We start from the raw sequence: 72089 nt of genomic DNA, 5'->3' as shown, positions 1-72089 counted from the left end.
GCAAAAATGATGCCCTTTGTTTTTCTCCAGTAGCAACGCGCCAATAGAAATATGTCAGGGTCTCTGAACGTATGAATGTTCAAAATACGTGCGGGTACATTACAAAAATAACAATTGAAGTGCATTAGTTGGCAAGTTCACTTTTTTGTTCTATTTTTGGATTTGCTTTAGCGACAAAAGACTCCAAACGTGCCCATTAAAAACTTCATTACTTTGAATTTAATGAAATTTGTTGCGAATGGAATGGGTGCTTGCCGAGGTTTTAGAGGTTCAAAGCTTTGTTTTCTGCTATGCAAGCCTCTTTTATTTATATTCAAAGTTAAATAATTGGGAAAAACAGATAAAATATTTTACATATTTTTTGAAGACTTTCTGACAAAAGTTATAAAAATATGGAACTTTTTTCTCGTAAAATTTTTTTGTGCACTCTTTGTATTTTCGAAAGTTTTGATGTTTTTTTAATTTAGCTTAAGCTAAGACTTGGAATTTTTCCTTTAAAATTATACCAAACTTTCTATGGTGACTCAGAGTGTTAGGAATGCAATCCATTAACGTACAGTTCAACGTAATACTGGACTTAGTCTTTTCTAAAAACTGTACCTGTAACTGATCGATTATGATGAAGTTTTTGGGCGCATACGATAACGAACGTTTTTTTCTTCTTTTTCAGTGATTTTATGCCTTAATCAAGTGCAAGGCGCACCGGATTACCGAGATCCAGGACCAAATCCCGCTCATACACCTCTCCATGATACAGATGCTGATTTTGCAAACATTGATGATGCACAAGATGATCTGGCTGTCCGAGATACCATCATCTCTCGCTGATAGGCTCAGGGGAAAGTACCATGAGGGCGTACGGTATATTTAGTCGGCTCGATATTGGTTTAAAGCGTTTCACGCATAAAATATGTTAATTGGAATTGAAAATTATAAAAGCAGGCACTTATTAAAATATTTCTTGAATGAGTTTGCGTATTTTATTTACATGGCAACTTTATTTTGTTTATTTACACCTTCTGTCGCAACCAACTCATGGAAACCAAAAAGTATTTAAATGTGTTGGTTCGTCATTCGACTGATAACTAACAGTTGTTTTCCGCCAGTTTGACTACACTGATTACATCGCTCCAGTTATTCTCCCGGTTCATATCTCCGGAAAGTAAAAATAATTTTGTTGTGTGCTCAATTTTGTGACTGGCTCATTACAGGTAATCCAAATAAGATGTTGGTCTCAATCATTTCCCATTCAGTTATTAATGCCATATCAGGATTTCGTTGAATTTAGGCAGATTTCGTTCTCCCCGATTCATAAAGAACTGTTCATATTCACCCAAAATTTTTCTTGTTTATTGGGTAATTATGAACATTTATTTCAGGGCAGTTCCTGACGGATATGCGAGCCACATGAGTACTCGAACCATTGAGCAAGCAATAATATCAAACAATGTGGAACTCATCAAGTTGCCTTCCCACCTTACCGATCAACTCCAACCACTGGACTAGTGTGTTTTTGGCACAATTACCACAGCGTGGGACAAACTCTTGCTCTCCCATGGTAAAACAAAAAAGGGATTTGTGTGTTCTTTTTTTTGCAAAAAAACAAACGAATTTTCGGCATTGAATTTGAATTTGAATTTGAAAAGGTCGTGCCAAGGAGCACCAGGAGATTTGGTGGCTCCTAAAACACTCAGGCTAAAGAGCCCATTGTATTTAAAGCTCTGGAAAGGGGGTAGATAGTCAAGGAGGGAGGGAGAAAAGTATCAGAGAAAGAGATAGAAAAGAATAGAGACAGAGATAGAGATAGTTAGTCCTGTGAGAATTTTCCAGATTCTTTGGTCCTCCAGTTTTAGAGAACGAATATTACTCATTCTCATGACATCGGAACCCAATACTCGTAGCCTTGCTTTAGCAAAGGCAGGACACTCACAGAGAAAGTGCTCAGTGCTATCCGCTTCCTCCAAGCATGACAGGCATACCGGGTCCTCGATGATTCCAATGGTGGTCATATGCTGACCCCATGGGTTGTGTCCTGTAACGATGCCGGCCATCAACCGAATGTCTTTCCTTCTAAGTTTTAGTAGAAAGTTTGACAGTTTTCTGTTCGGACTTGTCACAAAACACTTTGCAGTTCTGCAGCGTTCTAGACCGGACCATCGCTCTTTATGTAGATTGCCTACATAATCGCTGATCCAATTCTTGATTCCTGCGGGACTGATTCCGATTATTGGCTCTGACCCCTGTGGGGGCACCGCTGATCCACGGTTTGCCAATTCGTCGGCAATTTCGTTTCCTTGAATACCGGAGTGTCCCGGAACCCATATAAGTACAAGCCTGTTTTGTCTTGCGACAGAATTAAGCTTCTTCTTACATTCTTGAACAATCTTTGAGGTTTGCTTCGCGTTCTCCAGGGCCTGCAATGCAGCCTGACTGTCACTGAAGACTCCAATCTGTTTCCCGCTCCATCTCCACTCGATTATCCATTCGGCTACTTTTAGGATACCAAAAACTTCTGTTTGGAAAACAGTTGCCATTCCCCCCATAGCATAGTGATACTTATTACTATCGTTTAAGTACCATCCGGCTCCAGACCCTATTTCAGTCTTGGACCCATCGGTAAAGAAAATATCCGTCAAACCTCCCTGAATGCATTCTGGATTGCTCCATTGCTCTGACATCAAATTTCCTTCCAAATGAAACGGTGGGTATCAAGTCATTTTTAGGTGCCAAAAGCAGTGGATACTGCTCCGACAGCAACTTAAAGATTTCTCTGTGTCCCGAAGTTCCATCTTTACCATATTTATGGAGTCTACACATTGCTTTTATTGCTTCCTGTTGTGTCTTAAGATCCAGGGGGAGCAAATTAAGCATAGCATTTAGGGCATCACCAGAGGTTGTACTCATGGCACCCGTTATGCATAAACACACACTTCTTTGCAGCCTGTGTAGTTCCCGGATTGTGGACTTTACCATGCTCCGTCGCCACCAGAGCACAGAAGCGTAAGTGATGATTGGTCTGATAAGTGCTGTGTATATCCATAGGACCACAGCAGGTTTCAGACCCAGGTTTTGCCAAAGGCTCTACGGCATTGCTGAAAAATCTTCAATGCACGATTCACCTTCAGAGAAACGTGTGTCTCCCAAGTCAGCTTCCTATCCAGGATTACTCCTAGATCTTTAACTTCGTTGGAGAGACCAAGTGTCACACCTTTTAGTGTTGGAAGACTGAGCCCATCCAATTTCCGTTTTCTCGTAAACAAGACTATGGTTGTTTTGTTCGGGTTAACGGAAAGACCTTGTCTCATGTACCAGTCATCGATTTTGTCAAGAATCCTCTGCACTATTCGGCATTACTAGGACAGGTTTTGTGTAAAATAAAAGTGGACAACATTGCTAAAAGTTTCAAGTCAACTGCGCTCTTTTCAGTTGATGAAAGCATGATGCCAGAACATCTCTTTGATCCACTTGACCTAGCCCGGTGCAAACAACGGAATGTTCCCATGCAGCAAATTATTCAACCACAAACACACAATCAGAACGATGACGAGCCTACTCCATCCTCCAGTAAGTAGTGGAACCATAAGTACCTGCCAGGAGATATATTTTCTCCAGAAGATCGTATTGAGGTTTCATTGGTTTTGAGTATTGAACGACCCAACGCAGACGACGGTATATCTGGTAACGCTCTGCTTAAGATGAAGAGTGTATATCAGAACAAAACAGAATTTATTTTTGTGAAGTAGGACGAATTCAATATCACAAAAAGCCAAGTAAAGGCGATTCTTCTCTCCAATAATGGTTAAGTCGGCGAGAAGAGATGTTTACAAGTTCAGTGGCAGTGTGAATGTGAAAGAACGGAGTAATACTGCACAATAAATTGTTGAGGAAGCACAATGTTGAGGAAAGCGTGAAAAAGGCCAGTAAAGCGCTATACGCATGTAAAAGAATGCTGGGCGTTACTTGGGGTCTATCGAACTCACTGATGCATTGGTGCTACACGGCAGTAGTTAGACCGTTATTGCTGTATGGGGCCGTCGTAAGGTGGACTGCGACAAGAAAACTGGCATACTTAATGCGACTGGAAAGAGTTCAGCGACTCGCTGTTCGGTGCATAGCAGGAGCGATGAAAACCACTCCCACGGCGGCGCTGGAAATGATACTCAGCATACCACCTATTGACCTTATGGCGGGAAATCTGGCAGCGAAATCCGCGGGGAGGCTAATGGCTGCTGGAGTATTCACCTGTAGAACCTTCCGAATACATGACTCCGCATAGAATACATGACTCCGTACTTTAATTGGGATAGAAGGTTTCATATTATAATTTAAGAGCAGGGATGGCACAAAGGCATGAAGACTGCCCCTAGGACTTTTCGCATCTACACAGACGGCTCTAAAAGTGGGGACAGAATGGGAGCGGGCATTTACTGCTCAAAACTAGGGATTAGGCAGCCAGACCAGAGCAGTATTTTCCAGGCGGAAGTTTTTGCTGTGGGGAAAGCCGCGAAGCTGGCCTACACAAAAAACAAAAAAGAGGTTGTCTGTAAAGTCGGTTTACTGACGATAGTTTAACGTGACAACGTCATAAGAAAATGTTAATGGAATGGTTGCAATTTTCAAAACAAAATTTTAATTTTATTTGTTTGATAGATATTTTGTATGGATATAGAGGAGGAGGTAAATGGAATTGCAATGGAATAGGTCAAGTTACATTTACACAAACGTGAAAAATGACGAAACATTTATCAAATTCATGAAAGATATCTTCAATTTTGATTGTGCATCAGACGTTAATAAGTCCACAACACTAAGAGGCATCATCATCGATTTGACTTTCTCAAGACACATTACACTTGAAACACTCCCTTTCATTTCCTACTTTTCCTATCATCTCCTATTCTCAACAGGGAAATGGTTCATTACCATGCACACAGGAAGAAGGCATATGCAAATACAAGTATGTGAATTTATATACAAATGCGCATATACATACATATACATACATATATATGCTCACTCAAGTAGGACAGAGCCAGATGTCGAACGTTGCCGAACGCGGGGGCCGATTGTGCTCTTTGTCGTTCGTTCCGCGCTCTCGCTTGCAGTTCAAGCACATTAGCTTACATTTGCTTGCCTACGGAATAGATTCGTATATTTGATATGTCCATATGATTTGTATGCATCTTTACATATAGATTTATTCTTTTTGAAAATTGCGCGAAATTGTATATGTATATGCATGTTTATGTACATATATTAGTATACAACATATCTTATAAGGTATGTGGTAAATATTACCATACATTTTTTCCTTCATATATATATATTATAATAAAAAAATTTATAATAATAATATTAAAATAACAGGTATTATTAACAAATTTGGTTTTATTTTAAATTCTTCAAGTGAATCAAATTAATAATAATCAATAAGAAGGCATATGCAAATACAAATACGTGAACTTATATATGTATATTACATATGCGCATATACATACATATATACGCTCACTTAAGTAGGAGAGAGCAAGATATCGAACGTTGTCGTTCGTTTGCTTTGTCGTTCGTTCCGCGCTTTCGCTTGCAGTTCATTCAATGCAATGAGCAGGGTAACGACAAATGAGCAAGGTAACGGCAATGAGCAAGGTAACGACATATGAGCAAGGTAACACTAATGAGCAAGGTAACGACACATTTTTTCGTGCGTGCAGCCTGTTAAATCGAATTATAAGACGTTATCACGTCAAAAAAATAACTCAGTAATAACAGTCAAGTAGCAATAAAGGCAATAAGCTCATATTGTATTAAGCCCAAAAATGTTCAACGGAGCAGGGAGACCGTAGAAAGGCTAGCCGCAAACAGAAGGCTGCACATCTATTGGGTACCTGGTCACAAAGGCATTATGGGAAACGAAACAGTAGATAAGATAGCTGTTAGACTACCATTTGAACAATGGCACGCCATGTAAAAACCACTAAATACAGTATACAGCGAAATATACGACTACATGAAAAAGCGAGTGAAAGCTAGGTGGACCAATCTGACCACATGCAAACAGCAAAAGCCATATATAGAACAAAGTGCAAAAAACTGACTCACTTCGTACTTACGCTGTCGCGAAAGGACTGCAGAGCTATTATAGGTATGGTGACTAGTCATGATATATTGGCCGCACATACTCACAAAACAAAGATTTCTAGCACGGACAAATGCAGGAAATGCATAGAGGATGTTGAGGAAACTTTAGGACCCCTTCTGACGGATTAAGTTTTTGCAAACTTGAGGGTAGGGTGGTGGGTTTCATAATTTCTTCACCATATTCAGCATGTTGAACCAGCTGAATGACTTTGAGGAAACTTAATTTAATATCAGTCATCGACTGATACTCGACGTGTACGGTTGTGTCTACAGTGTTCTGAGAGATTTTCTTGCGTTCGCTTTGTGTTATTTTCGTGCAATTAGCAGTGTGCAAAAACTCTTTATCTTCTAAGGTACGAGTCAAATACTCCGTATAGAGAACAAGCGATTGCTAAAGATATGCCTCCCGGGGGACCGCCTCTTGGGGATAACAGGTTCGCCCTGTTATCCACAAGTCCTAAAAGCAAAATACGTAGTCGCCAGTGCAGTTAATTCAGAAAAGCCATTAAGTAAGTACTCATGTTTCGCTGTGCATAAAGCTCTCAAAAACATAAGTTCTGAAATTATAAATATTTCTGAATTAAGAGATGGAAAACTATTGCTTTTTGTTAAAAATGACCACATTGCTCAAAAGTTTTAGCTACCAACACCTTGTTTGGAATTTGTGTCGTAAAAATTGACCAAGGTAAGACCATATTACCCAAATCCCATGAGTTGCAAAAGTTGTCAACTTCTCGGTCATACGACAAATCGATGTACTAAGGCCCCTGTTTGTGATGCATGTGCCCTCCCCCCTCACTCCACACTACCATGTTCACGTTCTTTTTGCATAAACGCCTCAGGTAGTTACTCTGCTTCTAGCAAATCGTGTCCTAAGTTCATACAAATGAAAGAAGTAATAACAATTAAAACAGACAACAAATGCTCCATGCGTGAAGCAATAAAAAAACACAAAATGCGAGTACCCCCCACTCTCAATGAGACCTCCACTTCCTTTGCTAATGAAGCAAAAAATAATAACAACACTATACAAACAAACAATAGCCCTATTCAAAACACTTTACCTGAACAAACAAGCTCCAGCAGCAACAACAATGTCAATAGCACAAACGACAAAACAAAAGAAAATAAAACCACACTAAATGAAGTAAACATGACAACAAAGACATCAGTCGATGACTCAACAACTCACGATATGATTTCTTCTCTTCTCTCCAACCTTGCATATCCAGCATTAAACTCTTCCCTCTTCCCATCCGCTCTCATAATTGATCCCTCTCAAATGATAGAATAAGTGATGCAGATTTTGCAGTAGAATACGAACGGTCTCCTCAACAATTACCCAGACTTAAATAATATTAATTAATGAATATTCTCCCGAAATTATTTGCATACAGGAAACACATCTTCCACACAATAAAAAGCTCCATGCACCTAACAAATATGAGAGTTACTTCCACAATAATTCTCAAAATACATATTGTAAACAAAGAATTTCTGTTTTCATAAAAAAGTCACGCAATCACAAGCAAGTTCCGATTAGTTCCCAATTATCTGCAATAGCAATCGAAATGGATGTTGGATACAAAATCACTATAATTAACTTTTATACGAGTATTCCACCTCACCAAGCCTTTAGCGTTAGTGATCTTTCAAAGATAATTAGCTGCTTTACTACCCCAATTATCATTGTAGGCGATTTTAATGCATGGAATCCGCTTTGGGGCTCCAATTCTGCGAATAAAAGAGGCGAAATAATCGAAGATCTCATATTAACACACGACCTAGTTGTCCTTAATGATGGTCAACCCACTCATTTCTCTACACACGGAACATTCACCCATCCCGACATTGTCCTTGCTTCCACAGCAATAGCTCCTAAACTCTCCTCCCATACCATTGATGACCTACACAATAGCGATCACTTCCCCATCATCACATCCCTTTCGTTCCCCAAATTTTATAGCATAAAGCCTAGCGCAAAGTTTCTGACAGAAAAGGCAGACTGGCCAAAGTTCTGCACCATCTGTACATCATTGTGTGATAGTAAACCAGCTCGCCAAAATATAAATGCAGAAACATCTACAATAAAAACAATTATCCGTTCTGCTGCACACCTCTCTATCCCTCAAACTAACCCAAAAGTATTCTCAGCCAAACTGCCTTATTGGTCGAACCTACTCACCATCCTTAGAAATAACAAAAAGCGCTTATGGACAAAATTTAAACACAACAGGTCCAACACTAATCTAGTAGACTATAAAAAGGCCAACGCCGCATTTAGAAAGGAATTGAAGTCTGCCAAAAGACACTCATTGGAAAAGATAACGGAGAGTATTAATCCATCCTCGAATCCAAAAAAAATATGGTCGGAGATTAAAATCCTAACCGGTTGTACTCGACGCTTCGATATCTCTCACATTCACACAGACCAGGGACCTATTTACTCACCACAGGACATCGCTGAAAAGTTTGCGCAGACATGGCCATCTTTTTCCCATAGCACTAATTTCTCTTCCAAGTTCAACTCCCTGAAAATTCGAGTCCTGACGGAAAACTACCGTAACCCATTCCCCTGCCCAAAAGCCCAAATCATTGAATCTTGTATTACAGTTAATGAATTCGAGTCAATCATTTCGACACTTACGGGCAAAACTCCTGGTGCCGACAAAATATCCTATCCTATCCTCAAAAATATCTCTTATTCCCTTCAAAGTAGACTTGTAAACCTGTTCAACCAAATTTTAACCTGCGGAACTTACCCTCAACAATGGAAAGTTGCCACAATTTTACCCATCCCAAAACCCAATAAATCCACCTCCTATGTAGAGGATTATAGACCAATATCCCTCCTTCCCTGTATGTCCAAAACTTTAGAGAAAAGGGACTTATAAACCCCCACCAAAGCGTTGGGAGTTATGGACCCCCTACTCTACTTCGAACATTTCGCCTCTTCAGCCGTGACTGCTCGAAACCACACATCCGTATTGAGCTTGGACTTCGAAAAGGCATTTGATGGAATAGGAGTACACATAGTTCTTGATGAGCTAAAATGTTGGAAGATTGGTACCAAAATATACAACACTGTTAAATCTTTTTTATCAAATCGGAAGTTTGTTGTTTACGCAAATAAGCACAAATCTCAAATATCTCACCCCTTTCTGTAACTCTCTTCACAATAGCCTTCAACAAAGTGAGCTCCATAATCTCTTCTAATCCACTTGTTGACCACTTCATATACGCCGTACCACATCGCAGCTAAAAGAAGTATTCGAGCTTTCCCAACCTCGCCAACAAAAGTAGTACTTGCAGAAGCCGGATTGCCTGATATTTCCTCCAGAATTGCACTTAATATATACTATGGTGTGAGTTCCTAAGTAGTTTCACGCCCGAAACGACTTATTGCTTACACAAGTTAAGACCGTCATTGAAAAACCAATCACAACGAACAAACCTTCCACCATAATGCGTTGCTTAACCCTATCGAAACGGCTCCATATCATATCAACTCCGTCATTGGTTGAAACAGCAATATTTCCGACTTGCTCCTCGCTTATACCATCACTTATTAATGTATCACAAAAACAAACCAAAGACTCTACCAGCAGTAGTGAATACCAACAGTTACACAATGCAGCCCTTGAGCCTTTCAAACGTGATTGGGACATAATATTTACGGACGGATCGAAATCCGGCACCAGTACTACGTTTGCCGTGACAAATAAGTTTGGTGCCACCATTGCTGTATACTGCTTGCCCTCGTACTGCTCGGTATTTACAGCCGAAGCCGCTGCTTTACTTGAAGCAGTACTTTTTGCCTCTCGCTATGGAAGGAAAACTGTAATTTGTACCGATAGTAAATCCGCCATCGAAGCTGTTTTCAACCAATTAAACGATACGCCAATGATCATGAAAATTCGCAACCTTCTATTTCAGTACACCAACCAAATTAAGATAATGTGGGTGCCCGCCCACGTAGGTATACATGGTAATGAAATGGCGGATAAAAGAGCAAAAGAAGCCAATAGAGAACCTCTGCATATGGCTGACTACCTTACCGAAAAAGATATACGCACACTTGCAAATAAGCATCTAAGAGAAACGTTTTCAACTGAATGGCGCAGTTTTAGCCATTACTACAAAGGCCATAATCCCACTGGCGGAAAGCCTACTTACCCCACAAGCTCAGCGTGTAGGAAGATAACAGTATTCGCGCGTGTCAGGATTGGTCAAACACTCGCAACTCACGTTCATCTCTTGAATGGCATCTACCGACCAAACTGCGTACACTGTGAATCTCCTGATTTCAACGTGACTCACCTCCTCGATTACTGCCCAAATTTACAACCAATCAGATCATCGATATTTGATAACAACAAATCATCGGATTATCTTGCACAAACAGTAGACTGTCATATAGAGCTGATTGCAAAATTTGTTACACTTTGTAAACTTAATATATACGATCTCTATATAAATAGTTATCTATATATATAAAAATTAAGCCGAAAAAAAGTGTGCATTTGTCTCCGGTAATCTCAGCAACGCGTTTAAGGAAAATAATGAAAGTTTCACACATTGTTGGTGTTTCTTTGGCAAAGGTTTCTGTGAAGTTTGGTTGAAATCCGATAACGCGTGTGTGTGCGGTGCGTCGGTTAAGTGAGTGTATTTTTGCTATTTGCCGCACGTATTTTTTGTACCGCACATAGCATTCATTAGAATTGAATACATTTTGGTCGTGTGTGTCTGGGCCGATTATTATGAAATTTGGTATGTATAAATATTTTTCCACGGTGAAGGTTAGTATAATATGCTTATTGATTCCACTCGCCAACAGGAGGCGCTGCCGAAGGCCAAAACGAAGACCCGGGTAACCCTAGGATGTGTTTTTACAATGTGGGTATCAAATCAAAGCTACTGATGAGTGCTTTAATACAGAGTATTTTTTAGATCTCTGAGTTACCAGGGTCTCGAAATATAGCCGAAAAGGTGGACCAAGGTACCCTTGGATGTGTTTGTACAATATGGGTATCAGATGGAAGCTGTTGATGAAAGCTTTTAAGTGAAGTAATTTTTACTGCCTGTTTCCGGGATAAAGAAAGGAGATGGAGCTGGAGATGGAAGAGGAAAAGGAATAGCTACAGGAAGAGGAAGAGGAAGACCACTTATTATTAAAAATTAAAAAAAAAATTATAAAAAAATTTTAAAATGTTACATATACGCTTATTATAGTCTGAAGCCAGTTATAGTGAAAAATTCATTGTATCATTGCCGGCGTGATTGGTGATCGTTTCCTTAATTTTCTGCAGAAAGGTTATGCTAATATGAGATATTACCTATATCATTCATATACCTATTTACGTATTACCTGTGTACTCACAAATATACGGTTGAAGCAAATATATGTCAGTTTTTTTACTTCGCCTGGAAAAGTTTATATAAATTTAAGAAGAGTAAATAGAACTTATTTTATATCAGACTTCACGCAAAAACGTCATTTGCACTTGAACACATAGCTGGGTTAAAGCGGGGGGGAATAGAACAGTTCTCTTCTCCTTCTCCGCTTTTTCGCACACGTAATTGTTTGGGATGAGTGCACGATGGCACATAAAAAGTCACTGGAAGCGCTTGATAGGACATTACGAGATTTATGTAGTAAAAATGAAATGTTTGGTCGTGCCTTAGTGCTGCTGGCAGGTGATTTTAGACAAACACTGCCTGTTATTCCTCGAGCAACTGTAGCAGATGAATTGGTTGCATGTTTGAAATCATCATATTTGTGGAGACATGTTCAAACACTCAAACTAACTACAAATGTACGTGTTCTAATGCAAAATGATCCATCAGCTGCTGAATTTTCACAGCAATTATTGGATATTGGAAATGGCAAAGTTCCTGTTGATAATTTAACTGGCTTAATAACTTTACAACCTAACTTTTGTCAAATAAGTCAAACGAAAGAACAGTTAATTCAAAGTATTTTCCCAAATTTGCCTCAAAATTACAAAAATCATGATTGGCTTAGTGAACGAGCCATCATGGCTGGCAAAAATAAAGATGTGAATGAAATGAATGCGGCTACTTTGGCTAACATACCAAGTCCAGAACAAACCTATCGATCCGTTGACACTGTTACAAATCAAGATGATATTGTAAATTATCCCACTGAATTTTTGAATTCCCTTGATTTACCTGGATTACCGCCACACATGCTAAACTTGAAAATAGGAGCACCGATTATTATGTTGAGAAACATAAATCAACCACGACTATGTAATGGCACTCGATTAACAGTTAAGAGATTGATGAATAACGTCATTGAAGCAACAATTTTGAATGGCAAATACTCTGGTGAAGACGTTTTAATACCGCGAATACCAATGATACCATCGGATATGCCGTTTGAATTCAAACGTCTTCAATTTCCTCTCCGCCTTGCATTCGCGATTACTATTAATAAGTCACAAGGCCAAACTTTATTAATTTGTGGCATTGATTTAGAATACCCATGTTTTCCTCATGGCCAACTTTATGTTTCATGCTCAAGAGTTGGTAAGCCATCGGTATTGTTCATTTATTCACCAACGCATGGAAAAACGAAGAATATTGTATACCAAAGAGCATTACAATAAAAAAAGTAATAAAGTAAATCACATCAAACGTTTTTTAATTGCTACTACTATTCAAAACTTCTTTCATTACTATTCATGCGCGAGAATTTTTATAAAAAACACACAGTATTTTTCGGCTTAATTTAATTAATTAATCTAGATTTTTTTAAAGACGACCAGTGGAACGGGTGGGTTTTCGCTAGTAATAAATAGAAATTAATTTTTACTTAAGCCGAAGGTCCTGGCAGCCAGTGCTTTAGTATTTAAGTGGAATCATTATTTATAATTGTTTTTCTTTTAAATAAATAAATAAATTTAAAAAAAAAATTATTAGTTCATAAAGAAGGAGGACTAAGTGGGCTCAACTGACAGTTGTCAAGGTTTTGCTCACTGTTTTAGACGATTACCATAGCGTAGTGCAGCAGGAGTTCTTACCACAAGGTCGTACGGTAAATAAGGAATATTAACTCGAAGTTATGAGCCGTTTGCGTGAAGTTAACCAAAAAACAAAAAGCGCCCGGGCTTGTGTAAAAAGTGCATGACTTTTGAATCATGACAATGCACATTCTCGCTCATCTTTGCTTGTGAGAGATTATTTGGCCAAAAACATCACCGTTATCATGCCTCAGCCATCGTATTCACCAGATTTGGCTCCCTACGACTTTTTCCTGTTCTCAAGACTAAAGAGACCCATGAAAGAATGGCGATTTGCGACGATTGAGGAGATAAAAACTGAATCGCTGAGAGAGCTCAAGGACATCCCAAAAAGCGCATATCAGAACTGCTTCGAGGATTTGAAAAAACGCTGGCGTAAGTGTATTACATCTTAGAAGCACTACACTGAAGGAGATAAAATACAAATTGATGGAGAAATAAATATTTTTCGAGAAAAATGAAAATTGATCTTATTTTTTTTTGAACACACCTCATATACAACTTCACACTGCTTGTATCTGTAAAACAGCTTATGACATCAACGTCAAAATTTTTCTAATGACAGTTCAGTATATTGTTTATAAGCCATCAAAAGCATTTGCGTCTTAGTTTTGTTTAATTTTTTTTTTCTGTGATGGAATTCAAACGTAATAGTGTGATTGCGTTATATTTGGCTGGAAAATCACATCCAGCCATTGTTCGTGAGCGCAGTCACCTCAAAGTGAATAATGTTTGTGTATCGCACTATAAAACGTTACAATGATACTGGTAGCATTGCAAAACGCTATGGAGGTGGACCAAAAAAAACCGCAACAACGCCAGAATTGGTTCGGAAAGTTAAGACTCGACTTGAAAGAAATCCAAGTCGAAGTGGAAGAAAAATGGCCAAAGAACTGAAAATATCGCAAGACAGCATTCGATGCATATTGAAAAATGAGCTCAAGATCAAGGCTTACAAGTTTCAAAAAGCACACGATCTTTCACCCCAACAAAAAAAAAGTTCGGTGCGAAAGAGCAAAGGAGTTGTTGCGCTTGCACGAACGTGCCGAATTTCCTAGCATTGCGTTTTCTGATAAAAAAAATTTCCCGATTGAGCACTTCATAAACACTCAAAACTATCGTGTTTACTTGACCGAACGCTCATACGAGAATTTGAGCCTACGTATGGCAACTCGAAGCAATTTCTCATCGCAAGTAATGGTTTGGGCCGCAGTGACTGCTGATGGACGCTCTCCAATCGTTTTTATCGAGCCTGGTGTCAAAGTGAATGTTTTAGAAGCTGCACGGGAAAATGTTTTCGAAGCTGCTCTAGAGCCGTGAATACGCAAACATTTCGGTCGTAGACCATGGACGTTCCAACAGGACTCGGCACCGTCTCATAAAGCTCGTGTGAACCAAGAATGATTAAAAAATCATGTTCCAGACTTCATTTCGTCCACACAATGGCTTTCGAATTCGCCAGATGCAAATCCGATGGACTATTCCATCTGGTCCATTTTGGAGAGCAAGGTGAGGACTAAAAAGTATGCCAGTATGGATGCGCTGATAAAAGCGATTATACGAGAACGGGCCAAAATACCTCAAGATCACATTCGCGCAGCATGCAACTCATTCTTTGACCGTTTGAAGGCTATAGTGAAGGCAAAAGGTGGTCATATCGAGCTAAAGTGAATATATGTTAAAATTGTAATCATTTTTGAACAATTTTGTCTTTGAAATCAATAAAAACTAATTTCACACAAAAAAGTTATGGTGTTTTGAATAGGTAACACTTCATATCGTTCACCCAGTATGTAGAGTACTCGTCTGCTTTCTTAGGAATATCACTGTATTGATTGACGATTTTCTGCTAAGATTTCGAGTGTAGATCGAGTTAACCTTTGATGGTCTAAGAGCCTTGATTATAAATATTTTCTACTCATCACACGACCTAATTCAAATCCAGTTTCCTTACTAATCCCAAGATGAAACTGTCGTGGGGTGAGCATCTGAGCCTTGATGTATCAGGCCGAATAACCTAAAGTTAACTTTAGAGCATCCATGACAACTTTTCGTTTGCTGAATTTCGTGATAGAAGGAGACTATAGAAAAGCTGTATTAGAAACCCAAAACTCTTCTCACTTCACTTTTGTTCACTTTCAAGTTAACTAAATAATTTTAAGGGTGCATCAACTTACCTTCAAATATATCGGGCAAATAGTTTAACAGGCTCTGTTGGCATGATAAAGTGAACTTTAATGTTAAAACATTGTATTTTAGAAAAAAAAGTTAGTTTTGCTTGTGCCGTCATACATCAGTGTAGCAGCAAATTCTTTCAAATCCAAGTTTTGGCTATTTTACTATAATTTTATTTTAATTGCTGTTTAGAAATGTTTAATATTTATTGTTTGTGCAAAGTCTCGTGAAGTTGTTCTTATATAAGCTAGGACCGAGAAAGGTTCTGTACACAGTTTGAAAGAGTTACTTCGTTGTGATAGTCCAATGGCGTGAAAAAATATTTCTTTGTATTTGCTAATTGGCGGTAAGTCATTACATTTATATGTATTTTTATATTATTTAATTTCCATTCATTCGAAAATTGCTATTGTAAAGAAAGAGAAAGAAAGTTGGTTGGTTAGAGTTATGATTCATCCTGAATCCTACTAGTTTTACCGCACCATTTTGTTCAAAGATCCTCGTTATCCACTTACTTAACGGTTATTTACAGCTTGCCTATATCCAGTTGGTGCACTTCAGGAATCTTCTTAGGTTGTTGACATCTAAGCCAGACAGTTTTTCGAGACACTTGGACCGCGGTATGCTCAGGGTTGGCATTCTTTCCTTCAGCAGATCCCCCCTAGTTCATCTGCTTTTTCGTTACCTTCCATGTTTCGATGTCCCGAGAAAGAGAGAGAGATTCGTGGAACATTTATTGATAGGAATGGGTTTAGGAATCTGCCTATATATTGGCTAAAGAAGATATATTGGTGAAAGAAACAGCAACTATCGCTCAAGAAAAGGCATCGAATGCTCCTTAGTATGAAAAACAGTGCTTTGTACTTGGCAGAAATAGAAGCAGCAAGGGTCGCTGTGACCCAGATTGGAAGGTTAACTGATCACAGCTGCTTTAAGCCATCGATTCGAAGACGAATCAGATCCTGTCTTCTTAAGTCTTCTTTAAGTGATCGCTATTCAAAGTTATAGATGCAAGCGTCGCAACATAGTTGGTGAATATTTTACTCCAGAATCACTTCTGATGCTCATTTTAAAAAACAACCAAAAACCGATGAAGAGGCTAATCACACCCGAGAGGCTGTGGCATAGCTGCAACGAATAATTGCATTTCCTCCACACAGAGTAATGCTTGGAGACAGTCGCTTAGCACGAGGAGCTCGACGATGGTGTTGCGCTATCCTCGAAGAGAAGGAGAAACCTTTGAATTTAAATATCTAAGCAATCTCTAGGATGCACTCGTATATCCTTAGTACACTACAATTGAGAAAGTTATCACGTTGAGATGGAAATAGCAGCGTACTGCCTGACGTGGCTGTTGAAGACAGTGTGACGCTATTATTTAATAAATGCATTGAATGTTTTGGCGTGAAGGATTATCTCTCGCGATGGGGATGCAAATTGACCTCCAGGATAAAGTGATTTGACTTCATTAGACTTTCTTTCTTCTGGGGCTTACAGTAGTTAGAACTGTAAGTCGTTCGCAAAGTTAACTGAATCCAGATCATTGCTTGAATTCAGTACGATTTATCAACGACTGGTGGACTAGAGCGTGACTCAATGTCAAAGTCTATATCACTAGGATGAAATCATTGCAACTAGCGCTTTGCTATTGCATTGGATATTGTTTTCGGCCCATGGATGTGCCATTTTTTGGGCGCCTGCTTCAACTTTTCTCCCTTGCCACTATTTTAGAATGTCGTGAATAAACACTTTCTTATTATTGATTGACTGTTTGTGCACTGCGACTTGAAGAGATCTATTGTGCAGCCACGTAGGCTTTTCAAACAGTTTTAGGCTGTTCGTAAATCCTAAAACTGCTGTAGGCTTAATTTCTAGTCTGCGTCGTGCCATTGCTGGACAATCGCATAGAATATGTTCTGTTGTTTCTTCTGCCCCTTTGCAGAGTCTACGGGAATTGTTTTCTATCGCTCCTATCTTTTTCATGTGATAATTAAGTTTACAGTATCCTGCTAGTAGTTCAGTGTAAAATTGTATACCCTTTTCCATTATGTTAAGGATTGCTTCTGCCTTTATCCGTTCTGGATCTATGAGTCTTTTCGATTGCCGCAACCCAGATTGGGCTCTCCAGTAGTCGAGTAGCCCTCGTTGTTCCCGCTCATGTAAAAGGCACTTTTGAAGCTGTTATTTACCCCGCAGAAAGATTTAGGACCTATGACGGGAGTGTTTGCCCCTTTCTCGCTAAAGTGTCCGCAATTCCATTTCCTTCGTGTCCCTTATGTCCCGGAAACCACATCAAGGTAACAGAGTTTCTTGATGCTAGGGTGTTGAGGCTTTTAAAACATTCCCAGACCAACCTTAATTGGAATGAGGAGCTATCTAGCATTTTAGTACTGATTGACTGTCAGAGAGAAAGTTATTATTGGCACCGCGCATGCCTCTCCGCAGACATTCTCTGGCACACAGCTCTAAAGCGAGGACCTCTGCTTGGAAAACGGAAGTGGTTATTACCTTTGCAATTTCTTTTTTGAAATGTGGTCCAACAATTCCAGCTCCGGCACTACCGTCTTCCATTTTGGATCCATTAGTAAACCACACCTGTGCCCCCTGTTTAACCCTTCGTTAGGCACGTGGGTTTTTGTAACGTGGTTAGGCACGTGGTCTACAATCGTAGACCATTTTAATATTATGACTAAAAGTGTTATTCATTTGTGTTTCTTAATAATACTTCATAAGTATATTCTGATTTAATGTGAGGAATATAAACTAATATTTTCACTAAAATATTTGTGTATCTTCTGTAAATTTAATAAAAACGTGAATGTATGTGTTTTTTAACATTTATTGCAATTCATAAAAGTTTTTTCTTATAACTAATGGACGATTTACAAAAGAGTTTTTATTATTCGTAAAACTTAATAGGACTATGAATAAGTTCGTGCGGTTTTTTTTCGAAATTTGAAACTTTATTGACGTAAAATGGATACAAATTTAATATTCAAAATATTGTCCATCGCTTACTACTACTTTTTCCCATCTTTCTGGCAATTCACGGATTCCCTTTGTGAAAAATTCGGTCGGTTTTGCCGCAATCCACGAATCGATCCATTTTTTTACTTCATCGTAATTACGGAAGTGCTGGTCAGCCAGGCCATGTTGCATCGATCGGAAGAGATAGTAATCGGATGGCGCAAGGTCTGGACTATACGGCGGGTGGGGTAGGACATCCCATTTGAGCGTTTCTAAGTATGTTTTGACCACTTGTGCAACATGTGGCCGAGCATTGTCATGTTGCAAAATAACTTTGTCGTGTCTATCGGCGTATTGCGGCCGTTTTTCTCGCAGTGCTCGGCTCAAACGCGTCAATTGTCGTCGGTAGACATCCCCCGTAATCGTTTCATTCGGTTTCAGTAGCTCATAATACACAACACCCAGCTGGTCCCACCAGATACACAGCATAACCTTCAGGCCATGAATATTCTGCGCCGACGTCGATGTTGAAGCATGGCCAGGGTATCCATACGTTGCCCGACGTTTTGGATTGTCGTAATGGACCCACTTTTCATCGCCAGTCACAATTCGATGCAAAAAACCCTTTCTTTTGTGCCGTTGAAGCAGTTGTTCGCATGCCATAAAACGGCGTTCAACGTCTCTTGGCTTCAATTCATACGGCACCCAATGGCCTACCTTTCGGATCATTCCCATGGCTTTTAAACGTTTGGAAATGGTTGATTGATCAACTCCCAAAGTTTTTGCAACCTCTTCTTGTGTTTGAGCCGGATCTTGATCGAGCAATTCCTCCAATTCGGTATCCATGAACTTTGGCGGCGCACCCTCGCGTTCTTCGTCTTCCAAGCCAAAATCACCACTTTTAAAGCGTGCAAACCACTTCTGGCACGTTCGCTCAGATAGAGCATGCTCACCATAAACTTCCACCAAGATACGATGACTTTCGGCTGCTTTTTTCTTCATATTAAAATAATGAAGAAGAATTCCCCGCAAAAACACATTATTTGGCACGAAATTCGACATTTTCAAGTGTGGTAAAAATATTGTTGTTTACGCTTCAAATAAAAAACTTATACTGACGTTTGTGCCTTACGACAGTAGCTCTCCAATGAATGTTTGGAAATGTGGATCGATGGAATAATAATCAAGTTACGCCATCTGTTGTAAAACCGCACGAACTTATAAATAGACCTATTAAAATAAAAATATGTAAAATTCAATTCTTTAAATAAAAAAATAAAAGTTCAGTACAAAACTTATATGTTATTGTTTCTGAAAACTGCTTATATTTCCTCACTGAGACATTCCGTGCAACTTTCCCTCATATGATTTTTGCGGAAATCTGCCGCATTTAGTACACGACTTTCGGGATGATTTGTTCATATTGCGAGGGCAAATATGACAACGTCCGACATAGTTACTTGGTGATTGAGTGGGTTGTGGTGCAATGCTTAGGATGCCAAGAAGGTTTTGGGCTCGCTGCCTCATTTCCATGGGTAGTCGAGGATTCTTTGATCTAACTTCAATTTGTGGTCGAATGAGCTCCCAAGCGCATTTTTCAAGAAAATCACTTGGTTTTTTTCATCATTTGTTTGCTCATCTATTGCGTTATCATGGTGCATAGATGTTATCAGGATCACTGACCGGTTTTATTGGGCAGTACGACACTAGTATACAATTTTCTTGGAAACCAAAAATACTTGACTTTTCTTTACGATTCTTCCTGGGAAAGAATTCTTTGGGAACTTCGCGTTTATTTTTTCTCACAGTTCCCAAATATGTAACCTTTTTCTTTAGCATCCATAGCACTTTCTTCACTACTTGATAGTTCGGAGAGCGGATTTTTGCTGCTTTCCAATCGTTTTTTTTTTTTGAATCAGACATAATATTATCTGAAACTAATTAAATTAGCACACTCTTGTAAAAAAATATAAGCAAAACTTAACTGAACTTAATTCAAATATTTAATATATCAAGTAATATTGCCGCAAGAAAAAGTAACGTCGTTAGTCACGTGGTCTACATATGTAGACCAGCACTGTTCAGACCTTGATATAATTTACAACTGTACGTCAAACCCGCACTGAATGCACTAATTGGATAAAGAGATTAATTATAAACAGCTACTAAAAAGTTTAGGTAATTTAAGAGACAAATTTAAGGAGTTACACGACTTTGAAAAGACGTGGTCTACCATTGTAGACCACGTGCCTAATGAAGCGTTAAGGAATAATTAATTGCTTCTCCATGCTGAGCGGTGACTAATGATCAATTTGAATTTCTTGGAGAATTCTAGTTTCCTTTCCATCTTGTGGTGGACTGTCACGCACGGAGAGTGCAGGATTGAACCCAGAGTGATCCTTAAATCGCCGTGTAGTTAGTAAGACCAGTTGCGATACGCACATCCTGAGAAACATATGGCTCACAAAAGACGCTACAGCCACGGAAAAACTCAGATCTTTTTACTTCACCCAATTTTATTGTTGTATAAGTTCCTTCATATATTTCCAGGTTATATGAAGTAGATAAATTTATTTAAATAAAATGTTAATATGGGGAGCACACTTTTCGTGCCCACATTTTCCATTAAAAAAGTGCATTTAACGTCTAGTAATGATATCTGCTGCTGGGTTCACGGGAAGCGCCGGTAGGCTACCCAGTGCACCTGCTGCTAGTTGACCGCCAGGAAGATCACTTAAAACACCGGTTGCCAATCCAAGTGTCTCACCAGTGAGAGGCAATTCTTGCGGCCTACATTCGCAGGCGCTGAATAAAACTGAAAAGGAATTGATTTGATTAAAATTATAAAATCAAAAAAAAAAGCGAATGTGAGTCGAGCGTACTTGCAACCAGCAATAGAGCACTAATAAATTTATGGAAAAGCGACATACTTCAGTACTGATGTATTTTACAGAAGTAACTCAGCTTTTTATACCCCAAAGCAAACAAGTTTTTGTTTCATAATTAACATTTTTGCACGATTTTCAACGTTGAAAATCGTGCAAAAATGATGCCCTTTGTTTTTCTCCAGTAGCAACGCGCCAATAGAAATATGTCAGGGTCTCTGAACGTATGAATGTTCAAAATACGTGCGGGTACATTACAAAAATAACAATTGAAGTGCATTAGTTGGCAAGTTCACTTTTTTGTTCTATTTTTGGATTTGCTTTAGCGACAAAAGACTCCAAACGTGCCCATTAAAAACTTCATTACTTTGAATTTAATGAAATTTGTTGCGAATGGAATGGGTGCTTGCCGAGGTTTTAGAGGTTCAAAGCTTTGTTTTCTGCTATGCAAGCCTCTTTTATTTATATTCAAAGTTAAATAATTGGGAAAAACAGATAAAATATTTTACATATTTTTTGAAGACTTTCTGACAAAAGTTATAAAAATATGGAACTTTTTTCTCGTAAAATTTTTTTGTGCTCTCTTTCAATTTTCGAAATTTTTGATGTTTTCTTAATTAAGCTTAAACTAAGGCTTGGAATTTTTCCTTTAAAATTATACCAAACTTTCTATGGTGACTCAGAGTGTTAGGAATGCAATCCATTAACGTACAGATCAACGTAATAAAGGACTTAGTCTTTTCTAAAAACTGTATATGTAACTGATCGATTATGATGAAGTTTTTGGGCGCATACGATAACGAACGTTTTTGTTTTCTTTTTCAGTGATTTTATGCCTTAATCAAGTGCAAGGCGCACCGGATTACCCAGATCCAGGACCAAATCCCGCTCATAAACCTCTCCATGATACAGATGCTGATTTTGCAAACATTGATGATGCACAAGATGATCTGGCTGCCCGAGATACCATCATCTCTCGCTGATAGGCTCAGGGGAAAGTACCACGAAGGCGGACGTATATTTAGCGGAATTCTAAACTCGATTTTGAACTTTCCTCAGTCGGCTCGATATTGGTTTAAAGCGTTTCACGCATAAAATATGTTAATTGGAATTGAAAATTATAAAAGCAGGCACTTATTAAAATATTTCTTGAATGAGTTTGCGTATTTTATTTACATGGCAACTTTATTTTGTTTATTTACACCTTCTGTCGCAACCAACTCATGGAAACCAAAAAGTATTTAAATGTGTTGATTCGTCATTCGACTGATAACTAACAATTGTTTTCCGCCAGTTTGAAAACACTGATTACATCGCTCCAGTTATTCTCCCGGTTCATATCTCCGGAAAGTAAAAATAATTTTGTTGTGTGCTTAATTTTGTGACTGCCTCATTACAGGTAATCCAAATAAGATGTTGGTCTCAATCATTTCCCATTCAGTTATTAATGCCATATCAGGATTTCGTTGAATTTAGGCAGATTTCGTTCTCCCCGATTCATAAAGAACTGTTCTATTCACCCAAAATTTTTCTTGTTTATTGGGTAATTATGAACATTTATTTCAGGGCAGTTCCTGGCGGATATGCGAGCCACATGAGTACTCGAACCATTGAGCAAGCAATAATATCAAACAATGTGGAACTCATCAAGTTGCCTTCCCACCTTACCGATCAACTCCAACCACTGGATTAGTGTGTTTTTGGCACAATTACCACAGCGTGGGACAAACTCTTGCTCTCCCATGGTAAAACCAAAAAGGGATTTGTGTGTTCTTTTTTTTGCAAAAAAACAAACGAATTTTCGGCATTGAATTTGAATTTGAATTTGAAAAGGTCGAGCCAAGGAGCACCAGGAGATTTGGTGGCTCCTAAAACACTCAGGCTAAAGAGCCCATTGTATTTAAAGCTCTGGAAAGGGGGTAGATAGTCAAGGAGGGAGGGAGAAAAGTATCAGAGAAAGAGATAGAAAAGAATAGAGACAGAGATAGAGATAGTTAGTCCTGTGAGAATTTTCCAGATTCTTTGGTCCTCCAGTTTTAGAGAACGAATATTACTCATTCTCATGACATCGGAACCCAATACTCGTAGCCTTGCTTTAGCAAAGGCAGGACATTCACAGAGAAAGTGCTCAGTGCTATCCGCTTCCTCCAAGCATGACAGGCATACCGGGTCCTCGATGATTCCAATGGTGGTCATATGCTGACCCCATGGGTTGTGTCCTGTAATGATGCCGGCCATCAACCGAATGTCTTTCCTTCTAAGTTTTAGTAGAAAGTTTGACAGTTTTCTGTTCGGACTTGTCACAAAACACTTTGCAGTTCTGCAGCGTTCTAGACCGGACCATCGCTCTTTATGTAGATTGCCTACATAATCGCTGATCCAATTCTTGATTCCTGCGGGACTGATTCCGATTATTGGCTCTGACCCCTGTGGGGGCACCGCTGATCCACGGTTTGCCAATTCGTCGGCAATTTCGTTTCCTTGAACACCGGAGTGTCCCGGAACCCATATAAGTACAAGCCTGTTTTGTCTTGCGACAGAATTAAGCTTCTTCTTACATTCTTGAACAATCTTTGAGGTTTGCTTCGCGTTCTCCAGGGCCTTCAATGCAGCCTGACTGTCACTGAAGACTCCAATCTGTTTCCCGCTCCATCTCCTCTCGATTATCCATTCGGCTACTTTTAGGATGGCAAAAACTTCTGTTTGGAAAACAGTTGCCATTCCCCCCCATAGCATGGTGATACTTATTACTATCGTTTAAGTACCATCCGGCTCCAGACCCTATTTCAGTCTTGGACCCATCGGTAAAGAAAATATCCGTCAAACCTCCCTGAATGCATTCTGGATTGCTGACATCTGACATCAAATTTCCTTCCAAATGAAACGGTGGGTATCAGGTCATCTTTAGGTGCCAAAAGCAGTGGATACTGCTCCGACAGCAACCTAAAGATTTCTCTGTGTCCCGAAGTTCCATCTTTACCATATTTATGGAGTCTACACATTGCTTTTATTGCTTCCTGTTGTATCTTAAGATCCAGGGGGAGCAAATCAAGCATAGCATTTAGGGCATCACCAGAGGTTGTACTCATGGCACCCGTTATGCATAAACATACACTTCTTTGCAGCCTGTATAGTTCCCGGATTGTGGACTTAACCATGCTCCGTCGCCACCAGAGCACAGAAGCGTAAGTGATGATTGGTCTGATAAGTGCTGTGTATATCCATAGGACCAGAGCAGGTTTCAGACCCAGGTTTTGCCAAAGGCTCTACGGCATTGCTGAAAAATCTTCAATGCACGATTCACCTTCAGTGAAACGTGTGTCTCCTAAGTCAGCTTCTTATCCAAGATTACTCCTAGATATTTAACTTCGTTGGAAATACCAAGTGTCACACCTTTCAGTGTTGGAAGACTGAGTCCATCCAATTTCCGTTTTCTCGTAAACAAGACTATGGTTGTTTTGTTCGGGTTAACGGAAAGACCTTGTCTCATGTACCAGTCATCGATTTTGTCAAGAATCCTCTGCACTATTCGGCATTACTAGGACAGGTTTTGTGTAAAATAAAAGTGGACAACATTGCTAAAAGTTTCAAGTCAACTGCGCTCTTTTCAGTTGATGAAAGCATGATGCCAGAACATCTCTTTGATCCACTTGACCTAGCCCGGTGCAAACAGCGGAATGTTCCCATGCAGCAAATTATTCAACCACAAACACACAATCAGGACGATGACGAGCCTACTCCATCCTCCAGTAAGTAGTGGAACCATAAGTACCTGCCAGGAGATATATTTTCTCCAGAAGATTGTATTGAGGTTTCATTGGTTTTGAGTATTGAACGACCCAACGCAGACGACGGTATATTTGGTAACGCTCTGCTTAAGATGAAGAGTGTATATCAGAACAAAACAGAATTTATTTTTGTGAAGTGGGACGAATTCAATATCACAAAAAGCCAAGTAAAGGCGATTCTTCTCTCCAATAATGGTTAAGTCGGCGAGAAGAGATGTTTACAAGTTCAGTGGCAGTGTGAATGTGAAAGAACGGAGTAATACTGCACAATAAATTGTTGAGGAAGCACAATGTTGAGGAAAGCGTGAAAAAGGCCAGTAAAGCGCTATACGCATGTAAAAGAATGCTGGGCGTTACTTGGGGTCTATCGAACTCACTGATGCATTGGTGCTACATGTCAGTAGTTAGACCGGTATTGCTGTATGGGGCCGTAGTAAGGTGGACTGCGACAAGAAAACTGGCATACTTAATGCGACTGGAAAGAGTTCAGCGACTCGCTGTTCGGTGCATAGCAGGAGCGATGAAAACCACTCCCACGGCGGCGCTGGAAAAGATACTCAGCATACCACCTATTGATCTTATGGCGGGAAATCTGGCAGCGAAATCCGCGGGGAGGCTAGTGGCTGCTGGAGTATTCACCTGTAGAACCTTCGGACATAGCTCAACAGGAAAGAGGAGTTCAGGTTGCATAGAATACATGACTCCGTACTTTAATTGGGAGAGAAGGTTTCATATTACAATTTAAGAGCAGGGATGGCCCAAAGGCATGAAGCCTGGCCGCAGGACTTTTCACATCTACACAGACGGCTCTAAAAGTGGGGACAGAATGGGAGCGGGCATTTACTGCTCACAACGAGGGATTAGGCAGCCGCGAAGCTGGCCTACACAAAAAACAAAAAAGAGGTTGTCTGTAAAGTCGGTTTACTGACGATAGTTTAACGTGATAACGTCATAAGAAAATGTTAATGGAATGGTTGCAATTTTCAAAACAAAATTTTAATTTTATTTGTTTGATAGATATTTTGTATGGATATAGAGGAGGAGGTAAATGGGATTGCAATGGAATAGGTCAAGTTACATTTACACAAACGTGAAAAATGACGAAACATTTATCAAATTCATGAAAGATATCTTCAATTTTGATTGTGCATCAGACGTTAATAAGTCCACAACACTAAGAGGCATCATCATCGATTTGACTTTCTCAAGACACATTACACTTGAAACACTCCCTTTCATTTCCTACTTTTTCTATCATCGACCTATACTCAACAGAGAAATGGTTCATTACCATGCACACAGGAAGAAGGCATATGCAAATACAAGTATGTGAATTTATATACAAATGCGCATATACATACATATATATGCTCACTCAAGTAGGACAGAGCCAGATGTCGAACGTTACCGAACGCGGGGACCGAGTGTGCTCTTTGTCGTTCGTTCCGCGCTCTCGCTCATTAACTTACATTTGCTTGCGTTCGGAATATATTCGTATATTTGATATGTCCATATGATTTGTATGCATCTTTACATATAGATTTATTCTTTTTGAAAATTGCGCGAAGTTGTATATGTATATGCATGTTTATGTACATATATTAGTATACAACATATCTTATAAGGTATGTGGTAAATATTACCATACATCTTTTCCTTCATATATATATATATTATTATAATAAAAAAATTAATGATAATAATATTAAAATAACAGGTATTATTAACAAATTTGGTTTTATTTTAAATTCTTCAAGTGAATCAAATTAATAATAATCAATAAGAAGGCATATGCAAATACAAATACGTGAATTTATATATGTACATATGCGCATATACATACATATATACGCTCACTTAAGTAGGAGAGAGCAAGATGTCGCCCGTTGCCGTTCGTTTGCTTTGTTCGTTCCGCGCTTTCGCTTGCAGTTCATTCAATGCAATGAGCAAGGTAACGACAAATGAGCAAGGTAACGGCAATGAGCAAGGTAACGACATATGAGCAAGGTAACGACACATTTTTTCGTGCGTGCAGCCTGTTAAATCGAATTATAAGACGTTATCACGTCAAAAAAATAACTCAGTAATAACAGTCAAGTAGCAATAAAGGCAATAAGCTCATATTGTATTAAGCCCAAAAATGTTCAACGGAGCAGGGAGACCGCAGAAAGGCTAGCCGCAAACAGAAGGCTGCACATCTATTGGGTACCTGGTCACAAAGGCATTATGGGAAACGAAACAGTAGATAAGATAGCTGTTAGACTACCATTTGAACAATGGCACGCCATGTAAAAACCACTAAATACAGTATACAGCGAAATGGACGACTACATGAAAAAGCGAGTGAAAGCTAGGTGGACCAATCTGACCACATGCAAACAGCAAAAGCTATATATAGAACAAAGTGCAAAAAACTGACTCACTTCGTACTTATGCTCTCGCGAAGGGACTGCAGAGCTATTATAGGTATGGTGACTAGTCATGATATATTGGCCGCACATACTCACAAAACAAAGATTTCTAGCACGGACAAATGCAGGAAATGCATAGAGGATGTTGAGGAAACTTTAGAACCCCGTCTGTGCGTTTGTCCGGCATCATCAAAAACGCGTTTAAAATGCGTGGGAGTCCCACTGTTTGCGGGCCTGCAGAACGCCTCAAAAACGGACCTCCCAGCTCTGCTTAGATTCGCCAAAAGTGCTGACCTCCTACATGATGTCTACTCTCAGTATTCATAGAGGTCGGTCTCCATCTAGTAACACTAGGCACCAAACGGTATACGCGTGGCTTAATGCCAACCAGGCTAAGTAAACTAATTTACCAAATATTTTCGAATATTAATGAATAAATTAAGTTAAAGGTTGCCCAAATATTTTTAGTTAAGTAAATATTTGTCTGAAAATTAAATAAAGTTTGTTTGTATGAGGTGGTGTTAAAAAATCAGTTATTTAATTTTTATAAATAGTTAAAAAATTGAATTAAATAGTAATGGTTATTTAATTCAAAAAATATCTATACCATAATTTTCCATATTGGAAAAATCTCAAATTTATTGAAATTTCTAAAAATCTTTTCCAGGTTACTACTTTTTATACCCAACCCAAGCTTTCTTATTATAGTCAATCCTCCCAGACTGGCAGACACTTAATTAGCGTCTGGCGCTGTTTTAATAGCACAATCCTCTGCTGTTTTCATGATGAAGTTTTCAAGAGCTCTATTTTCAATAGCCACTTTGTTGTATCTAGAAATAAAAGACGATAACTTAATCCAAATCCTGAAATTTATTCTATGTTGCTGAGGAATGGTTTGCCAAAAGCTCGTACTCGTGCTCTTAATAACTTTAGACAATTTGCAAAGGTAGTGAAACTGAACTCCGCAACTACCGCATATGTTGGATGCTGCAATATTCTTGTACCAGTTACCAAGGCAGACGGTAAAATAACGTCCGAAACAATTTCCACACCGCAAATATTAGTATGAAAATTAGTATTTAGTAAATTCGAGCCATCTTCACAATTTAAAAAACAGTAAGCTTAATACTGATACGTTACGTGAAATTATGGAATTCAACAAATTATGATAATAATGATTAAAATTAAATTAAATATATAAAGTAAATTAATAATTAAAAAATTATAAGCCCTTTGTCGTAACACCGGTCACCTTGACAGGCTCATGGTCCTTCAACGTCTGATGGCAGTACGGCGAGCTTGTGAACGGGGCGTTCAATTACGCCCGCTTTGGTTGCCACGTCTGCTACGCGGACCTTGCCGTCTTGCCCTGTTACAATTGCGGCGACGCGGCCGAGCACCCATTGCTGCGGTGGTGTGTTGGCCTCCTGGACCAGGACGTGGTCGTTCAGCTCGAGGTTGCGCTTCGGATGCAACCACTTGCTCCTCTGTTGAAGACCCAACAGGTAGTTCCTGGACCACAGTCGCCAGAACTGTTGCTTGAGGCAACAGACATCTGTCGCAGCAACGCATTGGGTTCATCGATACTTGGGCTAGTGGCAGCGCTCGAAGGGGGCACCCAACTAATAGGTGCGCTGGTGTTAGGGCCACTCCATCGTTCGGGTCCTGACTCAGTGGTACCAGGGGTCGCGAGTTGAGTACGACCTCGATGAGCAGCGTCTGCAGTTCATCGGCGGGGAGCAGCGCATTGCCGATTGCGCTCACGAGAAGATGTTTGGCGGACTTCACTGCCGCCTCCCATAACCCGCCGGGCGAAAATAAAACAATTAGAAGACAAATTTGTTACTAGTTCTAAAGGTACTGCCTTCGAAGTGAAAAAAACGAACACTGCGATATATGTTTTTACTGGGGGTATACCTCGTATTTTTAATGTAGTTTATACGGGACCACAAAAATCTACTCCACATATTAGAAAGGGTCGTAGTGCACGAAGCCTATCGGCAGACAATTTCCCATTATTTCTGTTTGCAGCTTCGGCTTAAATGAAAGCAGTGTGTGCAGTTTCGAACGGTACGACTACAAGCCTCTCGAGCATTGATCAGCCAAATGCGGTCTCGGAGAAGCACTACCAATGCCTTTGCCTCAGCATGGTGATTTCGAAAATGTAGAGCTCTTCCTTAAGAGTAGTGGAAACTTCGCATCATATGGGAGAGGCGCATTTAATAGGCGACCTACTACGCGGAGTAAATTAAACGAGAGCGACAATTCCGAGTAGTTGTGCAAAAACGGATTAAGTTTTTGCAAACTTGAGGGTAGGGTGGTGAGTTTCATAATTTCTTCACCATATTCAGCATGTTGAACCACCTGAATGACTTTGAGGAAACTTAATTTAATATCAGTCATCGACTGATACTCGACGTGTACGGTTGTGTCTACAGTGTTCTGAGTGATTTTCTTACGTTCGCTTTGTGTTATTTCCGTGCAATTAGCAGTGTGCAAAAACTCTTTATCTTCTAAGGTACGAGTCAAATACTCCGTATAGAGAACAAGCGATTGCTAAAGATATGCCCCCCGGGGGACCGCCTCTTGGGGATAACAGGTTCGCCCTGTTATCCACAAGTCCTAAAAGCAAAATACTTAGTCGCCAGTGCAGTTAATTCAGAAAAGCCATTAAGTAAGTACTCATGTTTCGCTGTGCATAAAGCTCTCAAAAACATAAGTTCTGAAATTATAAATATTTCTGAATTAAGAGATGGAAAACTATTGCTTTTTGTTAAAAATGACCACATTGCTCAAAAGTTTTAGCTACCAACACCTTGTTTGGAATTTGTGTCGTAAAAATTGACCAAGGTAAGACCATATTACCCAAATCCCATGAGTTGCAAAAGTTGTCAACTTCTCGGTCATACGACAAATCGATGTACTAAGGCCCCTGTTTGTGACGCATGTGCCCTCCCCCGTCACTCCACACTACCATGTTCACGTTCTTTTTGCATAAACGCCTCAGGTAGTTACTCTGCTTCTAGCAAATCGTGTCCTAAGTTCATACAAATGAAAGAAGTAATAACAATTAAAACAGACAACGAATGCTCCATGCGTGAAGCAATAAAAAAACACAAAATGCGAGTACCCCCCACTCTCAATGAGACCTCCACTTCCTTTGCTAATGAAGCAAAAAATAATAACAACACTATACAAACAAACAATAGCCCTATTCAAAACACTTTACCTGAACAAACAAGCTCCAGCAGCAACAACAATGTCAATAGCACAAACGACAAAACAAAAGAAAATAAAACCACACTAAATGAAGTAAACATGACAACAAAGACATCAGTCGATGACTCAACAACTCACGATATGATTTCTTCTCTTCTCTCCAACCTTGCATATCCAGCATTAAACTCTTCCCTCTTCCCATCCGCTCTCATAATTGATCCCTCTCAAATGATAGAATAAGTGATGCAGATTTTGCAATAGAATACGAACGGTCTCCTCAACAATTACCCAGACTTAAATATATTAATTAATGAATATTCTCCCGAAATTATTTGCATACAGGAAACACATCTTCCACACAATAAAAAGCTCCATGCACCTAACAAATATGAGAGTTACTTCCACAATAATTCTCAAAATACATATTGTAAACAAAGAATTTCTGTTTTCATAAAAAAGTCACGCAATCACAAGCAAGTTCCGATTAGTTCCCAATTATCTGCAATAGCAATCGAAATGGATGTTGGATACAAAATCACTATAATTCACTTTTATACGAGTATTCCACCTCACCAAGCCTTTAGCGTTAGTGATCTTTCAAAGATAATTAGCTGCTTTACTACCCCAATTATCATTGTAGGCGATTTTAATGCATGGAATCCGCTTTGGGGCTCCAATTCTGCGAATAAAAGAGGCGAAATAATCGAAGATCTCATATTAACACACGACCTTGTTGTCCTTAATGACGGTCAACCCACTCATTTCTCTACACACGGAACATTCACCCATCCCGACATTGTCCTTGCTTCCACAGCAATAGCTCCTAAACTCTCCTCCCATACCATTGACGACCTACACAATAGCGATCACTTCCCCATCATCACATCCCTTTCGTTCCCCAAATTTTATAGCATAAAGCCTAGCGCAAAGTTTCTGACAGAAAAGGCAGACTGGCCAAAGTTCTGCACCATCTGTACATCATTGTGTGATAGTAAACCAGCTCGCCAAAATATAAATGCAGAAACATCTACAATAAAAACAATTATCCGTTCTGCTGCACACCTCTCTATCCCTCAAACTAACCCAAAAGTATTCTCAGCCAAACTGCGATCCTTAGAAATAACAAAAAGCGCTTATGGACAAAATTTAAACATAACAGGTCCGACACTAATCTAGTAGACTATAAAAAGGCCAACGCCGCATTTAGAAAGGAATTGAAGTCTGCCAAAAGACACTCATTGGAAAAGATAACGGAGAGTATTAATCCATCCTCGAATCCAAAAAAAATATGGTCGGAGATTAAAATCCTAACCGGTTGTACTCGACGCTTCGATATCTCTCACATTCACACAGACCAGGGACCTATTTACTCACCACAGGACATCGCTGAAAAGTTTGCGCAGACATGGCCATCTTTTTCCCATAGCACTAATTTCTCTTCCAAGTTCAACTCCCTGAAAATTCGAGTCCTGACGGAAAACTACCGTAACCCATTCCCCTGCCCAAAAGCCCAAATCATTGAATCTTGTATTACAGTTAATGAATTCGACTCAATCATTTCGACACTTACGGGCAAAACTCCTGGTGCCGACAAAATATCCTATCCTATCCTCAAAAATATCCCTTATTCCCTTCAAAGTAGACTTGTAAACCTGTTCAACCAAATTTTAACCTGCGGAACTACCCTCAACAACGGAAAGTTGCCACAATTTTACCCATCCCAAAACCCAATAAATCCACCTCCTATGTAGAGAATTATAGACCAATATCCCTCCTTCCCTGTATGTCCAAAACTTTAGAGAAAAGGGACTTATAAACCCCCACCAAAGGGTTGGGAGTTATGGACCCCCTACTCTACTTCGAACATTTCGCCTCTTCAGCCGTGACTGCTCGAAACCACACATCCGTATTGAGCTTGGACTTCGAAAAGGCATTTGATGGAATAGGAGTACACATAGTTCTTGATGAGCTAAAATGTTGGAAGATTGGTACCAAAATATACAACACTGTTAAATCTTTTTTATCAAATCGGAAGTTTGTTGTTTACGCAAATAAGCACAAATCTCAAATATCTCACCCCTTTCTGTAACTCTCTTCACAATAGCCTTCAACAAAGTGAGCTCCATAATGTCTTCTAATCCACTTGTTGACCACTTCATATACGCCGTACCACATCGCAGCTAAAAGAAGTATTCGAGCTTTCCCAACCTCGCCAACAAAAGTAGTACTTGCAGAGGCCGGATTGCCTGATATTTCCTCCAGAATTGCACGTAATATATACTATGGTGTGAGTTCCTAAGTAGTTTCACGCCCGAAACGACTTATTGCTTACACAAGTTAAGACCGTCATTGAAAAACCAATCACAACGAACAAACCTTCCACCATAATGCGTTGCTTAACCCTATCGAGACGGCTCCATATCATATCAACTCCGTCATTGGTTGAAACAGCAATATTTCCGACTTGCTCCTCGCTTATACCATCACTTATTAATGTATCACAAAAACAAACCAAAGACTCTACCAGCAGTAGTGAATACCAACAGTTACACAATGCAGCCCTTGAGCCTTTCAAACGTGATTGGGACATAATACTACGTTTGCCGTGACAAATAAGTTTGGTGCCACCATTGCTGTATACTGCTTGCCCTCGTACTGCTCGGTATTTACAGCCGAAGCCGCTGCTTTACTTGAAGCAGTACTTTTTGCCTCTCGCTATGGAAGGAAAACTGTAATTTGTACCGATAGTAAATCCGCCATCGAAGCTGTTTTCAACCAATTAAACGATACGCCAATGATCATGAAAATTCGCAACCTTCTATTTCAGTACACCAACCAAATTAAGATAATGTGGGTGCCCGCCCACGTAGGTATACATGGTAATGAAATGGCGGATAAAAGAGCAAAAGAAGCCAATAGAGAACCTCTGCATATGGCTGACTACCTTACCGAAAAAGATATACGCACACTTGCAAATAAGCATCTAAGAGAAACGTTTTCAACTGAATGGCGCAGTTTTAGCCATTACTACAAAGGCCATAATCCCACTGGCGGAAAGCCTACTTACCCCACAAGCTCAGCGTGTAGGAAGATAACAGTATTCGCGCGCCTCAGGATTGGTCAAACACTCGCAACTCACGTTCATCTCTTGAATGGCATCTACCGACCAAACTGCGTACACTGTGAATCTCCTGATTTCAACGTGACTCACCTCCTCGATTACTGCCCAAATTTACAACCAATCAGATCATCGATATTTGATAACAACAAATCATCGGAATATCTTGCACAAACAGTAGACTGTCATATAGAGCTGATTGCAAAATTTGTTACACTTTGTAAACTTAATATATACGATCTCTATATAAATAGTTATCTATATATATACAAATTAAGCCGCAAAAAAGTGTGCATTTGTCTCCGGTAATCTCAGCAACGCGTTTAAGGAAAACAATGAAAGTTTCACACATTATTGGTGTTTCTTTGGCAAAGGTTTCTGTGAAGTTTGGTTGAAATCCGATAACGCGTGTGTGTGCGGTGCGTCGGTTAAGTGAGTGTATTTTTGCTATTTGCCGCACGTATTTTTTGTACCGCACATAGCATTCATTAGAATTGAATACATTTTGGTCGTGTGTGTCTGGGCCGATTATTATGAAATTTGGTATATATAAATATTTTTCCACGGTGAAGGTTAGTATAATATGCTTATTGATTCCACTCGCCACCAGGTGGCGCTGCCGAAGGCCAAAACGAAGACCCGGGTAACCCTAGGATGTGTTTTTACAATGTGGGTATCAAATCAAAGCTACTGATGAGTGCTTTAATACAGAGTATTTTTTAGATCTCTGAGTTACCAGGGTCTCGAAATATAGTCGAAAAGGTGGACCAAGGTACCCTTGGATGTGTTTGTACAATATGGGTATCAGATGGAAGCTGTTGATGAAAGCTTTTAAGTGAAGTAATTTTTACTGCCTGTTTCCGGGATAAAGAAAGGAGATGGAGCTGGAGATGGAAGAGGAAAAGGAATAGCTACAGGAAGAGGAAGAGAAAGAGGAAAAGGAAGACTACTTATTATTAAAAATTAAAAAAAAAATTATAAAAAAATTTTAAAATGTTACATATACGCTTATTATATAAACGTTAATCTGAAGTCAGTTATAGTGAAAAATTCATTGTATCATTGCCGGCGTGATTGGTGATCGTTTCCTTAATTTTTTGCAGAAAAGTTATGCTAATATGAGATATTACCTATATCATTCATATACCTATTTACGTATTACCTGTGTACTCACAAATATACGGTTGAAGCAAATATATGTCAGTTTTTTTACTTCGCCTGGAAAAGTTTATATAAATTTAAGAAGAGTAAATAGAACTTATTTTATATCAGACTTCACGCAAAAACGTCATTTGCACTTGAACACATAGCTGGGTTAAAGCGGGGGGGAATAGAACAGTTCTCTTCTCCTTCTCCGCTTTTTCGCACACGTAATTGTTTGGGATGAGTGCACGATGGCACATAAAAAGTCACTGGAAGCGCTTGATAGGACATTACGAGATTTATGTAGTAAAAATGAAATGTTTGGTCGTGCCTTAGTGCTGCTGGCAGGTGATTTTAGACAAACACTGCCTGTTATTCCTCGAGCAACTGTAGCAGATGAATTGGTTGCATGTTTGAAATCATCATATTTGTGGAGACATGTTCAAACACTCAAACTAACTACAAATGTACGTGTTCTAATGCAAAATGATCCATCAGCTGCTGAATTTTCACAGCAATTATTGGATATTGGAAATGGCAAAGTTCCTGTCGATAATTTAACTGGCTTAATAACTTTACAACCTAACTTTTGTCAAATAAGTCAAACGAAAGAACAGTTAATTCAAAGTATTTTCCCAAATTTGCCTCAAAATTACAAAAATCATGATTGGCTTAGTGAACGAGCCATCATGGCTGGCAAAAATAAAGATGTGAATGAAGTGAATGCAGCTATTTTGGCTAACATACCAAGTCCAGAACAAACCTATCGATCCGTTGACACTGTTACAAATCAAGATGATATTGTAAATTATCCCACTGAATTTTTGAATTCCCTTGATTTACCTGGATTACCGCCACACATGCTAAACTTGAAAATAGGAGCACCGATTATTATGTTGAGAAACATAAATCAACCACGACTATGTAATGGCACTCGATTAACAGTTAAGAGATTGATGAATAACGTCATTGAAGCAACAATTTTGAATGGCAAATACTCTGGTGAAGACGTTTTAATACCGCGAATACCAATGATACCATCGGATATGCCGTTTGAATTCAAACGTCTTCAATTTCCTCTCCGCCTTGCATTCGCGATTACTATTAATAAGTCACAAGGCCAAACTTTATTAATTTGTGGCATTGATTTAGAATACCCATGTTTTCCTCATGGCCAACTTTATGTTTCATGCTCAAGAGTTGGTAAGCCATCGGTATTGTTCATTTATTCACCAACGCATGGAAAAACGAAGAATATTGTATACCAAAGAGCATTACAATAAAAAAAGTAATAAAGTAAATCACATCAAACGTTTTTTAATTGCTACTACTATTCAAAACTTCTTTCATTACTATTCATGCGCGAGAATTTTTATAAAAAACACACAGTATTTTTCGGCTTAATTCAATTAATTAATCTAGATTTTTTTAAAGACGACCAGTGGAACGGGTGGGTTTTCGCTAGTAATAAATAGAAATTAATTTTTACTTAAGCCGAAGGTCCTGGCAGCCAGTGCTTTAGTATTTAAGTGGAATCATTATTTATAATTGTTTTTCTTTTAAATAAATAAATAAATTTAAAAAAAAAATTATTAGTTCATAAAGAAGGAGGACTAAGTGGGCTCAACTGACAGTTGTCAAGGTTTTGCTCACTGTTTTAGACGATTACCATAGCGTAGTGCAGCAGGAGTTCTTACCACAAGGTCGTACGGTAAATAAGGAATATTAACTCGAAGTTATGAGCCGTTTGCGTGAAGCTAACCAAAAAACAAAAAGCGCCCGGCCTTGTGTAAAAAATGCATGACTTTTGAATCATGACAATGCACATTCTCGCTCATCTTTGCTTGTGAGAGATTATTTGGCCAAAAACATCACCGTTATCATGCCTCAGCCATCGTATTCACCAGATTTGGCTCCCTGCGACTTTTTCCTGTTCTCAAGACTAAAGAGACCCATGAAAGAATGGCGATTTGCGACGATTGAGGAGATAAAAACTGAATCGCTGAGAGAGCTCAAGGACATCCCAAAAAGCGCATATCAGAACTGCTTCGAGGATTTGAAAAAACGCTGGCGTAAGTGTATTACATCTTAGAAGCACTACACTGAAGGAGATAAAATACAAATTGATGGAGAAATAAATATTTTTCGAGAAAAATGAAAATTGATCTTATTTTTTTTTGAACACACCTCATATACAACTTCACACTGCTTGTATCTGTAAAACAGCTTATGACATCAACGTCAAAATTTTTCTAATGACAGTTCAGTATATTGTTTATAAGCCATCAAAAGCATTTGCGTCTTAGTTTTGTTGAATTTTTTTTTTTTTCTGTGATGGAATTCAAACGTAATAGTGTGATTGCGTTATATTTGGCTGGAAAATCACAACCAGCCATTGCTCGTGAGCTCAATCACCTCAAAGTGAATAAAATGTTTGTGTAACGCACTATAAAACGTTACAATGATACTGGTAGCATTGCAAAACGCTATGGAGGTGGACCAAAAAAAACCGCAGCAACGCCAGAATTGGTTCGGAAAGTGAAGACTCGACTTGAAGGAAATCCACGTCGAAGTGGAAGAAAAATGGCCAAAGAACTGAAAATATCGCAACAGCACTCGACGCATATTGAAAAATGAGCTCAAGATCAAGGCTTACAAGTTTCAAAAAGCACACGATCTTTCACCCCAGCAACAAAAAAGGTCGGTGCGAAAGAGCAAAGGAGTTGTTGCGCTTGCACGAACGTGCCGAATTTCCTAACATTGCGTTTTCTGATAAAAAAAATTTCCCGATTGAGCACTTCATAAACACTCAAAACTATCGTGTTTACTTGACCGAACGCTCATACGAGAATTTGAGCCTACGTATGGCCACTCGAAGCAATTTCTCATCGCAAGTAATGGTTTGGGCCGCAGTGACTGCTGATGGACGCTCTCCAATCGTTTTTATCGAGCCTGGTGTCAAAGTGAATGTTTTAGAAGCTGCACGGGAAAATGTTTTCGAAGCTGCTCTAGAGCCGTGAATACGCAAACATTTCGGTCGTAGACCATGGACGTTCCAACAGGACTCGGCACCGTCTCATAAAGCTCGTGTGAACCAAGAATGGTTAAAAAATCATGTTCCAGACTTCATTTCGTCCACACAATGGCTTTCGAATTCGCCAGATGCAAATCCGATGGACTATTCCATCTGGTTCATTTTGGATAGCAAGGTGAGGACTAAAAAGTATGCCAGTATGGATGCGCTGATAAAAGCGATTATACGAGAACGGGCCAAAATACCTCAAGATCACATTCGCGCAGCATGCAACTCATTCTTTGACCGTTTGAAGGCTATAGTGAAGGCAAAAGGTGGTCATATCGAGCTAAAGTGAATATATGTTAAAATTGTAATCATTTTTGAACAATTTTGTCTTTGAAATCAATAAAAACTAATTTCACACAAAAAAGTTATGGTGTTTTGAATAGGTAACACTTCATATCGTTCACCCAGTATGTAGAGTACTCGTCTGCTTTCTTAGGAATATCACTGTATTGATTGACGATTTTTTGCTAAGATTTCGAGTGTAGATCGAGTTAACCTTTGATGGTCTAAGAGCCTTGATTATAAATATTTTCTACTCATCACACGACCTAATTCAAAACCAGTTTCCTTACTAATCCCAAGATGAAACTGTCGTGGGGTGAGCATCTGAGCCTTGATGTATCAGGCCGAATAACCTAAAGTTAACTTTAGAGCATCCATGACAACTTTTCGTTTGCTGAATTTCGTGATAGAAGGAGACTATAGAAAAGCTGGATTAGAAACCCAAAACTCTTCTCACTTCACTTTTGTTCACTTTCAAGTTAACTAAATAATTTTAAGGGTGCATCAACTTACCTTCAAATATATCGGGCAGATAGTTTAACAGGCTCTGTTGGCATGATAAAGTGAACTTTAATGTTAAAACATTGTATTTTAGAAAAAAAAGTTAGTTTTGCTTGTGCCGTCATACATCAGTGTAGCCGCAAATTCCTTTAAATCCACGTTTTGGCTATTTTACTATAATTTTATTTTAATTGCTGTTTAGAAATGTTTAATATTTATTGTTTGTGCAAAGTCTCGTGAAGTTGTTCTTATATAAGCTAGGACCGAGAAAGGTTCTGTACACAGTTTGAAAGAGTTACTTCGTTGTGATAGTCCAATGGCGCGAAAAAATATTTCTTTGTATTTGCTAATTGGCGGTAAGCCATTACATTTATATGTATTTTTATATTATTTAATTTCCATCCATTCGAAAATTGCTATTGTAAAGAAAGAAAAAGAAAGTTGGTTGGTTAGAGTTATGATTCATCCTGAATCCTACTAGCTTTACCGCACCATTTTGTTCAAAGATCCTCGTTATCCACTTGCTTAACGGTTATTTACAGCTTGCCTATGTCCAGTTGGTGCACTTCAGGAATCTTCTTAGGTTGTTGACATCTAAGCCAGACAGTTTTTCGAGACACTTGGACCGCGGTATGCTCAGGGTTGGCATTCTTTCCTTCAGCAGATCCCCCCTAGTTCATCTGCTTTTTCGTTACCTTCCATGTTTCGATGTCCCGAGAAAGAGAGAGAGATTCGTGGAACATTTATTGATAGGAATGGGTTTAGGAATCTGCCTATATATTGGCTAAAGAAGATATATTGGTGAAAGAAACAGCAACTATCGCTCAAGAAAAGGCATCGAATGCTCCTTAGTATGAAAAACAGTGCTTTGTACTTGGCAGAAATAGAAGCAGCAAGGGTCGCTGGAGTTATCGCTGTGACCCAGATTGGAAGGTTAACTGATCACAGCTGCTTTAAGCCATCGATTCGAAGACGAATCAGATCCTGTGCGCGACTGCAATGCAGGAGACCCAGTAAAATACTTTACCGATGTCTTCTTTAAGTGATCGCTATTTCAAAGTTATAGATGCAAGGCGGTGAATATTTTACTCCGGAATCACTTCTGATGCTCATTTTAAAAAACAACCAAAAACCGATGAAGAGGCTAATCACACCCGAGAGGCTGTGGCATAGCTGCAACGAATAATTGCATTTCCTCCACACAGAGTAATGCTTGGAGACAGTCGCTTAGCACGAGGAGCTCGACGATGGTGTTGCGCTATCCTCGAAGAGAAGGAGAAACCTTTGAATTTAAATATCTAAGCAATCTCTAGGATGCACTCGTATATCCTTAGTACACTACAATTGAGAAAGTTATCACGTTGAGATGGAAATAGCAGCGTACTGCCTGACGTGGCTGTTGAAGACAGTGTGACGCTATTATTTAATAAATGCATTGAATGTTTTGGCGTGAAGGATTATCTCTCGCGATGGGGATGCAAATTGACCTCCAGGATAAAGTGATTTGACTTCATTAGACTTTCTTTCTTCTGGGGCTTACAGTAGTTAGAACTGTAAGTCGTTCGCAAAGTTAACTGAATCCAGATCATTGCTTGAATTCAGTACGATTTATCAACGACTGGTGGACTAGAGCGTGACTCAATGTCAAAGTCTATATCACTAGGATGAAATCATTGCAACTAGCGCTTTGCTATTACATTCTATATTGTTTTCGGCCCATGGATGGCGCACATTTTTTTGGGTGCCTGCTTCAACTTTTCTCCTTTGCCAGTATTTTAGAATGTCGTGAATAAACACTTTCTTATTATTGATTGACTGTTTGTGCACTGCGACTTGAAGAGATCTATTGTGCAGCCACGTAGGCTTTTCAAACAGTTTTAGGTTGTTCGTAAATCCTAAAACTGGTGTAGGCTTAATTTCTAGTCTGCGTCGTGCCATTGCTGGACAGTCGCGTAGAATATGTTCTGTTGTTTCTTCTGCCCCTTTGCAGAGTCTACGGGAATTGTTTTCTATCGCTCCTATCTTTTTCATGTGATAATTAAGTTTACAGTATCCTGCTAGTAGTTCAGTGTAAAATTGTATACCCTTTTCCATTATGTTAAGGATTGCTTCTACCTTTATCCGTTCTGGATCTATGAGTCTTTTCGATTGCCGCAACCCAGATTGGGCTCTCCAGTAGTCGAGTAGGCCTTGTTGTTCCCGCTCATGTAAAAGGCACTTTTGAAGCTGTTATTTACCCCGCAGAAAGATTCAGGACCTATGACGGGAGTGTTTGCCCCTTTCTCGCTAAAGTGTCCGCAATTCCATTTCCTTCGTGTCCCTTATGTCCCGGAAACCACATCAAGGTAACAGAGTTTCTTGATGCTAGGGTGTTGAGGCTTTTAAAACATTCCCAGACCAACCTTGATTGGAATAAGGAGCTATCTAGCATTTTAGAGCTGATTGACTGTCAGAGAAAAAGTTATTATTGGCACCGCGCATGCCTCTCCGCAGACATTCTCTGGCACACAGCTCTAAAGCGAGGACCTCTGCTTGGAAAACGGAAGTGGTTATTACCTTTGCAATTTCTTTTTTGAAATGTCTTCCATTCCGTCTTCCATTTTGGACCCATCAGTAAACCACACCTGCGCCCCTTGTTTAAGGAATATTTCATTGCTTCTCCATGCTGAGCGGTGACTAATGATCAATTTGAATTTCTTGGAGAATTCTAGTTTCCTTTCCATCTTGTGGTGGACTGTCAGGCACAGATAGTTCAGGATTGAACCCAGAGTGATCCTTAAATCGCCGTGTAGTTAGTAAGACCCATTGCGATACGCACATCCTGAGAAACATATGGCTCACAAAAGACGCTACAGCCACGGAAAAACTCAGATCTTTTTACTTCACCCAATTTTATTGTTGTATAAGTTCCTTCATATATTTCCAGGTTATATGAAGTAGATAAATTTATTTAAATAAAATGTTAATATGGGGAGCACACTTTTCGTGCCCACATTTTCCATTAAAAAAGTGCATTTAACGTCTAGTAATGATATCTGCTGCTGGGTTCACGGGAAGCGCCGGTAGGCTACCCAGTGCACCTGCTGCTAGTTGACCGCCAGGAAGATCACTTAAAACACCGGTTGCCAATCCAAGTGTCTCACCAGTGAGAGGCAATTCTTGCGGCCTACATTCGCAGGCGCTGAATAAAACTGAAAAGGAATTGATTTGATTAAAATTATAAAATCAAAAAAAAAAAAAGCGAATGTGAGTCGAGCGTACTTGCAACCAGCAATAGAGCACTAATAAATTTATTGAAAAGCGACATACTTCAGTACTGATGTATTTTACAGAAGTAACTCAGCTTTTTATACCCCAAAGCAAACAAGTTTTTGTTTCATAATTAACATTTTTGCACGATTAAACACTTGAAGTGCATTAATTGCCATTTCACTTTTTTGCTTTGTTTTTGGTTTTGCTTTAGCGACAAAAGACTCCAAATGTACCCATTAAAAACTTCATTACTTTGAATTTAATGAAATTTGTTGCGAATGGAATGGGTGCTTGCCGAGGTATTAGGGGTTCAAAGCTTTGTTTTCTGCTATGCAAGCCTTTTTTCTTTATATTGAAAGTTAAATAATTGGGAAAACGGATAAAATATTTTACATATTTTTTAAAGACTTTCGGACAAAAGTTATAAAAATATGGAACTTTTTTCTCGTAAAATTTTTTTGTGCACTCTTTCAATTTTCGAAATTTTTGATGTTTTTTTAATTAAGCTTAAACTAAGGCTTGGCATTTTTCCTTTAAAATTATACCAAACTTTCTATGGTAACTAAGAGTGTTAGGAATGCAATCCATGAACGTACAGATCAACGTAATACAGGACTTAGTCTTTTCTAAAAACTGTACCTGTAACTGATCGATTATGATGAAGTTTTTGGGCGGATACGATAACGAACGTTTTTGTTTTCTTTTTCAGTGATTTTATGCCTTAATCAAGTGCAAGGAGCACCGGATTACCCAGATCCAGGACCAAATCCCGCTCATACACCTCTCTATGATTTTGCAAACATTGATGATGCACAAGATGTTCTGGCTGCCCGAGATACCATCATCTCTCGCTGATAGGCTCAGGGGAAAGTACCATGAGGGCGGACGGTATATTTAGTCGGTTCGATATTGGTTTAAAGCGTTTCACAAATAAAATATGTTAATTGGAATTGAAAATTATAAAAGCAGGCACTTATTAAAATATTTCTTGAATGAGTTTGCGTATTTTATTTACATGGCAACTTTATTTTGTTTATTTACACCCTCTGTCGCAACCAACTCATGGAAACCAAAAAGTATTTAAATGTGTTGGTTCGTCATTCGACTGATAACTAACCATTGTTTTCCGCCAGTTTGACTACACTGATTACATCGTTCCAGTTATTCTCCCGGTTCATATCTCCGGAAAGTAAAAATAGTTTTGTTGTGTGCTCAATTTTGTGACTGGCTCATTACAGGTAATCCAAATAAGATGTTGGTCCCAATCATTTCCCATTCAGTTATTAACGCCATATCAGGATTTCGTTGAATTTAGGCAGATTTCATTCTCCCCGATTCATAAAGAACAGTTCATATTTACCCCAAATTTTTCTTGTTTATTGGGTAATTATGAACATTTATTTCAGGGCAGTTCCTGACGGATATGCGAGCCACATGAGTACTCGAACCATTGAGCAAGCAATAATATCAAACAATGTGGAACTCATCAAGTTGCCTTCCCACCTTACCGATCAACTCCAACCACTGGACTAGTGTGTTTTTGGCACACTTACCACAGCGTGGGACAAACTTTGTGTGTTCTTTTTTTTGCAAAAAACAAACGAATTTTCGGCATTGAATTTGAATTTGAAAAGGTCGTGCCAAGGAGCACCAGGAGATTTGGTGGCTCCTAAAACACTCAGGCTAAAGAGCCCATTGTATTTAAAGCTCTGGAAAGGGGGTAGATAGTCAAGGAGGGAGGGAGAAAAGTATCAGAGAAAGAGATAGAAAAGAATAGAGACAGAGATAGAGATAGTTAGTCCTGTGAGAATTTTCCAGATTCTTTGGTAAATCTGTAAATATCCTCCAGTTTTAGAGAACGAATATTACTCATTCTCATGACATCGGAACCCAATACTCGTAGCCTTGCTTTAGCAAAGGCAGGACACTCACAGAGAAAGTGCTCAGTGCTATCCGCTTCCTCCAAGCATGACAGGCATACCGGGTCCTCGATGATTCCAATGGTGGTCATATGCTGACCCCATGGGTTGTGTCCTGTAATGATGCCGACCATCAACCGAATGTCTTTCCTTCTAAGTTTTAGTAGAAAGTTTGACAGTTTTCTGTTCGGACTTGTCACAAAACACTTTGCAGTTCTGCAGCGTTCTAGACCGGACCATCGCTCTTTATGTAGATTGCCTACATAATCGCTGATCCAATTCTTGATTCCTGCGGGACTGATTCCGATTATTGGCTCTGACCCCTGTGGGGGCACCGCTGATCCACGGTTTGCCAATTCGTCGGCAATTTCGTTTCCTTGAATACCGGAGTGTCCCGGAACCCATATAAGTACAAGCCTGTTTTGTCTTGCGACAGAATTAAGCTTCTTCTTACATTCTTGAACAATCTTTGAGGTTTGCTTCGCGTTCTCCAGGGCCTTCAATGCAGCCTGACTGTCACTGAAGACTCCAATCTGTTTCCCGCTCCATCTCCTCTCGATTATCCATTCGGCTACTTTTAGGATGGCAAAAACTTCTGTTTGGAAAACAGTTGCCATTCCCCCCATAGCATAGTGATACTTATTACTATCGTTTAAGTACCATCCGGCTCCAGACCCTATTTCAGTCTTGGACCCATCGGTAAAGAAAATATCCGTCAAACCTCCCTGAATGCATTCTGGATTGCTGACATCTGACATCAAATTTCCTTCCAAATGAAACGGTGGGTATCAGGTCATCTTTAGGTGCCAAAAGCAGTGGATACTGCTCCGACAGCAACTTAAAGATTTCTCTGTGTCCCGAAGTTCCATCTTTACCATATTTATGGAGTCTACACATTGCTTTTATTGCTTCCTGTTGTATCTTAAGATCCAGGGGGAGCAAATTAAGCATAGCATTTAGGGCATCACCAGAGGTTGTACTCATGGCACCCGTTATGCATAAACATACACTTCTTTGCAGCCTGTATAGTTCCCGGATTGTGGACTTTACCATGCTCCGTCGCCACCAGAGCACAGAAGCGTAAGTGATGATTAGTCTGATAAGTGCTGTGTATATCCATAGGACCAGAGCAGGTTTCAGACCCAGGTTTTGCCAAAGGCTCTACGGCATTGCTGAAAAATCTTCAATGCACGATTCACCTTCAGTGAAACGTGTGTCTCCCAAGTCAGCTTCTTATCCAAGATTACTCCTAGATATTTAACTTCGTTGGAAATACCAAGTGTCACACCTTTCAGTGTTGGAAGACTGAGTCCATCCAATTTCCGTTTTCTCGTAAACAAGACTATGGTTGTTTTGTTCGGGTTAACGGAAAGACCTTGTCTCATGTACCAGTCATCGATTTTGTCAAGAATCCTCTGCACTATTCGGCATTACTAGGACAGGTTTTGTGTAAAATAAAAGTGGACAACATTGCTAAAAGTTTCAAGTCAACTGCGCTCTTTTCAGTTGATGAAAGCAAGATGCCAGAACATCTCTTTGATCCACTTGACCTAGCCCGGTGCAAACAACGGAATGTTCCCATGCAGCAAATTATTCAACCACAAACACACAATCAGGACGATGACGAGCCTACTCCATCCTCCAGTAAGTAGTGGAACCATATGTACCTGCCAGGAGATATATTTTCTCCAGAAGATTGTATTGAGGTTTCATTGGTTTTGAGCATTGAACGACCCAACGCAGACGACGGTATATCTGGTAACGCTCTGCTTAAGATGAAGAGTGTATATCAGAACAAAACAGAATTTATTTTTGTAAAGTGGGACGAATTCAATATCACAAAAAGCCAAGTAAAGGCGATTCTTCTCTCCAATAATGGTTAAGTCGGCGAGAAGAGATGTTTACAAGTTCAGTGGCAGTGTGAATGTGAAAGAACGGAGTAATACTGCACAATAAATTGTTGAGGAAGCACAATGTTGAGGAAAGCGTGAAAAAGGCCAGTAAAGCGCTATACGCATGTAAAAGAATGCTGGGCGTTACTTGGGGTCTATCGAACTCACTGATGCATTGGTGCTACACGGCAGTAGTTAGACCGGTATTGCTGTATGGGGCCGTAGTAAGGTGGACTGCGACAAGAAAACTGGCATACTTAATGCGAGTGGAAAGAGTTCAGCGACTCGCTGTTCGGTGCATAGCAGGAGCGATGAAAACCACTCCCACGGCGGCGCTGGAAAAGATACTCAGCATACCACCTATTGAGCTTATGGCGGGAAATCTGGCAGCGAAATCCGCGGGGAGGCTAGTGGCTGCTGGAGTATTCACCTGTAGAACCTTCCGAATACATGAGTCCGCATAGAACACATGACTCCGTACTTTAATTGGGACAGAAGGTTTCATATTATAATTTAAGAGCAGGGATGGCACAAAGGCATGAAGACTGGCCGTAGGACTTTTCGCATCTACACAGACGGCTCTAAAAGTGGGGACAGAATGGGAGCGGGCATTTACTGCTCAAAACGAGGGATTAGGCAGCCAGACCAGAGCAGTATTTTCCAGGCGGAAGTTTTTGCTGTGGGGAAAGCCGCGAAGCTGGCCTACACAAAAAAAAAATAACTCAGTAATAACAGTCAAGCAGCAATAAAGGCAATAAGCTCATATTGTATTAAGTCCAAAAATGTTCAACGGAGCAGGGAGGCTGCAGAAAGGCTAGCCGCAAACAGAAGGCTGCACATCTATTGGGTACCTGGTCATAAAGGCATTATGGGAAACGAAACAGTAGATAAGATAGCTGTTAGACTACCATTTGAACAATGGCACGACATATAAAAACCACTAAATACAGTATAGAGTGAAATTGACGACGACATGAGAAAGTGAGTGAAAGCTAGGTGGACCAATCTGACCACATGCAAACAGCAAAAGCTATATATAGAACAAAGTGCAAAAAACTGACTCACTTCGTACTTACGCTCTCGCGAAAGGACTGCAGAGCTATTATAGGTATGGTGACTAGTCATGATATATTGGCCGCACATACTCACAAAACTGGGATTGCTAGCACAGACAAATGCATAGAGGATGTTGAGGAAACTTTAGAACCCCGTCTGTGCGTTTGTCCGGCATCATCGAAAACGCGTTTAAAATGCGTGGGAGTCCCACTGTTTGCGGGCCTGCAGAACGCCTCAAAAACGGACCTCCCAGCTCTGCTTAGATTCGCCAAAAGTGCTGACCTCCTACATGATGTCTACGCTCAGTATTCATAGAGGTCGGTCTCCATCTGGTAACACTAGGCACCAAACGGTATACGCGTGGCTTAATGCCAACCAGGCTAAGTAAACTAATTTACCAAATATTTTCGAATATTAATGAATAAATTAAGTTAAAGGTTGCCCAAATATTTTTAGTTAAGTAAATATTTGTCTGAAAATTAAATAAAGTTTGTTTGTATGAGGTGGTGTTAAAAAATCAGCTATTTAATTTTTATAAATAGTTAAAAAATTGAATTAAATAGTAATGGTTATTTAATTCAAAAAATATCTATACCATAATTTTCCATATTGGAAAAATCTCAAATTTATTGAAATTTCTAAAAACCTTTTCCAGTTTACTACTTTTTATACCCAACCCAAGCTTTCTTATTATAGTCAAGCCTCCCAGACTGGCAGACACTTAATTAGCGTCTGGCGCTGTTTTAATAGCACAATCCTCTGCTGTTTTCATGATGAAGTTTTCAAGAGCTCTATTTTCAATAGCCACTTTGTTGTATCTAGAAATAAAAGACGATAACTTAATCCAAATCCTGAAATTTATTCTATGTTGCTGAGGAATGGTTTGCCAAAAGCTCGTACTCGTGCTCTTAATAACTTTAGACAATTTGCAAAGGTAGTGAAACGGATCTCCGCAACTACCGCATATGTTGGATGCTGCAATATTCTTGTACCAGTTAACAAGGCAGACGGTAAAATAACGTCCGAAACAATTTCCACACCGCAAATATTAGTATGAAAATTAGTATTTAGTAAATTCGAGCCATCTTCACAATTTAAAAAACAGTAAGCTTAATACTGATACGTTACGCGAAATTATGGAATTCAACAAATTATGATAATAATGATTAAAATTAAATTAAATGTATAAAATAAATTAATAATTAAAAAATTATAAGCCCTTTGTCGTAACACCGGTCACCTTGACAGGCTCATGGTCCTTCAACGTCTGATGGCAGTACGGCGAGCTTGTGAACGGGGCGTTCAATTACGCCCGCTTTGGTTGCCACGCCTGCTACGCGGACCTTGCCGTCTTGCCCTGTTACAATTGCGGCGACGCGGCCGAGCACCCATTGCTGCGGTGGTGTGTTGGCCTCCTGGACCAGGACGTGGTCGTTCAGCTCGAGGTTGCGCTTCGGATGCAACCACTTGCTCCTCTGTGGAAGACCCAACAGGTAGTTCCTGGACCACAGTTGCCAGAACTGTTGCTTGAGGCAAGAGACATCTGTCGCAGCAACGCATTGGGTCCATCGATACTTGGGCTAGTGGCAGCGCTCGAAGGGGGCACCCAACTAATAGGTGCGCTGGTGTTAGGGCCACTCCATCGTTCGGGTCCTGACTCAGTGGTACCAGGGGTCGCGAGTTGAGTACGACCTCGATGAGCAGCGTCTGCAGTTCATCGGCGGGGAGCAGCGCATTGCCGATTGCGCTCACGAGAAGATGTTTGGCGGACTTCACTGCCGCCTCCCATAACCCGCCGGGCGAAAATAAAACAATTAGAAGACAAATCTGTTACTAGTTCTAAAGGTACTGCCTTCGAAGTGAAAAAAACGAACACTGCGATATATGTTTTTACTGGGGGTATACCTCGTATTTTTAATGTAGTTTATACGGGACCACAAAAATCTACTCCACATATTAGAAAGGGTCGTAGTGCACGAAGCCTATCGGCAGACAATTTCCCATTATTTGGGTTTGCAGCTTCGGCTTAAATGAAAGCAGTGTGTGCAGTTTCGAACGGTACGACTACAAGCCTCTCGAGCATTGATCAGCCAAATGCGGTCTCGGAGAAGCACTACCAATGCCTTTGCCTCAGCATGGTGATTTCGAAAATGTAGAGCTCTTCCTTACGAGTAGTGGAAACTTCACATCATATGGGAGAGGCGCATTTAATAGGCGACCTACTACGCGGAGTAAATTAAACGAGAGCGACAATTCCGAGTAGTTGTGCAAAAACGGATTAAGTTTTTGCAAACTTGAGGGTAGGGTGGTGAGTTTCATAATTTCTTCACCATATTCAGCATGTTGAACCACCTGAATGACTTTGAGGAAACTTAATTTAATATCAGTCATCGACTGATACTCGACGTGTACGGTTGTGTCTACAGTGTTCTGAGTGATTTTCTTGCGTTCGCTTTGTGTTATTTTCGTGCAATTAGCAGTGTGCAAAAACTCTTTATCTTCTAAGGTACGAGTCAAATACTCCGTATAGAGAACAAGCGATTGCTAAAGTTATGCCTCCCGGGGGACCGCCTCTTGGGGATAACAGGTTCGCCCTGTTATCCACAAGTCCTAAAAGCAAAATACTTAGTCGCCAGTGCAGTTAATTCAGAAAAGCCATTAAGTAAGTACTCATGTTTCGCTGTGCATAAAGCTCTCAAAAACATAAGTTCTGAAATTATAAATATTTCTGAATTAAGAGATGGAAAACTATTGCTTTTTGTTAAAAATGACCACATTGCTCAAAAGTTTTAGCTACCAACACCTTGTTTGGAATTTGTGTCGTAAAAATTGACCAAGGTAAGACCATATTACCCAAATCGCATGAGTTGCAAAAGTTGTCAACTTCTCGGTCATACGACAAATCGATGTACTAAGGCCCCTGTTTGTGATGCATGTGCCCTCCCCCCTCACTCCACACTACCATGTTCACGTTCTTTTTGCATAAACTGCTCAGGTAGTTACTCTGCTTCTAGCAAATCGTGTCCTAAGTTCATACAAATGAAAGAAGTAATAACAATTAAAACAGACAACGAATGCTCCATGCGTGAAGCAATAAAAAAACACAAAATGCGAGTACCCCCCACTCTCAATGAGACCTCCACTTCCTTTGCTAATGAAGCAAAAAATAATAACAACACTATACAAACAAACAATAGCCCTATTCAAAACACTTTACCTGAACAAACAAGCTCCAGAAGCAACAACAATGTCAATAGCACAAACGACAAAACAAAAGAAAATAAAACCACACTAAATGAAGTAAACATGACAACAAAGACATCAGTCGATGACTCAATAACTCACGATATGATTTCTTCTCTTCTCTCCAACCTTGCATATCCAGCATTAAACTCTTCCCTCTTCCCATCCGCTCTCATAATTGATCCCTCTCAAATGATAGAATAAGTGATGCAGATTTTGCAATAGAATACGAACGGTCTCCTCAACAATTACCCAGACTTAAATATATTAATTAATGAATATTCTCCCCAAATTATTTGCATACAGGAAACACATCTTCCACACAATAAAAAGCTCCATGCACCTAACAAATATGAGAGTTACTTCCACAATAATTCTCAAAATACATATTGTAAACAAAGAATTTCTGTTTTCATAAAAAAGTTACGCAATCACAAGCAAGTTCCGATTAGTTCCCAATTATCTGCAATAGCAATCGAAATGGATGTTGGATACAAAATCACTATAATTAACTTTTATACGAGTATTCCACCTCACCAAGCCTTTAGCGTTAGTGATCTTTCAAAGATAATTAGCTGCTTTACTACCCCAATTATCATTGTAGGCGATTTTAATGCATGGAATCCGCTTTGGGGCTCCAATTCTGCGAATAAAAGAGGCGAAATAATCGAAGATCTCATATTAACACACGACCTTGTTGTCCTTAATGACGGTCAACCCACTCATTTCTCTACACACGGAACATTCACCCATCCCGACATTGTCCTTGCTTCCACAGCAATGGCTCCTAAACTCTCCTCCCATACCATTGACGACCTACACAATAGCGATCACTTCCCCATCATCACATCCCTTTCGTTCCCCAAATTTTATAGCATAAAGCCTAGCGCAAAGTTTCTGACAGAAAAGGCAGACTGGCCAAAGTTCTGCACCATCTGTACATCATTGTGTGATAGTAAACCAGCTCGCCAAAATATAAATGCAGAAACATCTACAATAAAAACAATTATCCGTTCTGCTGCACACCTCTCTATCACTCAAACTAACCCAAAAGTATTCTCAGCCAAACTGCCTTATTGGTCGAACCTACTCACCATCCTTAGAAATAACAAAAAGCGCTTATGGACAAAATTTAAACACAACAGGTCCAACACTAATCTAGTAGACTATAAAAAGGCCAACGCCGCATTTAGAAAGGAATTGAAGTCTGCCAAAAGACACTCATTGGAAAAGATAACGGAGAGTATTAATCCATCCTCGAATCCAAAAAAAATATGGTCGGAGATTAAAATCCTAACCGGTTGTACTCGACGCTTCGATATCTCTCACATTCACACAGACCAGGGATCTATTTACTCACCACAGGACATCGCTGAAAAGTTTGCGCAGACATGGCCATCTTTTTCCCATAGCACTAATTTCCCTTCCAAGTTCAACTCCCTGAAAAATCGAGTCCTGACGGAAAACTACCGTAACCCATTCCCCTGCCCAAAAGCCCAAATCATTGAATCTTGTATTACAGTTAATGATTTCGACTCAATCATTTCGACACTTACGGGCAAAACTCCTGGTGCCGACAAAATATCCTATCCTATCCTCAAAAATATCCCTTATTCCCTTCAAAGTAGACTTGTAAACCTGTTCAACCAAATTTTAACCTGCGGAACTACCCTCAACAACGGAAAGTTGCCACAATTTTACCCATCCCAAAACCCAATAAATCCACCTCCTATGTAGAGAATTATAGACCAATATCCCTCCTTCCCTGTATGTCCAAAACTTTAGAGAAAAGGGACTTATAAACCCCCACCAAAGGGTTGGGAGTTATGGACCCCCTACTCTACTTCGAACATTTCGCCTCTTCAGCCATGACTGCTCGAAATCACACATCCGTATTGAGCTTGGACTTCGAAAAGGCATTTGATGGAATAGGAGTACACATAGTTCTTGATGAGCTAAAATGTTGGAAGATTGGTACCAAAATATACAACACTGTTAAATCTTTTTTATCAAATCGGAAGTTTGTTGTTTACGCAAATAAGCACAAATCTCAAATATCTCACCCCTTTCTGTAACTCTCTTCACAATAGCCTTCAACAAAGTGAGCTCCATAATCTCTTCTAATGCACTTGTTGACCACTTCATATACGCCGTACCACATCGCAGCTAAAAGAAGTATTCGAGCTTTCCCAACCTCGCCAACAAGAGTAGTACTTGCAGAGGCCGGATTGCCTGATATTTCCTCCAGAATTGCACTTAATATATACTATGGTGTGAGTTCCTAAGTAGTTTCACGCCCGAAACGACTTATTGCTTACACAAGTTAAGACCGTCATTGAAAAACCAATCACAACGAACAAACCTTCCACCATAATGCGTTGCATAACCCTATCGAAACGACTCCATATCATATCAACTCCGTCATTGGTTGAAACAGCAATATTTCCGACTTGCTCCTCGCTTATACCATCACTTATTAATGTATCACAAAAACAAACCAAAGACTCTACCAGTAGTAGTGAATACCAACAGTTTACACAATGCAGCCCTTGAGCCTTTCAAACGTGATTGGGACATAATATTTACGGACGGATCGAAATCCGGCACCAGTACAACGTTTGCCGTGACAAATAAGTTTGGTGCCACCATTGCTGTATACTGCTTGCCCTCGTACTGCTCGGTATTTACAGCCGAAGCCGCTGCTTTACTTGAAGCAGTACTTTTTGCCTCTCGCTATGGAAGGAAAACTGTAATTTGTACCGATAGTAAATCCGCCATCGAAGCTGTTTTCAACCAATTAAACGATACGCCAATGATCATGAAAATTCGCAACCTTCTATTTCAGTACACCAACCAAATTAAGATAATGTGGGTGCCCGCCCACGTAGGTATACATGGTAATGAAATGGCGGATAAAAGAGCAAAAGAAGCCAATAGAGAACCTCTGCATATGGCTGACTACCTTACCGAAAAAGATATACGCACACTTGCAAATAAGCATCTAAGAGAAACGTTTTCCACTGAATGGCGCAGTTTTAGCCATTACTACGAAGGCCATAATCCCACTGGCGGAAAACCTACTTACCCCACAAGCTCAGCGTGTAGGAAGATAACAGTATTCGCGCGTCTCAGGATTGGTCAAACACTCGCAACTCACGTTCATCTCTTGAATGGCATCTACCGACCAAACTGCGTACACTGTGAATCTCCTGATTTCAACGTGACTCACCTCCTCGATTACTTCCATATTTACAACCAATCAGATCATCGATATTTGATAACAACAAATCATCGGATTATCTTGCACAAACAGTAGACTGTCATGTAGAGCTGATTGCAAAATTTGTTACACTTTGTAAACTTAATATATACGATCTCTATATAAATAGTTATCTATATATATAAAAATTAAGCCGAAAAAAAGTGTGCATTTGTTTGCGCGTTTAAGGCAAACAATGAAAGTTTCACACATTGTTGGTGTTTCTTTGGCAAAGGTTTCTGTGAAGTTTGGTTGAAATCCGATAACGCGTGTGTGTGCGGTGCGTCGGTTAAGTGAGTGTATTTTTGCTATTTGCCGCACGTATTTTTTGTACCGCACATAGCATTCATTAGAATTGAATACATTTTGGTCGTGTGTAGCTGGGCCGATTATTATGAAATTTGGTATGTATAAATATTTTTCCACGGTGAAGGTTAGTATAATATGCTTATTGATTCCACTCGCCACCAGGTGGCGCTGCCGAAGGCCAAAACGAAGACCCGGGTAACCCTAGGATGTGTTTTTACAATGTGGGTATCAAATCAAAGCTACTGATGAGTGCTTTAATACAGAGTATTTTTTAGATCTCTGAGTTACCAGGGTCTCGAAATATAGCCGAAAAGGGGGACCAAGGTACCCTTGGATGTGTTTGTACAATATGGGTATCAGATGGAAGCTGTTGATGAAAGCTTTTAAGTGAAGTAATTTTTACTGCCTGTTTCCGGGATAAAGAAAGGAGATGGAGCTGGAGATGGAAGAGGAAAAGGAATAGCTACAGGAAGAGGAAGAGAAAGAGGAAAAGGAAGACTACTTATTATTAAAAATTAAAAAAAAAATTATAAAAAAATTTTAAAATGTTACATATACGCTTATTATATAAACGTTAATCTGAAGTCAGTTATAGTGAAAAATTCATTGTATCATTGCCGGCGTGATTGGTGATCGTTTCCTTAATTTTTTGCAGAAAGGTTATGCTAATATGAGGTATTACCTATATCATTCATATACCTATTTACGTATTACCTGTGTACTCACAAATATACGGTTGAAGCAAATATATGTCAGTTTTTTTACTTCGCCTGGAAAAGTTTATATAAATTTAAGAAAAGTAAATAGAACTTATTTTATATCAGACTTCACGCAAAAAAGTCAGTTGCACTTGAACACATAGCTGGGTTAAGGGGTAACACCACTGTAGAAATTTCAAAAAATTGAATTTTTTTTTATAAGCTTAAAAAATTCTTTGAACCTTTTAAAATACAGAACAAAAAGTTTTATACGTTACCGAAGTTTATTTCATAAATATTTTAAGCTTTTAACCAAGCGTTAGTGACTACTACCTAACGATTGCTCCAAATTTCCAAACTTTAAACGCGTTTTTCTCAAAACACGTTTTCTGAAATTGGCACGCAGCATAACTCAAACAATTTTAAATATTTTTAATCAGGTTTTTCACTACGTCTGTATAATAACCTTCTTAAGAGAAGAGCGTAGGGGATTTTCGATAGATTAATTTAAACGATTGTTATATTAAGTGCCGTTTTTTTAGTCCAAAATAGAGTATTTTCCTTCAAATGCTTGCTAATTCCACAAAAATAAATATTTTTTAAATCCCCTACGTGTTTCTCTAGCTATTCTTATCTAGATTAAGAAAAAAAAATTTCCTTGTTCCAGATTAAAATTTGCACCCTCTGTGCTGCGTGCCGCGGAGCTCCTTCAAGAGAAACCACATTACAAAAATGTCTCCAATGCCGCCATTTTGTAAAATTTTTCGATCAAACTTTGTAGTTTTGTATTTTAGTATATAAGTAATAACTTCCCAAATCAGAGTGATTCCTTTCCCTTTCCTTCTGTACAAAAAAATTCTTTAAAAATCGTGTTTATTTTACGCGTGTAGAGTGGTGGAACAGTTCTCTTCTCCTTCTCCGCTTTTTCGCACACGTAATTGTATGGGATGAGTGCACGATGGCACATAAAAAGTCACTGGAAGCGCTTGATAGGACATTACGAGATTTATGTAGTAAAAATGAAATGTTTGGTCGTGCCTTAGTGCTGCTGGCAGGTGATTTTAGACAAACACTGCCTGTTATTCCTCGAGCAACTGTAGCAGATGAATTGGTTGCATGTTTGAAATCATCATATTTGTGGAGACATGTTCAAACACTCAAACTAACTACAAATGTACGTGTTCTAATGCAAAATGATCCATCAGCTGCTGAATTTTCACAGCAATTATTGGATATTGGAAATGGCAAAGTTCCTGTCGATAATTTAACTGGCTTAATAACTTTACAACCTAACTTTTGTCAAATAAGTCAAACGAAAGAACAGTTAATTCAAAGTATTTTCCCAAATTTGCCTCAAAATTACAAAAATCATGATTGGCTTAGTGAACGAGCCATCATGGCTGGCAAAAATAAAGATGTGAATGAAGTGAATGCAGCTATTTTGGCTAACATACCAAGTCCAGAACAAACCTATCGATCCGTTGACACTGTTACAAATCAAGATGATATTGTAAATTATCCCACTGAATTTTTGAATTCCCTTGATTTACCTGGATTACCGCCACACATGCTAAACTTGAAAATAGGAGCACCGATTATTATGTTGAGAAACAAAAATCAACCACGACTATGTAATGGCACTCGATTAACAGTTAAGAGATTGATGAATAACGTCATTGAAGCAACAATTTTGAATGGCAAATACTCTGGTGAAGACGTTTTAATACCGCGAATACCAATGATACCATCGGATATGCCGTTTGAATTCAAACGTCTTCAATTTCCTCTCCGCCTTGCATTCGCGATTACTATTAATAAGTCACAAGGCCAAACTTTATTAATTTGAGGCATTGATTTAGAATACCCATGTTTTCCTCATGGCCAACTTTATGTTTCATGCTCAAGAGTTGGTAAGCCATCGGTATTGTTCACTTATTCAACAACGCATGGAAAAACAAAGAATATTGTATACCAAAGAGCATTACAATAAAAAAAGTAATAAAGTAAATCACATCAAACGTTTTTTAATTGCTACTACTATTCAAAACTTCTTTCATTACTATTCATGCGCGAGAATTTTTATAAAAAACACACAGTATTTTTCGGCTTAATTTAATTAATTAATCTAGATTTTTTTAAAGACGACCGGTGGAACGGGTGGGTTTTCGCTAGTAATAAATAGAAATTAATTTTTACTTAAGCCGAAGGTCCTGACAGCCAGTGCTTTAGTATTTAAGTGGAATCATTATTTATAATTGTTTTTCTTTTAAATAAATAAATAAATTAAAAAAAAAAATTATTAGTTCATAAAGAAGGAGGACTAAGTTTGCTCAACTGACAGTTGTCAAGGTTTTGCTCACTGTTTTAGACGAGCACAAGGTCGTACGGTAAATAAGGAATATTAACTCGAAGTTATGAGCCGTTTGCGTGAAGTTAACCAAAAAACAAAAAGCGCCCGGGCTTGTGTAAAAAGTGCATGACTTTTGAATCATGACAATGCCCATTCTCGCTCATCTTTGCTTGTGAGAGATTATTTGGCCAAAAACATCACCGTTATCATGCCTCAGCCATCGTATTCACCAGATTTGGCTCCCTACGACTTTTTCCTGTTCTCAAGACTAAAGAGACCCATGAAAGAATGGCGATTTGCGACGATTGAGGAGATAAAAACTGAATCGCTGAGAGAGCTCAAGGACATCCCAAAAAGCGCATATCAGAACTGCTTCGAGGATTTGAAAAAACGCTGGCGTAAGTGTATTACATCTTAGAAGCACTACACTGAAGGAGATAAAATACAAATTGATGGAGAAATAAATATTTTTCGAGAAAAATGAAAATTGATCTTATTTTTTTTTGAACACACCTCATATACAACTTCACACTGCTTGTATCTGTAAAACAGCTTATGACATCAACGTCAAAATTTTTCTAATGACAGTTCAGTATATTGTTTATAAGCCATCAAAAGCATTTGCGTCTTAGTTTTGTTTAATTTTTTTTTTCTGTGATGGAATTCAAACGTAATAGTGTGATTGCGTTATATTTGGCTGGAAAATCACATCCAGCCATTGTTCGTGAGCGCAGTCACCTCAAAGTGAATAATGTTTGTGTATCGCACTATAAAACGTTACAATGATACTGGTAGCATTGCAAAACGCTATGGAGGTGGACCAAAAAAAACCGCAGCAACGCCAGAATTGGTTCGGAAAGTGAAGACTCGACTTGAAGGAAATCCACGTCGAAGTGGAAGAAAAATGGCCAAAGAACTGAAAATATCGCAAGACAGCATTCGATGCATATTGAAAAATGAGCTCAAGATCAAGGCTTACAAGTTTCAAAAAGCACACGATCTTTCACCCCAGCAAAAAAAAAGTTCGGTGCGAAAGAGCAAAGGAGTTGTTGCGCTTGCACGAACGTGCCGAATTTCCTAACATTGCGTTTTCTGATAAAAAAAATTTCCCGATTGAGCACTTCATAAACACTCAAAACTATCGTGTTTACTTGACCGAACGCTCATACGAGAATTTGAGCCTACGTATGGCCACTCGAAGCAATTTCTCATCGCAAGTAATGGTTTGGGCCGCAGTGACTGCTGATGGACGCTCTCCAATCGTTTTTATCGAGCCTGGTGTCAAAGTGAATGTTTTAGAAGCTGCACGGGAAAATGTTTTCGAAGCTGCTCTAGAGCCGTGAATACGCAAACATTTCGGTCGTAGACCATGGACGTTCCAACAGGACTCGGCACCGTCTCATAAAGCTCGTGTGAACCAAGAATGGTTAAAAAATCATGTTCCAGACTTCATTTCGTCCACACAATGGCTTTCGAATTCGCCAGATGCAAATCCGATGGACTATTCCATCTGGTCCATTTTGGAGAGCAAGGTGAGGACTAAAAAGTATGCCAGTATGGATGCGCTGATAAAAGCGATTATACGAGAACGGGCCAAAATACCTCAAGATCACATTCGGGCAGCATGCAACTCATTCTTTGACCGTTTGAAGGCTATAGTGAAGGCAAAAGGTGGTCATATCGAGCTAAAGTGAATATATGTTAAAATTGTAATCATTTTTGAACAATTTTGTCTTTGAAATCAATAAAAACTAATTTCACACAAAAAAGTTATGGTGTTTTGAATAGGTAACACTTCATATCGTTCACCCAGTATGTAGAGTACTCGTCTGCTTTCTTAGGAATATCACTGTATTGATTGACGATTTTTTGCTAAGATTTCGAGTGTAGATCGAGTTAACCTTTGATGGTCTAAGAGCCTTGATTATAAATATTTTCTACTCATCACACGACCTAATTCAAAACCAGTTTCCTTACTAATCCCAAGATGAAACTGTCGTGGGGTGAGCATCTGAGCCTTGATGTATCAGGCCGAATAACCTAAAGTTAACTTTAGAGCATCCATGACAACTTTTCGTTTGCTGAATTTCGTGATAGAAGGAGACTATAGAAAAGCTGGATTAGAAACCCAAAACTCTTCTCACTTCACTTTTGTTCACTTTCAAGTTAACTAAATAATTTTAAGGGTGCATCAACTTACCTTCAAATATATCGGGCAGATAGTTTAACAGGCTCTGTTGGCATGATAAAGTGAACTTTAATGTTAAAACATTGTATTTTAGAAAAAAAAGTTAGTTTTGCTTGTGCCGTCATACATCAGTGTAGCCGCAAATTCCTTTAAATCCACGTTTTGGCTATTTTACTATAATTTTATTTTAATTGCTGTTTAGAAATGTTTAATATTTATTGTTTGTGCAAAGTCTCGTGAAGTTGTTCTTATATAAGCTAGGACCGAGAAAGGTTCTGTACACAGTTTGAAAGAGTTACTTCGTTGTGATAGTACAATGGCGCGAAAAAATATTTCTTTGTATTTGCTAATTGGCGGTAAGTCATTACATTTATATGTATTTTTATATTTTTAATTTCCATTCTTTCGAAAATTGCTATTGTAAAGAAAGAGAAAGAAAGTTGGTTGGTTAGAGTTATGATTCATCCTGAATCCTACTAGCTTTACCGCACCATTTTGTTCAAAGATCCTCGTTATCCACTTGCTTAACGGTTATTTACAGCTTGCCTATGTCCAGTTGGTGCACTTCAGGAATCTTCTTAGGTTGTTGACATCTAAGCCAGACAGTTTTTCGAGACACTTGGACCGCGGTATGCTCAGGGTTGGCATTCTTTCCTTCAGCAGATCCCCCCTAGTTCATCTGCTTTTTCGTTACCTTCCATGTTTCGATGTCCCGAAAAAGAGAGAAAGATTTGTGGAACATTTATTGATAGGAATGGGTTTAGGAATCAGCCTATATATTGGCTAAAGAAGATATATTGGTGAAAGAAACAGCAACTATCGCTCAAGAAAAGGCATCGAATGCTCCTTAGTATGAAAAACAGTGCTTTGTACTTGGCAGAAATAGAAGCAGCAAGGGTCGCTGGAGTTATCGCTGTGACCCAGATTGGAAGGTTAACTGATCACAGCTGCTTTAAGCCATCGATTCGAAGACGAATCAGATCCTGTGCGCGACTGCAATGCAGGAGACCCAGTAAAATACTTTACCGATGTCTTCTTTAAGTGATCGCTATTTCAAAGTTATAGATGCAAGGCGGTGAATATTTTACTCCGGAATCACTTCTGATGCTCATTTTAAAAAACAACCAAAAACCGATGAAGAGGCTAATCACACCCGAGAGGCTGTGGCATAGCTGCAACGAATAATTGCATTTCCTCCACACAGAGTAATGCTTGGAGACAGTCGCTTAGCACGAGGAGCTCGACGATGGTGTTGCGCTATCCTCGAAGAGAAGGAGAAACCTTTGAATTTAAATATCTAAGCAATCTCTAGGATGCACTCGTATATCCTTAGTACACTACAATTGAGAAAGTTATCACGTTGAGATGGAAATAGCAGCGTACTGCCTGACGTGGCTGTTGAAGACAGTGTGACGCTATTATTTAATAAATGCATTGAATGTTTTGGCGTGAAGGATTATCTCTCGCGATGGGGATGCAAATTGACCTCCAGGATAAAGTGATTTGACTTCATTAGACTTTCTTTCTTCTGGGGCTTACAGTAGTTAGAACTGTAAGTCGTTCGCAAAGTTAACTGAATCCAGATCATTGCTTGAATTCAGTACGATTTATCAACGACTGGTGGACTAGAGCGTGACTCAATGTCAAAGTCTATATCACTAGGATGAAATCATTGCAACTAGCGCTTTGCTATTACATTCTATATTGTTTTCGGCCCATGGATGGCGCACATTTTTTTGGGTGCCTGCTTCAACTTTTCTCCTTTGCCAGTATTTTAGAATGTCGTGAATAAACACTTTCTTATTATTGATTGACTGTTTGTGCACTGCGACTTGAAGAGATCTATTGTGCAGCCACGTAGGCTTTTCAAACAGTTTTAGGTTGTTCGTAAATCCTAAAACTGGTGTAGGCTTAATTTCTAGTCTGCGTCGTGCCATTGCTGGACAGTCGCGTAGAATATGTTCTGTTGTTTCTTCTGCCCCTTTGCAGAGTCTACGGGAATTGTTTTCTATCGCTCCTATCTTTTTCATGTGATAATTAAGTTTACAGTATCCTGCTAGTAGTTCAGTGTAAAATTGTATACCCTTTTCCATTATGTTAAGGATTGCTTCTGCCTTTATCCGTTCTGGATCTATGAGTCTTTTCGATTGCCGCAACCCAGATTGGGCTCTCCAGTAGTCGAGTAGGCCTTGTTGTTCCCGCTCATGTAAAAGGCACTTTTGAAGCTGTTATTTACCCCGCAGAAAGATTTAGGACCTATGACGGGAGTGTTTGCCCCTTTCTCGCTAAAGTGTCCGCAATTCCATTTCCTTCGTGTCCCTTATGTCCCGGAAACCACATCAAGGTAACAGAGTTTCTTGATGCTAGGGTGTTGAGGCTTTTAAAACATTCCCAGACCAACCTTGATTGGAATAAGGAGCTATCTAGCATTTTAGAGCTGATTGACTGTCAGAGAAAAAGTTATTATTGGCACCGCGCATGCCTCTCCGCAGACATTCTCTGGCACACAGCTCTAAAGCGAGGACCTCTGCTTGGAAAACGGAAGTGGTTATTACCTTTGCAATTTCTTTTTTGAAATGTCTTCCATTCCGTCTTCCATTTTGGACCCATCAGTAAACCACACCTGCGCCCCTTGTTTAAGGAATATTTCATTGCTTCTCCATGCTGAGCGGTGACTAATGATCAATTTGAATTTCTTGGAGAATTCTAGTTTCCTTTCCATCTTGTGGTGGACTGTCAGGCACAGATAGTTCAGGATTGAACCCAGAGTGATCCTTAAATCGCCGTGTAGTTAGTAAGACCCATTGCGATACGCACATCCTGAGAAACATATGGCTCACAAAAGACGCTACAGCCACGGAAAAACTCAGATCTTTTTACTTCACCCAATTTTATTGTTGTATAAGTTCCTTCATATATTTCCAGGTTATATGAAGTAGATAAATTTATTTAAATAAAATGTTAATATGGGGAGCACACTTTTCGTGCCCACATTTTCCATTAAAAAAGTGCATTTAACGTCTAGTAATGATATCTGCTGCTGGGTTCACGGGAAGCGCCGGTAGGCTACCCAGTGCACCTGCTGCTAGTTGACCGCCAGGAAGATCACTTAAAACACCGGTTGCCAATCCAAGTGTCTCACCAGTGAGAGGCAATTCTTGCGGCCTACATTCGCAGGCGCTGAATAAAACTGAAAAGGAATTGATTTGATTAAAATTATAAAATCAAAAAAAAAAAAAGCGAATGTGAGTCGAGCGTACTTGCAACCAGCAATAGAGCACTAATAAATTTATTGAAAAGCGACATACTTCAGTACTGATGTATTTTACAGAAGTAACTCAGCTTTTTATACCCCAAAGCAAACAAGTTTTTGTTTCATAATTAACATTTTTGCACGATTTTCAACGTTGAAAATCGTGCAAAAATGATGCCCTTTGTTTTTCTCCAGTAGCAACGCGCTAATAGAAATATGTCAGTGTCTCTGAACGTATGAATGTTCAAAATACGTGCGGGTACATTACAAAAACAACAATTGAAGAGCATTAATTGGCAAGTTCACTTTTTTGTTCTATTTTTGGATTTGCTTTAGCGACAAAAGACTCCAAACGTGCCCATTAAAAACTTCATTACTTTGAATTTAATGAAATTTGTTGCGAATGGAATGGGTGCTTGCCGAGGTATTAGGGGTTCAAAGCTTTGTTTTCTGCTATGCAAGTCTTTTTTCTTTATATTGAAAGTTAAATAATTGGGAAAACGGATCAAATATTTTACATATTTTTTAAAGACTTTCGGACAAAAGTTATAAAAATATGGAACTTTTTTCTCGTAAAATTTTTTTGTGCACTCTTTTAATTTTCGAAATTTTTGATGTTTTTTTAATTAAGCTTAAACTAAGGCTTGGCATTTTTCCTTTAAAATTATACCAAACTTTCTATGGTAACTAAGAGTGTTAGGAATGCAATCCATGAACGTACAGATCAACGTAATACTGGACTTAGTCTTTTCTAAAAACTGTACCTGTAACTGATCGATTATGATGAAGTTTTTGGGCGCATACGATAACGAACGTTTTTCTTCTTTTTCAGTGATTTTATGCCTTAATCAAGTGCAAGGCGCACCGGATTACCCAGATCCAGGACCAAATCCCGCTCATACACCTCTCTATGATACGGATGCTGATTTTGCAAACATTGATGATGCACAAGATGATCTGGCTGCCCGAGATACCATTTTGCAATGATTACACTGCGAGTGGTGGACCCGGTACGTTGGATTTTCAGGCTGACATTATTATCGATGTTAACGCTGGTTTCTAAATAAACTTCATCTCTTACAACCTCGAAATTATAACTGTCAGCCGTGGGGTAGGTGCCGATACGCAAGTGTGCCGACTGTTTGTTTGATTACTGTTATAAAAAATTAATTATATTGTAGTTTAGAGTTTTACAATGTTTCCTAATAATTTTTAAGTATGGATCCCATAATTTGAGTTATACCAAATACATTATAAAATGTTAAGTTACATTTGGTTTCATTTTGCCTGTAATTTAAAAATATATTTGTTTATTTGAAGACCAACGAGGTCCAAATACGAAAGACTCATATTTTCTGTAAAATCGAATCGAAACCGCAATTTCAATTTTTGAGAAACTTGTGCTGGCGACTTTGATTTCCGAGATATGGAGGCTAAACCTTTTTTCTAGTACTTTTGAGATAACTTTTAAATCGTGAAGATGAGTCGAATTTACTTAATACTAATTTTCATACTAATATTTGCGGTGTGGAAATTGTTTCGAACGTTATTTTACCGTCTGCCTTGGTAACTGGTACAAGAATATTGCAGCCATTCCATAAAAAAAAAATGAAAAATGTGGTCAGTGTGGTCGAGCCGGCATATCAAGCCTAACCGAGGTGCACACAGGGCAGTAGAAGGTTTAACATACCGCATCCAACATATGTCGTAATTGCGGAGTTCCGTTTCACTACCTTTGCAAATTGTCTAAAGTTATTAAGAGCACGAGTACGAGCTTTTGGCAAACCATTCCTCAGCAACATAGAATAAATTTCAAGATTTGGATTAAGTTATCGTCTTTTATTTCTAGATACAACAAAGTGGCTATTGAAAATAGAGCTCTTGAAAACTTCATCATGAAAACAGCAGAGGATTGTGCTATTAAAACAGCGCCAGACGCTAATTAAGTGTCTGCCAGTCTGGGAGGCTTGACTATAATAAGAAAGGTTGGGTTGGGTATAAAAAGTAGTAACCTGGAAAAGATTTTTAGAAATTTCAATAAATGTGAGATTTTTCCAATATGGAACATTATGGTATATATATTTTTTGAGTTAAATAAGCATTACTATTTAATTCAATTTTTTAACTATTTATAAAAATTAAATAACTGATTTTTTAACAGCACCTCATACAAACAAACTTTATTTAATTTTCAGACAAATATTTACTTCTTAATTAAAAATATTTGGACAACCTTTCACTTAATTTATTCATTAATATTCGAAAATATTTGGTTAATTAGGTTAACTTAGCCTGGTTGGCATTAAGTCACGCGTATACCTTTTGGTGCCTAGTGTTACCAGATGGAGACCGACCTCTATGAATACTGAAAGTAGACATCCTCCTACTGAAAGTAGACATCCTCCTCAGCGCTTTTGGCGAATCTAAGCAGAGCTGGGAGGTCCGTTTTTGAGGCGTCCTGCAGATCCGCAAACAGTGGGACTCCCAGGCATTTTAAACGCGTTTTTGATGAGACCGGACAAACGCACAGAAAGGGTCCTAAAGTTTCCTCAACATCCTCTATGCATTTCCTGCATTTGTCCGTGCCAGAAATCCCTGTTTTGTGAGTATGTGCGGCCAATATATCATGACTAGTCACCATACCTATAATAGCTCTGCAGTCCTTTCGCGAGAGCGTAAGTACGAAGTGAGTCAGTTTTTTGCACTTTGTTCTATATATGACTTTTGCTGTTTGCATGTGGTCAGATTGGTCCTACACACATCCCTTTATTGTTTTACCATGGGGAAGCAAGAGTTTGTCCCACGCTGTGGTAATTGTGCCAAAAACACACTAATCCAGTGGTTGGAGTTGATCGGTAAGGTGGGAAGGCAACTTGATGAGTTCGACATTGTTTGATATTATTGCTTGCTCAATGGTTCGAGTACTCATGTGGCTCGCATATCCGTCAGGAACTGCCCTGAAATAAATGTTCATAATTACCCAATAAACAAGAAAAATGTTGGGTGAATATGAACTGTTCTTTATGAATCGGGGAGAACGAAATCTGCCTAAATTTAACGAAATCCTGATATGGCGTTAATAACTGAATGGGAAATTATTGAGACCAACATCTTATTTGGATTACCTGTAATGAGCCAGTCATAAAATTGAGCACACAACAAAATTATTTTTACTTTCCGGAGATATGAACCGGGAGAATAACTGGAGCGATGTAATCAGTGTTTTCAAACTGGCGGAAAACAACTGTTAGTTATCAGTCGAATGACGAACCAACACATTTAAATACTTTTTGGTTTCCATGAGTTGGTTGCGACAGAGGGTGTAAATAAACAAAATAAAGTTGCCATGTAAATAAAATACGCAAACTCATTCAAGAAATATTTTAATAAGTGCCTGCTTTTATAATTTTCAATTCCAATTAACATATTTTATGCGTGAAACGCTTTAAACCAATATCGAGCCAACTGAGGAAAGTTCAAAATCGAGTTTAGAATTCCGCTAAATATACGTCCGCCTTCGTGGTACTTTCCCCTGAGCCTATCAGCCAGAGACGATGGTATCTCGGGCAGCCAGATCATCTTGTGCATCATCAATGTTTGCAAAATCAGCATCTGTATCATGGAGAGGTTTATGAGCGGGATTTGGTCCTGGATCTGGGTAATCCGGTGCGCCTGCACTTGATTAAGGCATAAAATCACTGAAAAAGAAGAAAAACGTTCGTTATCGTATGCGCCCAAAAACTTCATCATAATCGATCAGTTACACATACAGTTTTTAGAAAAAACTAGTCCTGTATTACGTTGATCTGTACGTTCATGGATTGCATTCCTAACACTCTTAGTTACCATAGAAAGTTTGGTATAATTTTAAAGGAAAAATTCCAAGTCTTAGCTTAAGCTAAATGAAAAAAACATCAAAAATTTCGAAAATTGAAAGAGTGCACAAAAAAATTTTACAAGAAAAAAGTTCCATATTTTTATAACTTTTGTCCGAAAGTCTTTAAAAAATATGTAAAATATTTTATCCGTTTTCCCAATTATTTAACTTTCAATATAAAGAAAAAAGGCTTGCATAGCAGAAAACAAAGCTTTGAACCCCTAATACCTCGGCAAGCACCCATTCCATTCGCAACAAATTTCATTAAATTCAAAGTAATGAAGTTTTTAATGGGTACATTTGGAGTCTTTTGTCGCTAAAGCAAAACCAAAAACAAAGCAAAAAAGTGAAATGGCAATTAATGCACTTCAAGTGTTTAATCGTGCAAAAATGTTAATTATGAAACAAAAACTTGTTTGCTTTGGGGTATAAAAAGCTGAGTTACTTCTGTAAAATACATCAATACCGAAGTATGTCGCTTTTCAATAAATTTATTAGTGCTCTATTGCTGGTTGCAAGTACGCTCGACTCACATTCGCTTTTTTTTTTTTGATTTTATAATTTTAATCAAATCAATTCCTTTTCAGTTTTATTCAGCGCCTGCGAATGTAGGCCGCAAGAATTGCCTCCCACTGGTGTGGCACTTGGATTGGCAACCGCTGTTTTAAGTAATCTTCCTGGCGGAAAACTAGCAGCAGGTGCACTGGGTATCCTACCGGCGCATCCCGTGAACCCAGCAGCAGATATCATTACTGGACGTTAAATGCACTTTTTTAATGGAAAATGTGGGCACGAAAAGTGTGCTCCCCATATTAACATTTTATTTAAATAAATGTATCTACTTCATATAACCTGGAAATATATGAAGGAACTTATACAACAATAAAATTGGGTGAAGTAAAAAGATCTGAGTTTTTCCGTGGCTGTAGCGTCTTTTGTGAGCCATATGTTTCTCAGGATGTGCGTATCGCAATGGGTCTTACTAACTACACGGCGATTTAAGGATCACTCTGGGTTCAATCCTGAACTCTCCGTGCCTGACAGTCCACCACAAGATGGAAAGGAAACTAGAATTCTCCAAGAAATTCAAATTGATCATTAGTCACCGCTCAGCATGAAGAAGCAATGAAATATTCCTTAAACAAGGGGCGCAGGTGTGGTTTACTGATGGGTCCAAAATGGAAGACGGAATGGAAGACATTTCAAAAAAGAAATTGCAAAGGTAATAACCACTTCCGTTTTCCAAGCAGAGGTCCTCGCTTTAGAGCTGTGTGCCAGAGAATGTCTGCGGAGAGGCATGCGCGGTGCCAATAATAACTTTCTCTCTGACAGTCAATCAGTACTAAAATGCTAGATAGCTCCTCATTCCAATTAAGGTTGGTCTGGGAATGTTTTAAAAGCCTCAACACCCTAGCATCAAGAAACTCTGTTACCTTGATGTGGTTTCCGGGACATAAGGGACACGAAGGAAATGGAATTGCGGACACTTTAGCGAGAAAGGGGCAAACACTCCCGTCATAGGTCCTGAATCTTTCTGCGGGGTAAATAACAGCTTCAAAAGTGCCTTTTACATGAGCGGGAACAACGAGGTCTATTCGACTACTGGAGAGCCCAATCTGGGTTGCGGCAATCGAAAAGACTCATAGATCCAGAACGGATAAAGGCAGAAGCAATCCTTAACATAATGGAAAAGGGTATACAATTTTACACTGAACTACTAGCAGGATACTGTAAACTTAATTATCACATGAAAAAGATAGGAGCGATAGAAAACAATTCCCGTAGATTCTGCAAAGGGGCAGAAGAAACAGCAGAACATATTCTACGCGATTGTCCAGCAGTGGCACGACGCAGACTAGAAATTAAGCCTACAGCAGTTTTAGGATTTGCGAACAGCCTAAAACTGTTTGAAAAGCCTACGTGGCTGCACAATAGATCTCTTCAAGTCGCAGTGCACAAACAGTCAATCAATAATAAGAAAGTGTTTATTCACGACATTCTAAAATACTGGCAAAGGAGAAAAGTTGAAGCAGGCACCCAAAAAAATGTGCGCCATCCATGGGCCGAAAACAATATCGAATGTAATAGCAAAGCGCTAGTTGCAATGATTTCATCGTAGTGATATAGACTTTGACATTGAGTCACGCTCTAGTCCACCAGTCGTTGATAAATCGTACTGAATTCAAGCAATGATCTGGATTCAGTTAACTTTGCGAACGACTTACAGTTCTAACTACTGTAAGCCCCAGAAGAAAGAAAGTCTAATGAAGTCAAATCACTTTATCCTGGAGGTCAATTTGCATCACCATGGCGAGAGATAATCCTTCACGCCAAAACATTCAATGCATTTATTAAATAATAGCGTCACACTGTCTTCAACAGCCACGTCAGGCAGTACGCTGCTATTACCATCTCAACGTGATAACTTTCTCAATTGTAGTGTACTAAGGATATACGAGTGCATCCTAGAGATTGCTTAGATATTTAAATTCAAAGGTTTCTCCTTCTCTTCGAGGATAGCGCAACACCATCGTCGAGCTCCTCGTGCTAAGCGACTGTCTCCAAGCATTACTCTGTGTGGAGGAAATGCAATTATTCGTTGCAGCTATGCCACAGCCTCTCGGGTGTGATTAGCCTCTTCATCGGTTTTTGGTTGTTTTTTAAAATGAGCATCAGAAGTGATTCCGGAGTAAAATATTCACCACCTTGCATCTATAACTTTGAAATAGCGATCACTTAAAGAAGACATCGGTAAAGTATTTTACTGGGTCTCCTGCATTGCAGTCGCGCACAGGATCTGATTCGTCTTCGAATCGATGGCTTAAAGCAGCTGTGATCAGTTAACCTTCCAATCTGGGTCACAGCGACCCTTGCTGCTTCTATTTCTGCCAAGTACAAAGCACTGCTTTTCATACTAAGGAGCATTCGATGCCTTTTCTTGAGCGATAGTTGCTGTTTCTTTCACCAATATATCTTCTTTAGCCAATATATAGGCAGATTCCTAAACCCATTCCTATCAATAAATGTTCCACGAATCTCTCTCTCTTTCTCGGGACATCGAAACATGGAAGGTAACGAAAAAGCAGATGAACTAGGGGGGATCTGCTGAAGGAAAGAATGCCAACCCTGAGCATACCGCGGTCCAAGTGTCTCGAAAAACTGTCTGGCTTAGATGTCAACAACCTAAGAAGATTCCTGAAGTGCACCAACTGGATATAGGCAAGCTGTAAATAACCGTTAAGTAAGTGGATAACGAGGATCTTTGAACAAAATGGTGCGGTAAAGCTAGTAGGATTCAGGACGAATCATAACTCTAACCAACCAACTTTCTTTTTCTTTCTTTACAATAGCAATTTTCGAATAGATGGAAATTAAATAATATAAAAATACATATAAATGTAATGGCTTACCGCCAATTAGCAAATACAAACAAATATTTATTCGCGCCATTGGACTATCACAACGAAGTAACTCTTTCAAACTGTGTACAGAACCTTTCTCGGTCCTAGTTTATATAGGAACAACTTCACGAGACTTTGCACAAACAATAAATATTAAACATTTCTAAACAGCAATTAAAATAAAATTATAGTAAAATAGCCAAAACGTGGATTTGAAGGAATTTGCGGCTACACTGATGTATGACGGCACAAGCAAAACTAACTTTTTTTTCTAAAATACAATGTTTTAACATTAAAGTTCACTTTATCATGCCAACAGAGCCTGTTAAACTATCTGCCCGATATATTTGAAGGTAAGTTGATGCACCCTTAAAATTATTTAGTTAACTTGAAAGTGAACAAAAGTGAAGTGAGAAGAGTTTTGGGTTTCTAATCCAGCTTTTCTATAGTCTCCTTCTATCACGAAATTCAGCAAACGAAAAGTTGTCATGGATGCTCTAAAGTTAACTTTAGGTTATTCGGCCTGATACATCAAGGCTCAGATGCTCACCCCACGACAGTTTCATCTTGGGATTAGTAAGGAAACTGGTTTTGAATTAGGTCGTGTGATGAGTAGAAAATATTTATAATCAAGGCTCTTAGACCATCAAAGGTTAACTCGATCTACACTCGAAATCTTAGCAGAAAATCGTCAATCAATACAGTGATATTCCTAAGAAAGCAGACGAGTACTCTACATACTGGGTGAACGATATGAAGTGTTACCTATTCAAAATACCATAACTTTTTTGTGTGAAATTAGTTTTTATTGATTTCAAAGACAAAATTGTTCAAAAATGATTACAATTTTAACATATATTCACTTTAGCTCGATATGACCACCTTTTGCCTTCACTATAGCCTTCAAACGGTCAAAGAATGAGTTGCATGCTGCGCGAATGTGATCTTGAGGTATTTTGGCCCGTTCTCGTATAATCGCTTTTATCAGCGTATCCATACTGGCATACTTTTTAGTCCTCACCTTGCTCTCCAAAATGGACCAGATGGAATAGTCCATCGGATTTGCATCTGGCGAATTCGAAAGCCATTGTGTGGACGAAATGAAGTCTGGAACATGATTTTTTAACCATTCTTGGTTCACACGAGCTTTATGAGACGGTGCCGAGTCCTGTTGGAACGTCCATGGTCTACGACCGAAATGTTTGCGTATTCACGGCTCTAGAGCAGCTTCAAAAACATTTTCCCGTGCAGCTTCTAAAACATTCACTTTGACACCAGGCTCGATAAAAACGATTGGAGAGCGTCCATCAGCAGTCACTGCGGCCCAAACCATTACTTGCGATGAGAAATTGCTTCGAGTGGCCATACGTAGGCTCAAATTCTCGTATGAGCGTTCGGTCAAGTAAACACGATAGTTTTGAGTGTTTATGAAGTGCTCAATCGGGAAATTTTTTTTATCAGAAAACGCAATGTTAGGAAATTCGGCACGTTCGTGCAAGCGCAACAACTCCTTTGCTCTTTCGCACCGACCTTTTTTGTTGCTGGGGTGAAAGATCGTGTGCTTTTTGAAACTTGTAAGCCTTGATCTTGAGCTCATTTTTCAATATGCGTCGAGTGCTGTGTTGCGATATTTTCAGTTCTTTGGCCATTTTTCTTCCACTTCGACGTGGATTTCCTTCAAGTCGAGTCTTCACTTTCCGAACCAATTCTGGCGTTGCTGCGGTTTTTTTTGGTCCACCTCCATAGCGTTTTGCAATGCTACCAGTATCATTGTAACGTTTTATAGTGCGTTACACAAACATTTTATTCACTTTGAGGTGATTGAGCTCACGAGCAATGGCTGGTTGTGATTTTCCAGCCAAATATAACGCAATCACACTATTACGTTTGAATTCCATCACAGAAAAAAAAAAAATTCAACAAAACTAAGACGCAAATGCTTTTGATGGCTTATAAACAATATACTGAACTGTCATTAGAAAAATTTTGACGTTGATGTCATAAGCTGTTTTACAGATACAAGCAGTGTGAAGTTGTATATGAGGTGTGTTAAAAAAAAAATAAGATCAATTTTCATTTTTCTCGAAAAATATTTATTTCTCCATCAATTTGTATTTTATCTCCTTCAGTGTAGTGCTTCTAAGATGTAATACACTTACGCCAGCGTTTTTTCAAATCCTCGAAGCAGTTCTGATATGCGCTTTTTGGGATGTCCTTGAGCTCTCTCAGCGATTCAGTTTTTATCTCCTCAATCGTCGCAAATCGCCATTCTTTCATGGGTCTCTTTAGTCTTGAGAACAGGAAAAAGTCGTAGGGAGCCAAATCTGGTGAATACGATGGCTGAGGCATGATAACGGTGATGTTTTTGGCCAAATAATCTCTCACAAGCAAAGATGAGCGAGAATGTGCATTGTCATGATTCAAAAGTCATGCATTTTTTACACAAGGCCGGGCGCTTTTTGTTTTTTGGTTAGCTTCACGCAAACGGCTCATAACTTCGAGTTAATATTCCTTATTTACCGTACGACCTTGTGGTAAGAACTCCTGCTGCACTACGCTATGGTAATCGTCTAAAACAGTGAGCAAAACCTTGACAACTGTCAGTTGAGCCCACTTAGTCCTCCTTCTTTATGAACT

The 72089-nt window shown here is 39.2% G+C and overlaps 1 protein-coding gene and 1 long non-coding RNA gene across 2 annotated transcripts; both read right to left on the bottom strand.

Moving 5' to 3' along the window:
* Positions 1–15395: 15395 nt before the first annotated feature.
* On the bottom strand, positions 15396–17886 carry LOC128858785 (uncharacterized). Its single transcript, XR_008454057.1, has 3 exons — positions 17868–17886; positions 15842–16044; positions 15396–15765 (listed from the first exon to the last, which is right to left on the bottom strand). It is a non-coding gene; the product is annotated as an uncharacterized LOC128858785 (long non-coding RNA).
* Positions 17887–65540: 47654 nt separating this feature from the next.
* On the bottom strand, positions 65541–69521 carry LOC128858780 (uncharacterized). The gene is made up of 2 exons (XM_054095283.1): positions 69462–69521; positions 65541–65872 (listed from the first exon to the last, which is right to left on the bottom strand). Exons 1-2 carry the CDS (start codon positions 69499–69501, stop codon positions 65604–65606), a joined length of 309 nt encoding a protein of 102 aa, XP_053951258.1. The 5' UTR covers positions 69502–69521; the 3' UTR covers positions 65541–65603.
* Between the last annotated feature and the right edge of the window lie 2568 nt (positions 69522–72089).

The sequence above is a fragment of the Anastrepha ludens genome, chromosome 3 (assembly GCF_028408465.1).
Source record: "Anastrepha ludens isolate Willacy chromosome 3, idAnaLude1.1, whole genome shotgun sequence".
In the NCBI taxonomy this organism is placed as follows: Eukaryota; Metazoa; Arthropoda; class Insecta; order Diptera; family Tephritidae; genus Anastrepha; species Anastrepha ludens.
Note: the sequence above shows the minus strand (reverse complement) of the source record. Positions and strands in the feature narration are given on the sequence as shown.

Bases quoted from the DNA above. Each gene is read 5' to 3' on its own strand.
- LOC128858780 (XM_054095283.1), bottom strand. From the start codon at position 69,501: ATGGCGCGAATAAATATTTGTTTGTATTTGCTAATTGGCG. The intron at 65,873-69,461 runs GTAAGCCATTAC...CTTCTTTTTCAG, and splicing joins TTTGTATTTGCTAATTGGCG to TGATTTTATGCCTTAATCAA.